The sequence below is a fragment of the Phragmites australis genome, chromosome 13 (genome assembly GCF_958298935.1).
Source record: "Phragmites australis chromosome 13, lpPhrAust1.1, whole genome shotgun sequence".
Taxonomy (NCBI): Eukaryota; Viridiplantae; Streptophyta; class Magnoliopsida; order Poales; family Poaceae; genus Phragmites; species Phragmites australis.
Window position 1 is genome coordinate 17,614,628 of NC_084933.1, and position 70,647 is coordinate 17,685,274.

A 70,647-nucleotide genomic window follows, 5' to 3' on the forward strand; every position below is an offset into this window, starting at 1 on the left:
GTTAGGATTCGAGTCCCTCCGACTACATACATAGTAAGCGTGCCTATCAGTTGAATTATTGGGATGTAATCGTGTGGTTTCCTTGTTGCGTCTTAAGAATGACTACAGTATTCAACTCTACCTATTCGCAAGGCAAGAATTCGATGGCTCAAAGTCTGGAAATGACACTGGATGGATCCGGGGGCCCACATGTCAGCATTTCCCGTTCTTTTCTTATCGGGTACAAATAGCTTGAAAAGAGAGAGAGAGAGAGAGAGAGAGAGAGAGAGAGAGAGAGAGAGACGCGATCTCACCAGTCAGAATAGCGTCTGGTTGAGTTTTAGGCATCCGATCCGCATCTGCGGCAGGTTTACAAAATCGATCGATCACCGGAAATCGCTACCCAGCGAATTTTCAAAATTTGTGAATATAAAAAAATTCGTTTAAAATTTACTTGATCAAATTTGTAAATTCGAAGAAAAATCCGATCAAATTGACATTTGGTAACCGCTCGATTTAAATCGAAAACGATCGAATTGTACCAAAAACCGACCGAATGTTCTGCATTGACCACATTTACCGCATTTCAAACGATTTTATCAAAAATCGCTCGAATTTACCGAGGGCATTTCTCGAATTTCATTGAAGTTCAAGGAATATAATAAAAAAATCAAAAAAAATCAGAAATAAATATGTCATGAGATTTGCTAGGTTTTGTTTAATCATACCTTCTACTACATGCATATATTCATACACCGGGGAAAAATTATCCTACTACCCTTATCCCATAGAGCTGGATTGAAACAGGCCGTTTGCACGCATCGTGCATTCGGCCTATTTCGGTATTTTCTATTTTTTTCTTTTTTAACTATTAATGTTTGAGCACATATTTTTTTGATGCAAATGATATTTTTTTAAATTTTTTTCCCAGATACTCTTAGAATTGTCTCTAGATTTTATGAAATTTCTTTTTTTATTTTTTCAAATCCGATTTAAATTTTTTGAATTCAAATACGAAAACCGATCGCATTTCAAATTCATACCCCACTGAATCGACCGATATTCACAATATTTGAGCGGTTTTTGATGCATTTTTGAACCCTAATCCTCGGGCGTGCCCACACTCTCGCCATTAGTCTCGACGCCAACATCGTACATGACATTTATAAAAAAAAACATCGTACACAGCACTCGCTACGACGGGCGGCCCTCCACGTAGGCTGGCAATGGGGCGGCTCAGGGTTGGGTATAGTAAGAACACATCTAATCTGAAATCTGAATAAAAAAATGCGATTGAAATCTGAACCACCAAACAGGTGCAAAATTGCTCTCAGCCTCGAACCCAGTGAGGATCCAAAACCCGACGGGACCTGCGGGTGTGACCTCAATAAAAAAACACTCAACTATGTATTAAAAAAACTACCAATTAAGACTTTATAAGAAAAATTTCAATCTAAGAAGCATGTAACGACATAAGAATTCATAGTCCGATATTCATACTTCAAAATAATTAAGTAATTAGATAAACTCATAAAGTAAATAAGAAAAAAAACCCAAATCACCTAACAGGTACAAAATTACTCCTAACCCGACCACTAACCAAAGCCCCGACTCGCAACCCTGCGGGGCCAAAATTGTACCCGTCCCCGACCACTAGGTGTAAAACCTACGGGGACTCGATCCAACCTATTACCAGACCTACCTCTACATGCCCCATGCGAATGTGATGTGCCATCACTCCGTGAATCCCTCCGCCTTCACTCGTAGTTCATGCCTCATCTCCCCGCCTGTTCGTGGCGTGGATGCCATCGGTCGGTTCGGAGCTTGTGGTCAATCGATAGAAGACGCCTCCCATGTGGCCGCATCGCAGACAAATTTTGACATGTTTGGTTGCTAGTCACACCTCACCACGCCCCACCATAGACGTGTCGCAAATTCTTAAGCATATATTTGGTTCAATGCTACAACCATGACTTGTTAATTTTTTTTAGCCATTTACCCCATATATCATAGATTCATTTTCTTACCGAACTTTGTCACAAGTATAACAACCATTTTATTCATCGTACTTTTTACGACAATCATACTTTATTGAAGTTTAGGTGCAGCAAAATTAAACCTCAACCAAACATGACTAAGTTCATCGGTGTCGGCAGTTGAGCTGCGGCCGTGTTTATTGAAGGTACTACGACGTCGTAGAAGTTTGGTCGAAACACGTTCCCCGTTGCACAGTTGGTAACGAGATGATTTTCGCCAATTACAACATGTTTTGGACATATTATTTCAAAATCCACTGAGATTTGTCTTTTTTTCTAGGTAGAAAATGACTGCATCTGCTTCTATTCCTCCCCAAAGAAGCAAGGAAGGTGTGACCAGTAAAAAAACTAGCAATGCACGCAAGGGCCTTATCACAAGCTGCAAGAAACCAAAGGTTCAAAATGCAATCAAATCCCTAAAAAAAATGATAAGCAGTTAAGCACGCCATACCATGGCTCACATTAAATTAATCGTCAAATAAAACAAACTCCTCCTCACTGGGCTACTGCCAATAAATCAAACTCATCCCAGCGAAGAGCCGGACGAGCTTCGAATCGAATCCTTCCCCTGAGCTTTCCCTCTTCCTCCTCCTCCTCCCCTCTTTCTCAGCCCAGCGAAGCTTCCAAAACCTCTAGGAAGATTCACCAAGCCTGATCAAGCAGCGGTCGCGATCCTCCCCGAGCTCGGAGCCCATGGAGAAGTACGAGCTGCTCAAGGACATCGGCGCCGGCAACTTCGGCGTGGCGCGGCTGATGCGGAACAAGGAGACCAAGGAGCTCGTCGCCATGAAGTACATCCCCCGAGGCCAAAAGGTGCCGCGCTTTGGATTCGGGTTCTTGCGCTGCGGTGACCCTTGCGAGATTCGTGGTGTTTCTGACGGGTGCGTTGCTCGTTTGTTGTGATTGCAGATTGACGAGAATGTGGCGAGGGAGATCATAAACCACCGCTCGCTGCGGCACCCCAACATCATCCGGTTCAAGGAGGTGCGGGAAATGGACGAAAAAATGCGATCTTTTTTGTATTATCGGTGAAGAATTTGTGCGTGAAATCCTTTGTTTTTGCAGGTGGTGGTCACGCCCACGCACCTGGCGATCGTGATGGAGTACGCCGCCGGCGGCGAACTGTTCGACCGGATCTGCAACGCCGGGAGGTTTAGCGAAGACGAGGTCAGGATCAGTTACTTGCTCGAATCAGGCGGCTTCCTGTAATCATGTCCGTTTCTTTTGTTTTTTTGGGGATTTCTTGTGTTAATTCGTGTAAATGGTGGTTTTACTGTTCTTGCAGGCCAGATACTTCTTCCAGCAGCTAATATGCGGCGTGAGCTACTGCCACTTCATGGTAAGAGCAAATGATTGATCTTTTCCAGCAAAAAAGTTACGCCATTTGTGCTGATGAAATGAATGTTCAATGCGAATTCGTCGTGGATTTGCAGCAAATTTGCCACCGAGACCTGAAGCTGGAGAACACGCTGCTGGATGGCAGCCCGGCGCCTCGCCTCAAGATCTGCGACTTCGGTTACTCCAAGGTGCTGAACTACTTACCTCTCTGAAATGATCTTCCTGATCTCCAAACCTTCCTGAAATGCTCTTTTCCTCCTCCTTGGGTTTTCTTCTAAAAATGGATGAGCTTTTTGTCAAAAGGCTCCCTTTTTACCTTACCTTCGCTTGCTCTGCTGCTCGCCTAAACATGCTAATATCCTTCTCTGCCTAATCCAAATTTCTTCGTTTTCTTGCGTGGAACTGCTTGAAGAAGCAACATCTATTGTTTACCCCAACAAGATGGCTGCCACACTCACTAACGCCTTTCTTCTCCAATACGTGCCTTGATTGCAGTCGTCGCTGCTGCACTCGAAGCCCAAGTCGACGGTCGGCACGCCGGCGTACATCGCCCCGGAGGTGCTCTCCCGCCGGGAATACGATGGCAAGGTCAGTCTCCGTCAGATTCTCTTTTCCCCTGTGACATAGCAACGTGGGTCCCAGTTGCAGCGACGATACTGTCTCACTTGTCGTGAGCCCGTGAGCACGTGCCGCCCCCTTGGAGTCCACGTAACGCGGGTCTCAAATCTCAATGCCACCCCAGAGTCCCTGTACACCAGGTCTATAGGCGAGCCCACCCGTGTCAGCATTTATAGGGGCTGTTCAGTGCCCTCCGATAAAATGATTCTATGGTTAAAATGAATTAGAGGAAATTAATTTTTTTAACTCTTAGCATGTTTTGCCAGTCTATAGGTTTGAGAGCTCTGCTAAATATGCTCAGGTCTATAGATTGGGCTCACCTGTTGTGTCACCGTTCATTTTTTATATTTTTTAATATTTATAAAATTGTATGGCTGTTTCAAAAATTTGCAACATTAGTTGATGCAATTAGTTAATTAAAAAGCGGTGACGACTTTTCTCTCGCCCGTTGAACATGCGACACGTGACAGTCACCGCTTTTTTAATTAATTGACCGTTGAAACTAGATCTGTCGAATGGATGATTGTAGCCTATTGCCTATTGTTGTAATTTTTTAAAATGACAGTGTAATTTTGTGTGTGTATATATATACACACACGACAAGGCTATTCTGCGTCTATACGTAGTTGCTGTTCGCACTGTGCACATCCTCAGTTACAATCCGTAACACTGTGAGTTACAACTTGTTAGGTAGATCAGTTGTAATTTTACATCCAGAAATGTATAATTGCAACACGAGAAGCTAACACTGTGAATTATAACTTGTTATTCGTAATGCGTATATCCCCAGTTACAACTCGAAACACTGTGAGTTACAACTTGTTAGGTAGATCAGTTACAACTTCACATCCATAAATACATAATTGCAACACGAAAAGCTAACACTGTGAGTTACAACTTGTTATTCGCACTGCGCACATCCCATAGTTACAACCCGAAACACTGTGAGTTACAACCCGAAACACTATAAGTTATAACTTATGGGGTGTGCGTATACATGATCTACAGTGAGCATATCTGCAGAATATACATACAATATATATATATATATATGAAAATTAATCTGTACTATCAGGAGTACATACTCTCTACTATGATATACCATATAAATGAACTGAATATACTCTTTTGTCACTATGAGTATACTTATATATTCATTTTAAGATACTCTAATGTGGACTACAGGAAAAAAAAATAGAAAAGAAGTCCATCAATTTTATTAGATTTTAATAATACTTTCGTATTTGTACATAAAATGTAATACACTAAAAAATATGTGCAAACTACTTTAAAAAAAATTATACATACCACTTAGATGATCTTACATACTTATATACTTCATGTACATATCATTTATCACATAAGATACTTCTTACGTAATAAAATATGTATATAGTAGTACATACTTTCAGAAATATCAAATATGCTTCCTATATATATTCCCACCGTTGTAGGTCCCTTGAGTAGAAATCTCTGGACTCTGCTGATGGATTTGGGATTTGTCCGAGGTAGAGATATGCTTGCCTGTTGCCGGGCAGACAGCGCCTCCTGCCACTGAGCAGTGGGCCCAGAAAGGCCTGCATCGTGTGCCCCTCCCCTGCATCGTGAATCGTGATCTCCTCAGTGCGCGCGCCGTGTGATTCGGCCTCAGGTACGCCCGCAGCATGCTGTGGTGCTCTGACTGCGCTGGGGACGAACAGGCTGTGCAATGGGCCCGGAGGCCATGCTGACTTTCACATAGTGTCACACTGTCACTTGGCTGCAGCAGCAGCTGCTGCTGCTCCTGCAGTTTGATGTAGATGCTTAGATTCCTAGCTAATGTGATCTGGTACTGGTAGTAGTGGTATAGTACCCCAGTGGCCTGAGTTGAAAAAATCTGACGGAAAAGCAGGAAGAGATTATGCAAGGATATGTTCCTTCCTCTGTGATGTCGATTTGGACATTCACATTCGCTTGTTTCTCCGGTGATCGCACATCGTGCTTTATGGCGATGCTCGCTCCAACGTGCGCGCCTGCTTTCCGTGCACGCCATGCACAATGGTAGAGGGGCAAAAGGTTTAGATTGATCGGATTCAGACCGGTTTAGTGGTCAAGAATCTGTAGTCTGTACGCGTCCGCTTGCTTTATTAAATTGTGGCCTGAAAGAAAGTTAGATCAGCTGGAAAAAGGCTGGTATTATGTAGAGGCAGATGTTCTTGTTCAGTACTACCTTGATTTGAGTGAGCTTAAAGATAGCGAATGACGAGACAGATGTTTGATTTTATACATAGGAGTATGCAACGTTCAAAAGGATTTTTTTTCATCATTAGGAATTTGAAAGGAACATTAGGTGAATCCATCCTTCTAACAAGCTTGTTGGGATAATACACGCCACTTAAAGCCCATCAAGTAGGGCAACTTGCGTTTTTCCTTGACAACTCTATTTAGGTTCACTTCATACTTTATGTCCTTTTCTGAGCCATTTTACCATCATGGTTCTAGTGCTACAGACTAGCTGATTGATGTTATCACAAGAGGGCCTCAAGCCCATTCCTTTTCAAGCAGTCATGTTAGACTGAACCTCTCTGTGTCTTTTTGTGGTCCTCTCAAGCTATTTCCCTCTTGTTTTCCCCCCTAATTGTCAGGTACTGCGTCCATATCTTATTAAGGATTTTCTGCGGGACAGTGATTGCATTTTGTTCCATTGCTATCCAAGAAATCATATCAGTCTGCTTGCATTTTCCCTTTCCAGCACTGCAAAATTGGTTGCATTTGCTTGTCAAAAGAGAAGCAGTATGATGCCTTTCGAATTATAGATAGTTTATGGATGGAACACCAAGTATTATTTTATTGTTAATTTCTAGTACACCCCTTTAAGACTTTGCAAAGACAACTGTGGCATTGATTTGCCCAACCATATGGTGCCCACTTCTATGTCATAAAGTTATGAGCTTTTCGGCTGCTTTCGCATTAAAATATTCCGACGATCCTCTTTAGTTTTTCTCCACATCTACCTGGTTTTTGTTTGAGTGGCTATGTTGAGGGGAATGTTAAAATAATATTTTAATTAATCATTAAGTCGATTATTTTTATAATCACGACTGCAATTATTAACCAGAATACCATTTCGGTAGTCCCGGTATGTATTTTATATCCAAGATCGAAGCACACGTCTTTCCAATATAGTTCATCACAACAAAGTTTAAGAAAGAGTGAGGAATAAAAATTATATTACAAGTCTTTAAGTATTAACAATTTCTGATAATTTACAATAAAAGAGAGCTAAGAGGATAAAAGAACAATTTCACCTTCTAACCGCCTAGACATACTACGCAACGGAAAACAAAAGCTATGAAACAAAAAAGATAGGTGGAGCTATATGCCCTTAGATTCCACCCCAAAATAACGTCGCACAAATAGTTTGCACTACTTATTCCCGTCACCTACATCGGCGGGCGTGAAATAGCCAAACATTACCTTCTTCGTGTTGGTAGCACCTGAAAGAGCGGCGTGAGTATGAAGATACTTGCAAAACTTAATCCATAACGGGTATATATAAACCTGACTCTAAGGATCATACATTTGGATGTTAGTAAAGAGCCGACCATATGGTTAAGTAAATTCATAAGCAAACGCAAATTTGGACACAATAATGTGAGCATCTATACTTGACCATACATATATACCCTTCCTATCCTGTAATCATCAACCTAAGCATATGAGTAACTGAAACCATCATAAACATATCTGTGAACCGAACCATCTCAACCACATACAAGTGTATCATATCATATCATCCCACATTCGTGACTACCACCGATACGGATAGACAGAAATATGCTAATGATCGAGAGTGTGGCAATTCGAATTGTTTTTACATCATGCAGAGGTACATTTTTACCCACACAACTTGAGGACCATTCGGCTTGCGTGACGACACAGTCCCACACAAGGGGTACTCGTGTCAACCTTTTTCATACCCGGAACTACCCACTTGCATATGTCACTATGACAAACTTGAGTGTGTCCCAGACACCTCTAGCTTCCCGTCACATTGTTTTTCTTTTTCTTTTTCTCTTACGCGTCATAAGGCCACAAATCAAACTTCAGCATGACGTATGATAATCGGTTTATCTTACTATTAGATCAACACATGGTTAGTACGGAAAGTACTAAAGCCAACAGTACCGACAGACGGTGCTTAATCGATACAAGTGGTCCATGGCTTTCCAGAAGAAAAAAAACACAGCATGGATCCTAAAACAGTTGTGGTTATCAATGATTTGGTGAAAAACTAGCCCCTAAACTCCTAAATTACTTTAGGGCTTTTGTTTTCTCTTGCAAAACCATTATGTACTCTACAGCATAAAAATATGTGGAAAAGCATGTGGTACCAAAGCTTACTGATTCTCCGATGCCATCATTCATCTGTCCTCAGGATATCACCATCAGCCTAATAACAAACCCTCAGTCTGAACATTTTACATAGATGCTGTACATCATTGCTTGTATTTATCTTAGAAGAGTTGGTAAATAGGTCAATCGCTCGCCTGCTTTAAATTGTTTGCTCTATGAAAGCTCATATCAACTTTAGAAGTTTGCAGCAAATGCAACATAACTGAAATTTTGCTTACTTCGAAGAGCTCTTCAATCTTCTATGCCATCTTTAAGGCATATTGAGCAAAATAAATTTAGCCAATACCATGAGGTGATGCATATGTTCTACACTACCAATAGCAATTCAGTCTCAGAACACAGGCACATAATGTCCATTCAAATAAATTAGATCCAAATGGTGCTAAAGAGGCCATCATTTTGAGTGTTTTTTTTCGTCAGGGGCCTGGACCATACAGAATAGGGAGTCATTATGAAACTTGTTTTGACGACAATAACCACACCTTAATGTCCTACTGGAAAGAAGTGTTCCGTCATACAAGCTTTTCTTGCTTTGTTATTGCCTTTATATTTATTCACGTATTTTGCCTTACCATATTTGCAACATCTGATTGATGGTTCAGACAGCAGATGTGTGGTCTTGTGGAGTGACCCTTTATGTGATGCTGGTCGGTGCTTACCCTTTTGAGGATCCTGATGACCCCAAGAATTTCAGAAAGACAATTGGGGTAACAACTTCAGAGCATTTCTTTTTCCTGATAAGCAATCTAAAACTCCAAGTTCTTGTCTCTTAATATTATGCTTTGTACATTCTTTTTTTTTTCTTTCACAGAGGATAATGTCAATCCAGTACAAAATACCGGAGTACGTTCACGTATCCCAAGATTGCAAGGAACTGCTTTCAAGAATTTTCGTCGCAAACTCTGCGAAGGTGCTCATCTGTTTAAAGTCAGATTGACTTAAGTAAGCGGTTCATGTCTGGTTTATAGACTTCATTCCTTTTCCAACTTCATGCAGAGAATAACAATCAGGGAGATCAGGAACCACCCCTGGTTCCTGAAGAACTTGCCTAGAGAGCTCACAGAAGCTGCACAGGCAATGTACTACAAGAGGGACAATAGCGCCCCAACCTACTCCGTTCAGTCTGTTGAGGAGATCATGAAGATTGTTGAGGAGGCGCGAACACCACCTCCTTCCTCCACCCCCGTGGCTGGCTTTGGTTGGGCAGAGGAGGATGAGCAGGAGGACAGCAAGAAACCAGAGGAGAAACACGAGGAGGAAGAAGAGGATGGCGAGGATGAGTATGACAAACAGGTGAAGGAAGTCCACGCCAGCGGTGAGTTTCATATCAGCTGAGGATTTCGCTGATCAAGAGAGACCGCAAACAGTAGGAGATACTGCGGTAGCTGAAGATGGACCTTACACTCCCATCCTTATAGTTTGTGGTCTTGTTTTCAAGTTTTCTTTCATTTTTTTACCCCTCTGATGCTGCAACAGTGTAAATTATTAAAGTGGTTCCAACACTGCCTTTGTATTCACTGATTAAGTTAGCATGAGGAACATAACTATGGAATAAAACACCTCGTTGGGCATACTCTTGCTGCAACTGCGTGCTGTCTATGTATCCGGTCACTTGGGCCTAGACAATGATCACACAGAATGACAATAGCCGAAATGACCAAATAACCTAACGCAATGCCCGTGTAGGAATGTATTTCTCTCTTGTGAGTCCTTATCCACAGCTTGCTTTATGACTTCGGAAAGAACCGGAATGTGCTTCAATGTACGTTCATGAATTTTCTTGTAGAAACCAGAAGGAATCGTCAGGAGCAAAATCTGCAGTCTCTTGAGAGCAATGACCATCAGATATAATAATGTGACCATGGATATAGCATGTATTGAAGAGACCATCCAGCAATAGAAGAGCATGATAGAATCCAGTGAGTGCATACATAAGATTTGCAAATCTAAACATCACGGGCAACCAAACAAATTCCTTAAGGACCAGGCAAACACAGTATTTAGTAGCTCCTTATGTTACCACAGAAGAGTTATATCATATAAAGATGCATCATACCGTGGCCTATGCATAGTGCAGTTCATTGAACACTGTTTCCCACTTCCAACACATGTTGATGATAATATCAGCCTATGTTAAGTACCCCTTTTCCTTGGGAAAAACTGGCAGGAGCTTTACAAATTCCATTTATCACTCCAAAAGAGTGCTAGTATTGTCAATTAGATATACTCATCAGGATTTGTCTGGCTTTTGATAAGCGGGACGCCATCTTCCCGCCACACAATGCGGTCCTCACACAGAGCAGCAACTGCTTCAACATAGACTTTATGCTCCTGAGATGCAAGATTTGAAATCAACAAAATGATAACACTTTCGGTTCCAGATTAACTTCTATGGTGTGCAGAAGGAACTTGAAGGAGTTTCAGGCTGAACTCTTACCTCATGAAGGATTCTTGCAGCCAGTAACTCTGGTGTGTCATTGGTTAACACAGGCACAACCCTCTGGGCTAAAGTTCTCCCTGTATCGTAGTGCTCATCCACAAAGTGTACAGTTGGGCCCGAGTATCTGTACATGGTAGCCGATCGTTGTCAAGTAAAAAAAGTCTCATTTGACAGGCAAAATAAACAAACAATAGCCGCCAACCCATCTCACATGGTGTAGCAATTCATATTAAACTTGCGTTCAAATTCGAGAGCAATGATACAACAAACTGTAGTGTAATGTCACCAAGCGCATAACGGATGGTGTTTTGTTGGTGGGGCCCCAAGCGCATGTATGGGATGATGCATAATGTTATAGCATTTGAAAATGGAGTCATGAAGTTACTTGTATATGCTACATAATTCTAAATTACCTTGCTCCAGAGGCAATGACTGCTTTATGCACCTTCAAACCGTAATAACCTTTGCCTCCAAATGCCGGAAGGAGAGAAGGATGGATGTTTAATATGGATCTTGGATATTTCTGAACCAGTTCAGTAGGTATAAGTTTCAAGTAACCAGCAAGAAGAACGAAGTCAACTTCATATTCCCTGTTTCATTGGTAAATATGTGCCAAGACATATTTCGCTTGTCAGAGAAAAGCTATCTGGATATACATGAGATGAATCTGAAAATTAGCACAATCCAAGGGCAGACACAAAGAATACAGTGCACCACAGAGTGTCTACAACCAAGAGTAAAGTCTAACAATGTGGCACTTGAAGGAGGATTTGTTCCATAGTATTCTTTCAAGTCTTAACTGAATATTGTATCGAAGGGTAAGAAGCAAACATTCGATAAAAGATAGCTAGAGGCTTCACAACACTAACAGGTCCTCTAATTTGCAGAAACCTTTCGAGAAAATCATTGCATCATATTCAAGAAAAAAAAAATCTATTTCATGAACCTAGACGGAAGTACATGGACATTTAAATGAGTGTGGCCTCGTGTGTATTAACAGGAATAAACAAGCAAAAGGAAAAAAGGAAACGCGAATTTCTCATAACTATGCAAATTCCATTTCACCCTGTTATTTTTCCAACTGTGATTACTTTCAGAATCAAACACAGAGATAAGCAGGAAACAACCTCAAGGTATTGATCAGTTCAGCTACCGAAATCCCCTCCGGCGCAGACTTCGACTTCGGGAACACGACCACAGGAACGCCATTGCTCCTGGCGTGCTCCGCGCCTCCGCAACCTGCAATGCAGTTTTACATTCTCAGATCAAAACCTCCTTTCTCACAGCCAACTCTCACAACCCGAAGAGCCCTCTCAAGATGCAATTTTTCTTCACCTGGCTTGTCGGTGACAAGCGCGACGACATCCCCGTGCACCGCCCCGCTCAGCGCGGCCTCGTGAATCGCCCGGAAGTTGGAGCCCCCGCCGGATACGAACACCGCCAGCCGCTTCCTCCTCCCGGCCTCCGCGTCACCACCATCCCGTTGCGCCGCTGCGCTCGCGCGGTGGCGCAGGCGCGCCTCCGGGCGGCGGGGCAGCTCGCACCTGACGGCGTTGGCCTGGTGCCTCGCCGCAAGGCTCGGCCTATGTTTTGCGGCCGGTCGCGTGGCACGCGCGGGGTTGATGTTGAGCGAGCGGCGCAGTCCCGAAGCGGGTGGAGCAACCGCTGCTTCCATCTCCATTCGCCAAGGGGAGAGTACTGATCCCGGAGCGGCGGGCCTATGTCGAATGGAGCTTGCGGATGGAGTTTGGTTTCGACGGCAGGGGGTGAGGGGAAGGGGGGAGGCTGTGGCGATGTGCCCCGGCGAGCGGCGGTGGCGGCGGAGCGGAGTCGTGGGAGGGAAGTGTTCGAGGCCGTCGATCCAAGTGAGTGGAAAAAAGGAGGCGAACGCGGCGGTAAGGACCAGTTGCGCCGCGGGCCGTCCGATTAGGATAGACGTCCCTGATGGACCATGGTGAGCCCAGGAAATAGAGGGCCATGCCACAAGAGAATATATGGGTGTGTTTGGTTACCCGCATACCCTCAGCTTGATTCGTATGAGTCATGCAGTCTGAGTTGAGACAGGCTGAAGAGATGCAGTAGAGTCTGTTTGGTTGGTTGCATGTGCTCAGTCTGACTGAGAAGAGATTGTGTTTGGTTACCCGTATGAGTATACGTTGCAATATAAAAGAACTCACTTTTTTATCAATAAACTAGGGTTGAAAATATTTTTATAAATTATTACATCATATGATAAGAATATTAGTGATTTTTTTTATGATTTTTGGAGAATTTTAATTAAATATTAACTGAGGCTTTTTGGATCAAACTAATTAAAATGGGTTGCTAGTGAGCTCTAGTTCGCTCATGAAAATGTTTAGAATTTTTGGATCACTCTTGCACCCTTAAATAAAATTGAGAGTTAAATAAAAAAATTCATATGTACAGTGAATTTGCACCGTTCTGAGCAGGCCCGGTGGATGCGGCCGAATCCCGCGTACGCGCTGAGCCCGGCTGGAGCGATGCGCTGCACGGGCGGATGCAAGCGTGAGCCAGCAGTTCAGGCAACCAAACATACATCTCACACGCAGTGACTGCATGCCTCGGTGCTTGCACCAACGGAGCAGAGAAACCAAACACGCTCTATAGGACCGTCCCGTCCGCCGTGAGAAGCGGGGCCCAGCACACACGGGAGGCCCAACGCAAGTGACACGGCAACTATGCAAGGTGGTTTTGGTTGCAGCGGCGGATTAGGGTCACTAACTCTTTCTACTCTTCTTCCTCTGTCGGCAACCCCACCGGAGATAAGCTGGAGGAAGGATTTAGAAGAGAGATGAGGAGATCTAGAGGAGGAGGAAGAACAGTGGAGAGGATGAGAATGGGAAGAAGATAGGAAGAAGAAGAAGGAGCCAGTATTGTGTTTGCTTGTTCGATACCCCTCCGTGATGGACTTGTCTCTTTTGTACTCGGTGGCCCAGTAGTTAGAGGGGTGCCAGCCGGTATCTAACATTCCTCTTTCCTTGAAATGTAGCTTGCCCCCAAGCCGCTGTTGTCGCGCTGCCTGGATCCCATGAGACGTTCTGCAACTCAGCGAACAGGCAGCTCCCGTTGTGGCAGGAGACGAGAGACGTCCGCTTGGTGGCGAACATCAGCAACCGGTCCTCAACGCGCACGTCGGCAGCATGTCGTCGATGTTGAGCCACTTACCGATGAGCAGGTCCTCGGGCCCGTGCATATCGTTGTGCCGCAGGATCTGCTGGTTGGTGGACACCCACTAGGCGATGTCCCACGACACGTCGTACCCCATCGTCTTGAGCCCCTCGTCGAAGCCGCCGTCCTTGAACACGAGGCTCTCCATCGTGTCCACATAGGTGCCCACCAGGCACATCACGAGTACGCTAGGCTTTACCAGTGCCTCAACCAGCTATCGTAGTCGCGTGCGGTACAACTCCACCCCTTCCTCGAACCCGATGCCCCACAGGAACTACGTCATGTTCTTGGCGAAGTAGGATTGGATGTGGTGCTGCGACACCACCAGCATGGTGTTGCCGAACACCTTGGGTATTGACAACAGTCACATGTTGCTCTTGGTGCTCTGCTGCTCGTTGCGGATGATGGACGTGTCCATGAACGGCACCCCCAGCATGTTGCCTGACGTGAAGGTGAACATTTCCTGCACTAGCCCGCCCCACGACCGATAGCGTCACCAGCCGCTTCATGTGTGTCGTGCGCCAGGGAAGCGGGTTGTGTGCCAACAACTAAAGTGTGAATAGCCCGCCTAGGCTATGTGCCAGGAGGATCACCAGCTTTCCACTATTGGTCACGCACGCAGATGCCACAAGGAGCTTCAGGCGCTGCAGGTACGTGTTGCCCACCTGCAACAAGTGCCCCAGTCCGACCAGCCCATACCGGAAGTCGTACGACGTGCCAAACAGGTCACGTCCCTCGTCATACCCGGCCTTCTATAGCAATGCTCGCCAGAGTGTTCATGTACCCCGTCACGAGCTTGAGGTTGGGGTCGAGGTAGCAAAGAGTGGAGTTGGAGCTGAAGTCAGAGACCCTAGTCTCAACACCGGGTGTGTTGCGGTAGTCATCGGTGGCAGAGCCATAGAAGAGCATCATCTGCTCGGTGAAATACCAAAGGTGGAAGAGTGACACTGGGGCCCTCCGGTTGTGCGCAGCGCCCAGCCTCTCTACCTACCACGCGTTTGCTGCTTACATGGTGGTGTCGAGGATGTGAAGTAGCGTGGATCGGGGTTGGGGTATTGCATCAAACAGTTGGTGGGCGATGACGCTTGGAGTGGGGTTGGTGACGGAATCATGGTGATGTCCCTGACAATTGTGTCTATGGCGTCGAAGCCCTCGTGAACCACGTTGAGGCCTAGGATGCAGCGCTCCTAGAGGAACACATGAAGTGCATCGGTGGTGGAGTTGGCGATGGCAGGAGGGATGGTGTCTCACATGGGAAAGAGTGGGAGGGTCTCGGGTGCCCACGCAATTGTCACCGCCACACTATGATTTGATGATGATGCCCACAACGTCGGCGATGCAGTGTTGGTACTACATTAGTAACCACCCGTGCTCCTCACGCCCATGTAGTCGTGTAGGAAGCACGTCTTGGTGGCCATGGCAGTGTTTTTCCAATCGGCACTTTGTGTTCAGCATGTCTCGGTGGCCATGATACGTGTTGGCCTCGAACTCGCTCGCGATGCCTGAGGCTTCTAGCATGGAGGTCGCCATGTTGATGTTGACCGTGGTCGGGGAACAGGACTTAGAGGTCGAACCCGGATGACACAATGAGGCCATCCACGATGATGTAGCGAACATGACCCTCTTAGAGCATATATGTGATTTTGGTGATTAATGATAATATAGTCAATGAGACTAACATGTTTGTAAAGTATATGCTTTAGTAGGTCTCATGGATGCTACACATGAAAAAGCCACTGAAGCCGAACTCAAGAAAGATTGAATTGGATGAGTTCAGATAACATTGCACTCACCTGATGGTCCAGTGCTCATATTGTTGTATACTAGAGTGTTCTTGGCTCGGAAGAAGCTTCTCAGAAACAACACACCGAATGGTCTGGGGTTAGAGTGGTATGAACATTGGAGTGTTTTACAGGAGAAGCATAGTTTTCAGAAGTAGAAGGATGAACTCATTGGATGGTCCGGTGCTCAGCAAGATGTGCACACTGAAGCATTTTTTAGGAGGAATATTTTGGTGCAGAAGGTTTGCATACACTGGATGATCTAGTGCTCAAAGGGGATACACACACTGGAGCATTTATCCAGAAGAATACAAAGATCTACACGTCGGATGGTCCGGTGTTCTGAAGATCTACACACCGGACAATGAACAATGTAGAAGAAGTGACTCGGTCGGCTCGAGTATACATACCAAATAATCCAGTGATGGAGTTCACAATGTGTTTGAGTGGGGTTTCAACTGCTAGTTTCTACTGTTGTACACACCGGATGGTCCAGTGTTTATACTATTATTAACGCCAAATCATTCGGTGTTTACAATCATTTGTGACCATTGGAGCAACGACTGGTGCGCGATTCTGAGACTATAAATATCCCTCACTCGGCCATTTGAGTGTGATGGAGTACAGGGAAACTCATAGACACTTGAGAAAACATCCAAGTCACCAAAATGCTAAAAATGCTCATCTAAGGCAATTAAGTATAAGATTAGGGAGTGATTAGTACTAATAGGCCTAGAGAGAGTTGTTGCTAGGTGTTGCTACCTAGAGAAGGGATCAAGGAGTGATCCAATATTGTACCAAGTGGTACGCCGTCACCTTGGAGTCTTGGTGACTCGTCGGCACCGTGAGCCTTGGTTGTTCATGCTTGTTGACCCTCCGACTTGGTGTGGAGCGACGACAAGATGCTTGTACGGGGACGCGGAGACCCTTGCTTTCGTAGCTCAAGCTCCGAAGCAAACATGACAGCAAGTGACCAGAAGAGAGGTTTGTGGTGAGATCTTGTCTTGGTGATTTGGTGGCTCAACCTACTTGTAGGACCAAACACGACGACTAGAGGGGGGGGGGGGGTGGAGCATAGGCGCTTCACAGAATTTCTTGCGGAACTTGATGACCTTCTCCTACTTGATCACCCAACGCTCCTCAATGAAAAAGAAAACGGAAGCAAAATAAGAGAAACACAAAAGAAATCCGCAACCTTGTGACTCTGTGGACAAAGTATGAACACGATGTTCGATATAAAGTCAATCCATGATCCTTGTCACAAAAAGCTTAAAACTTTACAAAGACGACTAAAAGATGAGCACCAGGCAAGGAAGATCTCCAAGTTGATGATTTAGAGGTAAGGGAATGCAATACCTAAATTTTTACTATTGTACGCGCATCTTATGCCCCTAGAAACAAGAAGATTAACCTCGCATGGTGCAGAAAATTTCAGCTCAAAAGGAGAAACGAAAATCACAAGCTAAAATACAAACTAGCAAGAAAACATGAAGCCAAAAGAAAGAGACTAGAATGAGGTGTGGACGAGCGAATGGAGAAACTTGCACTTCATTAATCTCAGAGGTCAGCCCTATTTTAAGCAGATTACAAGAAGTTTTTCCCCTCCAAAAGCTCTAACCTATTACAAGGCTAAACCTATCCTCTCATATCCCCTAAAGCCTATCTCTTGGATGTCGAATGGCTAGATCAAGGGTTATCACTAGCTAACCCCTTCTATTTATAGGCCTAGAGGGGTTGCTTAACCCTTAAGCATTATTGTCCCCAAATTACCCCTTGTTAACAAATAGTCTCCCACCTACCACAGGGGTATTTTGGTTCGAATTTTGCTTTGTCCATCGAACGGCCGTGACACCTTCACGACTTAGCTTCACCTTGACGCTAGCTTCGCGATGATGCCACGTGCACTCCATCCTTCCACGGTTTTGAGGCCAAACCATGAAACCGCCTCGCATGCTTCTCAGAGCATGACTTGTCACTGCTTGACTTGCCCTCAAGCATGCATCCCAATGTTGAAGCGTGTCCTCCGTCTTGCGATCTTGACCGCCAGCAAGTTGAAATGTCGCCTAGAGGGGGGGGGGGTGAATAGGTGAAATCTAAATTTTTTGCAAACTTCAAAACATCGGATTAAAAAGTTCGGACCTTCCGACTTTTGTCCAGAACCTCCGCACTTGTCCGGAGGTTCTGAAGAAAAGTGCGGATACTCCGAACTTTTGTGAGATTATGAACTGAAGCTAAATATGGGGTGATGTGTGACAAGATTAAGGTTTACCAAGCATCAGTAGGTGTATAACAACTTATAAGACCAAATACGTGCAACTCAAACTTTACAATAAGAGAGATCGGGTATAAAACCTAGAGTTCTATTCAAACGAAAGATGATACACAAATGCTAGTAATAGAACAAAGCTGACACAGAAATTTGTTTACCGGAGTTCGGCCACTCCACAAAGGGGTGCCTATGTCTCCGTTGAGGTGCTCACAAAGAGCCAGGTCTTTTCAACCCTATCCTCACCAAATCGACCACAAAGATCGAGCTTCGGGTTTCTTACTCAACTTGTCGAGGTAATACAAACTTCCCGAGGCTCACCACACACTTGGGAGCTCAACGGACAACTCCTTGTCGTCTAGGTGGACAAACCACCAAGAGTAATGAACTTGAAATCACCGGCTTTGACAAAGAAATAAGTGCTCAATGATGGCTATGAACTTTACTAGCACTCTTGCTTAAACCCACTCAACCCTAGCAAGGATCTCAACTAGAATCACAAAGGGGGAGTGGAAAGGAGCTTTTAATGTGCTAGAAGCCTTTTGTCTCAAAGTTGGTCGGAATCAAAAGTCAGAGAGAGCTGTTACATTGAAGAGGGTGAGGTATTTATACTCCACAATAAAAAAACTAGCCGTTATGTTCTGAAAAAGTGCGGACCCTCCGCACAAGTTCGGAACCTCCGCACTTGTGCGGACCCTCCGCATAAAAGTGCGGATACTCCCCAGTTAGCTGAGAAAATACTAAAGTGCGGATCCTCCGCACAAAAGTGCGGACCTTCCAGACTTTTCTGAAATAAAAGATTCAAGGCTAATTTGCTATGACTCTCGTGGGTTCGTTTGGAGTATTGAGCACTGTTTCTGTACAACCAAGTAGATTTCATGTCCCCCTTTATAGTACGGCATCCTAAACTCAAATATAAAGTATAAAAGAAATTAAAAAGTATAGGAGCCAAGTCGCTTTCCTTTATCCATTTGGGGGGAGGGGGGGGGTCACAATGCGTCACATATCTTACTTGATGGAATTAACACCTGTCCATGACTCATAAAACTCATTAGTTCTTTAATTGCTTTGTCATTATCACCAAAACCCACTTGGGGGCCTAGATGCACTTTCACAAGTCTCTCTCGCTCCCGATCCCTCGGCCCATCTTGTCACTTGCACGGCATACTTTTCGCTTGACTTTGTCAACACGCCATCTTCATCAACCCATGTCTTGCTTGATCTTCATGTGTGCAGCTAGGATCATCCTTAACTCCGTTCGGCCTCCTTGATCACCCGGCACTAAACACCCCACTTGGCCCTGATCACCCACCGTCGATTGTCAAGTTGCATCCAACACCTGCACATCAATAGACAAGCAAACATGTATCTCCAAAGCCAAGTAATATCATCACATGTTAGTCCAAATCAAATCCCAATTGAGAAGAACAGACGTGACCCAAAATGTGAACATTGGATGTCCCGGTGTGTTCATCCTCTAAACACCAGAGCATCCGGTGAGTACATCTCTATTTTGCACTGAGAAAAATCCCTTTCTAAAAAACTCTGTCCGGTGTGCCTCCTTGCTCATCACCGGACAATCCGATGCGTTCAACTCTTCCATGCTTTGCACATACACCCCTCCCTGGAAAATATAGTCCGGTGATCACTTGAGAACACACAGGACCATCCAGTGGGTGCATCCCCACTGGAACTGAGTTTTGCAACCTCTTTAGAAATATTGATCCGGTGATCACCTTTTGCCTACACTGGACAATCTGGTGCTCACTTCAAATTTGGCGTCAAAAAAACTTCTCTACAAGAATTAGTCCGGTGTTGTTCTCCGGTAATCACATTCCACTCATCGGAGCATCCGGTGAGTTCTTCTGCTCTAGACACGCATTTCAGCCTCTCTGGAAATATTAGTCCGATGCTTGCCCATGCACACACTGGACCATCCAGCGCTTGATTCAAATTTTAGCGCCAGAAGACCTTCTCTGTAGAATTTAGTTCGGTGCTCATATCTGTTATACACCGGACTATCCGATGAGATTAAAAACCCACACACCGGATTGTCCGGTGAGTGAAAACCGTCTGCACCAAACTAATTCCAATTCCTTGCAACTTTGGTTAGATAAGATTATCATTGCAGTACATACCTATGCATTGGCAATCAAACAAACGCTCAACCGAAGCCACACATTGCCAATCACTCATCAAAAAGCATAAAACAAGGCACATCTCAACTTGGTTTCTCACTACTTGAGTCCTAGGTGGCTCAAGGGCCGTGACCTGGTGCCGTCCGGGAGCTATAGCCTAGGTGGTTGCTTGTCATATCCCAAATTCCATAATCACATAATTAAGTATAATTATGCTTCTTAAGCATAATTATGCTTAATTTATGTAATTTGTTTTGTGACTCTAGAGCGATTCGTTTAAAGTCATTCGGATGAAAGAAAGAAATTCGGGAGAGAAAAGAATTGGATTCGCAGTCAAAACGGACTTCTTTCTCTTGTACGTGGGCCCCACATGTGGCCCCACCCTCCAACTACTCAAGTGGGCAGCCCCCACCTGCTCTCTCTCTCCTCCTCTCACTCCCCACTGTGCTCCAACCGGCCACAAGGAGGAGCTCCCCCTCCCACTCAAGTTGTCACTCCCTCTCTATATTTCTTCCAAAATCCGAGCTCAAGAGAGGGATTGAAGTTATGCATGTGGTACCATTGCGATCACGAGCTCGTAAGCTATCCATCCATCCAATTCATTTTCGAATTCCCGGAGGATTTGAGTCGTTCTTGGCTCATTTTGGTGTTTAGGGTTAAAACGAGAAGAACACCCGAATTCTTCATTTTACGAGCATTTCCTCCACTTTCCGATGGTCACCAGCCTCCACAAGCATCTTGGGTAAGTCTCTTAGGCTCTCCATGGTAAGAATTCGTGATTTGTTTGATCGATTTCAAGTTTTAGCAAAGTTCATGAGTTTTTTCGGTTTTGAACCAAAATGAGGATTTGGTTGAGATTTGATTTAAGAATTGAGTTGCTAGGTGGTTAATCGAGTTCTAAACTCTCCCAAACATATCTCTTTTTAGTTTGGAAAAGATCGCAATTCGATTTGGCAATTTTTTTTTCCCAAAATCAAATAATTTCTGGGTAGTGCAGAGTATCCACGAAAAAGTGTGGATAGTCCGCAAAAATGCGGAGGTTTCGCATAAAAGTACGGAGGGTCCATAGTTACTATTCATCAGGCGCATAGAGGCTTGTAAAATTCGTAATTAATTCATCCGACCTCCAAACGACGTGAGACTAGTTGCATTAGCTTCGTATGAGTATGATCTACGTATTAAAAATGTTGGAACTCCAGAAAATACTCTTGAGAATTAATGAGTTAATTAAATGTGTTTCAACTTGGTTAAGTCACTAATAATCGATACTATGCCCTAAAATTTTGAAACCACTTTTGTTAGCCTTGTATTAACATACTCTACATATTAGAAATGCTATGAGTCATGAAAGGAACATTTGAATTCCTTTGGTTAGTGAAAAACGTGCTGAGTTTTAATGAGTCATTGAAATGGCTTCAATCTTTAACATTTCATAATTAATTGAGTCTAAACCCCTTTGGTATAGTGTATGACCACGTTTAGGTAGAGTATGTTTAGTGTTCAAGTTAAATCGATCAACAAATCGGTGAAAACATATTTTCTATCAATGTCCAGATGTTTCGCATAATTTTGCGGATAGTCCGCATATGTCCGGAGGTTCCGTATTTTCGGCAACTTTTCAAATTGGTTTGAGTCTCAATTTTGTTCTAGCTCGCATGTTTGCAGTTATAACATGTTTTACGCATCTTATGGCATGCGTTGTTGTATTTCATCCATACTCATGGTATTGCACGCGTTATTCTTTTTAGAGAACGCCGAACCGACGATCCCGGTGAGCGAGAGCGATCCGGAGGTACCCCACCTTTGTGAGCCAGTGCATCAAGGCAAGCATCTAACATATTGCACCCTGTCAGTTGAATTGAATAAAATCTAACATATTGCACCCTGTCAGTTGAATTGAATAAAATCTAAATATTTATAAATTATGCTTATGTATAGGTTTGCATGTATAGGAAGTTGATATCGGGCTTTTATGGATAGAACCTATGTTGATTGCATTGTCTCTACCTTGAATTATTGTTGATATATATCCTTGTAGCTTGAGTTTATTCATGATAAGGTCTAACTTAAAAGTGATACGAGATACTTAGCAATGCATAGATCCTCGGTAGAAGTCAAGCGGTGGAACGTCTCATCGTTCGCGAGCTATAGGTTAAATTACTTTCACAATGGTTACCGTGTTGGGTTGTTGGTGTTGGTTGGTCGAGTGGTGAGTATGAGGCGAGGTGTGGGCGGTGCTAGGAGGTGTTTGTCTTGCACGGATGTGGAGTTCCCCTAGGTAGGTCGGTAGAGGAAATCGGACACCATAGATCGCTCTGCACTGATTAAGCACCGATCGTCGGTGTAGTCAGCTTTAGCACTTTCCTTACTCATGACATGCTGATCTAATGATAAGGCGAGACAAATACCTTCGCAGCTGTGGCTTTGTGGGGCCTGAACATCGACGGTGTGAGCGGACGGGCTTGTAAGTGGTACTAGTTTGCTCCGGGAGTAGTTCTAGTACCACCGCGCCGAGTGATGCATGCCGCACACGGTTGGGGCTGGTTGGGAAAGGTTGACACGGGTACCCCCTTGTGTGTACTTTAGCGGGTGGCACAAGCCGTATGGTCCCCGAGTCGTGTGGGTCCAGGAGTATCCCCCTGCAGGGTGTATAAATAGTTCGAATTGCCGCGCTCTCAGTCATGAGCATGCTATTGTTTATCTGCATCGGTTGTAGAGTTTTGGATACGTGGTTTGTGGTTTGGATATGTGGGAGGTGGTCAAGATGGCACTTGTTATACATCGATACTATTGTGGTTACAGTTTCATGCGATTAGTTGGTAGTTGCAGGGTAATTTCATATATGTTGGTTAAGATAGTTGCTCACACATATGTCTAGGTTGCTTACCGTTTTAATTAACTTAATCGAATATTTATATTCTTGCTAATAGCTCAATGCATAATCCTTGGAGTCGGGATATTATATACCCATATTGTGTAAGTCTTGCGAGTACCTTCGTACTCATGGTGCTGCCCTTAAGTTGATACAGGTACTCCGGCTGCTGAGGAGGGGGCGGTGTTCGGCTACTTTGTGCCTGCTGATTAGGGTGGCGAGCAGAAGTAGTGCATCCTACTCCGAAGCTCGAGCTTTTGGAGTGGAGTCTAAGGGCATGTAACTCCACTCTCTTTTCTTGTCTAGTTTATTCTTTCCGCTGCGTAGATCTTTGGATAGTTAGGAGTTGAGGGATTTTTGTCTCCTCCTAACTCGTTTTTGTTATAAATTGTTGGAATCAGTTGCATGTTTAATTTTTGTAATATAAATGTTTATTACTTGCTCTTTATTAAGCTATGTTGTGATGTACTATGTTGAGGCATGTGTTCCGATCATTGGGCACAAAAGATGTGCAGGGACTACCAGAACAGGATTCTGGTTAATCGTCGAGGTTGGATTATGAATAATGATCTTCCTAATGATTAATTAGAATACTGTTTGGATGTTTCCTCACATTGCTTCAACGTGGACTAGGGGTGGTGTTTATGCAATCAATACCATGGGATAAAAATCTCTTGTGCCGAGTTTGCTCTCTCTATCTTCTTTACGTTTCCGTATTTACATACTTACAATCCACCCTTGCTTGTTTACCTTCCTAGAGTAGTTTGCTAGGGTAGGCTATAGGTTGCAAATCTTTTGAACGATAGAGTAGACACACTAGATGAACCTAGATCACATTTAGATAGAAATAAATATATGTTTATCTTATAAAGTTTTTGGAGTCGAATAGTTTTAAGTGTCCTAATTCACCCTCAGGCTCTTAGGACGTCACCGATCCTTTTAGATGAGCATGCTCAGAATGTACGATGTCAAAGGCGGCTGGCACAGAGTCGCGGGCGTCGGCGATGTGACGTGCCCATTCCCGAATCCAACGCGCAGTCTCCTTGACGCCCACGTCGTCGTCAAGCGACACGACAGCGAACTGCTCCTCGGAGATGAATGAGGGGTCTCGAATCAGGCACGCTCGACGATGTACAACACGAGGTCGAGGAACCATTGGTCTGTGGAAGCTTCAACGCCGGCACTGGAGAGGACAGAGGTCTCATCGTCGATGTTGGAGGCTTCGGAGTCGGAGGAGGTGAAGGAGATGTCATCGAGTTCTGTGCCGATGTCAGAGTTGGGCACGGTGGATTGGATGTCGCTCCTTGAAACAGTCCACCTTTCCAATCACTCCTTAAATCCCTTGAACATCTTCCTCATCTCAGTGAGGATGAGGGCGCGATCTTCATCCATCATGGTGGCCAGAAAGGGTGGCTCGGATACCAATTGTTAGCAACCCCACTAGAGAGAAGCTGGAGGAAGGATCTAGAAGAGGGATGAGGAGGTCTAGAGGAGGAAGAAGAACAGTGGAGAGGATGAGAACAAGAAGAATAAGCTAGGAAGAAGAAGAAGGAGCCAATAATGTGTTTGCTTGTTCGATGCCCCTCCCTGATGGACTTGTCTCTTTTGTACTCAATGGCCCAGCAGCCAGAGGGGGTGCCAGCCTGGAGCAAGTTGACACAAGTTGGTACCTAATATCCTCCTCCTCCTTTTCTTACTCTTTCATGTCCAAAAATTGGAGGGGTTTTTAGGATGCTCCCAGTTTCATTCGGGGGTAAGAGGGCTCTGGGGGCTTGAGCCCCCTCTGTCCCTATGGTAGATCCGCCCCTAGTTGGTTGTAGCTCACCACCGCTGCCCGATTCCATTAGGACGAGAGCGGTACAGATAATTCCCAAATCCGATCCGATTCGAATTCAATTCCATCAGCTAGCTTGGTGATCGCGAAAACGCATCAACCTATTGAAAAATGTGCACTTTTAGATTTAATTTAATTTATTCCTAAATATAACATGATCAGGGACAAATGTAGCCAACAAGCTTCGACAAGTTACGATTGGCTCCCTAATATATTCTAGGACAAAAGTAGTAGGAGAATATGCATGATGAACATGACGGATTGTAGTGAACGTACCTGACGACAGCGTGAGATGTAAAAGCCCCAGTGATGACGATGCAACAGACTATAATGAAGAACATAGATGAAGCATACCGTGATGATGTAGATGAAGCATATCGTGAGCTGTCACGCCGAGCGCTTCCTAAAAACCTTTTTTGCGCTCTCTCGGTGCGGGATCCCAAGAAGGACGAGTTCCAGAGACCTTCTCTCTCGTTTGTCGGTACACACCGGTGCAGTGGGATGGAGCAGACTACGTGCGGTGGTGTAGCAAAGAGAAAATAGGCATTGCGTTGTTTCTCATGACGATGACCTTCAGATTTATATAGAGAGAATTGTGTGGTTGAGACATACTATGATTGGGCTCGGTTACGTGTTACATTTGAATTCTTAACCTATATCTGTTTGCCCATGTAGTAAAAAAATAAAACTACAAAAAGAGGCTACACCTGAATAAGCTACTAGACCTGATTTCAATGGACCATTCACACATGTATCGTACGCCCGATTCCTTTGCTCCTGGCAAGAGGGGCGAGCCCGCTCGCACGTGTTTTCCTAATTCTCTCATCGACATATGCTAAGTTGGGACTAGAAACAACACTGTGACCTCTATTTAGTTAGACCTTTAAAATTTATTCAAAATTCTTCTTGAATGTTATGGATTAGACCCGCATATCTAACACAACCTGCCCTGCTGTAGCAATCTCCTAGCTAGGGATCCGGATCCCCTGACTTCAGGGGTGTGAAGTCACGGGAGAACAGTAAAATGTGGAAGGATGAACAGTATCCTAATGGCAAAACACATCAGCGCGATCACTGCAGTAACTCTGTCATGTTTTACTGTTTATAGTGTACTGTAGCATCAAGATCTTATCCGTCGTTTTACGATCCAACGGTGCACAATAATCGATCCAACGGTGCACAATAATTTGAAGTCACCTGATTTCACAAAAAAGTGAAGTCGGGAGATCCCATTCCCCTAGCTAGCGCCTGATTGATCTAGCGTTTTGGTTTGATCCTCTATTCCTCCGTGCTACCACCACTTGAAAGCACTACGCTTTGTTCGGAGAACTTGTACTATTATAGGAGTGTGGACTTGTCACTGGCCTTGGAAACTAGGACCAGCTCGCAGCGACAGCCGGCGCACGGCAGTATAACCATGCAGCATTGTTCTTCGACCAGTGCGATGGACATCTATCTCCACAGAGTTAACCGTGCAGCATAGTTGACTGTCGGGGCCCTTTCGGGGGGAGAGTCGCTGTCGCTGTCGCGTGCATCTGCACCTGCACTGGGATATTCCGAGAAAATCTCCCCCAAACCCGCCCCTGAATGTGCGCATTTTTCTGTTGCTGCTCCGCGGCAAACGACACGCCGAGAGGCTCCGCGCAGACGCGGACGCCGTCGACGAGGACAAGCCGGATTTGCAGAGATCTCGCGTGAGCAAAGCCAAAAGCGATCGCGGCCGGCCGAGACCGGGGATAATTCTATTGCGGCAGACGCCTGGCATGGCTGCTCGGTTCCGTTCCACTTGCCAAAATGGAATCTCCCCCAACGAGGCTAGACGCCAGGCTGCGCAGCGCTGGGAACGCGACCTGCGTTTTGTCCACATTTGGAGAAGCTCCATTGACCCCTGAAGGGGGAGAAGAGAGAGAGATTGGCGCGATGGGAATGGAACGGCGGAATAATTTTGGGGTAAAATTGGCATCAAAGACGGAGTTCGACATTATGTTCTTCCATGTGGAAAAGTCTGCTCCGAATCAAAGTATTCCGGCCGAGATCTGGAGCATCTTTGGACGCGTCAAAAGATGTATATCAGCGGTGCACATTGGTCTCTTGATGCGAGCTACTTTCACACCTTCTTTCTCAAGTGTTCCTGATCCAAGTCGCGTGCCATGGCGTGCCTTGTCAGCTGAGCTGGAGCCTCGTCGTCCATGGCTCGTCTTCTACATTGCTTCCATGAACTTGTACGTGTTTGTACTTTCAAAAGTTTCAATACGATCAATATCTCTGCGTTTTAAAATATTCAAAGGTTCGTATTTCACGCAAGCGAACGCGGTTACGAGGCTGAATTATGGTGTCGATTCGGGGACCGGATTGCTTTTGTTTTTCGGTTGATGATTCCAAGCAATCAGTATTGTCTCCCCTCACCCATATGAAGATGATTACAAGTCAGAACGCCTGCATGCAGTGGGCCCTTGAGGGAGGTCCCGCAATCTATGATGATCTCTATCTTCACACTGCAATGAAGGAAGGACTGTTAGCCAGGGGGACCTACGTAGGCACCTAATTATTTTTGTAAAAGTTGATTATATAGTATATGTAATAGCTATAGATGTTAATAGTATTAAAATTTTAGATTGTTTCGACTAAATAGACCATTCATATTTTTTTAATCTTTTCTCACTATTGCATTCCACTATCTTTATGGTTATTAAGTAATTTTTTAAACTATATACATTTATCTTATATTTACTAATTGGAGGCTCCTTTTGATGCCTCCACATTAATCCTAGAAAAATCTAGAAATTCTCATAAAAAAGCAAAACATCCAACCGTCGAATTGATTGATTGACTAACTGTAACCATAGATCAACAACTAGAAGAAACAAAAGATTAAAAAACAAATCAGAGTCCAACTCTAAGACTATTTCTTTCCTAATCTTTCCTTCTTCTTTTTTATAGATAACCTTTGTCCAACGAGGTTACGTTAGCAAATTCCAACTTACTTACGTTAGCAATAAATACAATTTTCCAAATCAATTAAAATATGCCAATTAAATATGCATGTAATCAAATATTACAAAATTAAAACAACAGAACGCAAACATATTTATTTAAAAAAAATCAAGAATTTATAATGTATTTAAAAAAATAATATGAGATACGGTGATGATATTAAAAATAATAATAATTTCAAAAAATCAAGAAACAAATAAAAATCAATTTGCATAACACATAAAATGAAAATTATAAATTAGATCTATTCACAAATAATAAATATGATTTCAATATTATGAATAAAAATTACATTTATATTTTATATTCTAATATTTAAATATAAATAGCTGATGTATCTTAGCATACAATCATTATTAACACAACTATCTAAAATTCAACTGTAAGCTAAATTTTTAGCCTGTGCAGTCGCACATGTTGATACGCTAGTTGTTAAAATAATGGGTCCTCAACTGCTGTTAACCGATGAATAAACTTGTGGGTGAGATCTGAAGACACAAATGGCAACGTTTCAACGATGCTATCGTCGCTGCTAATCTTTAGTAGGTGCAGAGACCAGCGGTTTGGTGAACCACTCCTGTAAGGTCGATCTGATTGTCCTGCACATCCTTTCCAATGCTGACTTGTTGACTCCTTTTAACTTGTAACTCGTTGATGGTGGTTTACCGTGAAATTTTCCTAGGGCTAAAGTTTATCTTGCAAGAAACTTCGTTGCGCATGCTAGTGAAGCATAAAGTCGTCTGTCGAAGTATACGGTGTCCTTTATTTTCCTTTACGTTTGATATATAAATTTGTAACTTGTATAATTACCGTATGAGACTGAAATCACATGCATGGAACCGAAAAAGTCAGTTTCACAATTGTACTCTCTCTCTCTCTCTCTCTCTCTCTCTCTCTCTCTCTCTCTCTCTCTCTCTCTCTCTCTCTCTCTCTCTCTAAATATAAATAAAAGGTCAATTTGACAATGAGCCCGACTTGACTCATGCATTGGAGTAAAAAAAATAATATTAACAATGTTTGGATGGTTCAGTTGTGATAGCGCATTAGTCAGCTGATCATCACATAATTAAATTCAGTTTGTCATACAAATTTTAGCAGATAAAAAATTTAACCAGTTAAGCTTGAACTCAACTGGATTTTGATGCGGTTCATCCATTAGGAGAAATCACCTTACTTTGAATGATGCTTTGTCTATATCTGTACGTATCAACTCTATAATCACTATTGTGCTTTTCTTGGTTGATACATGCATATATACTAGATGCCAAAATAGTGGTTATAGAGTTGATACGTACAGATATAGATAAAGCATCATTCGAAGTAAGGTGATTTCTCCTAATGGATGAACCGCATCAAAATCCAGTTGAGTTCAAGCTTAACTGGTTAAATTTTTTATCTGCTAAAATTTGTATGACAAACTGAATTTAATTATGTGATGATCAGCTGACTAATGCGCTAGATCACAACTGAACCATCCAAACATTGTTAATATTATTTTTTTACTCCAATGCATGAGTCAAGTCGGGCTCATTGTCAAATTGACCTTTTATTTATATTTAGAGAGAGAGAGAGAGAGAGAGAGAGAGAGAGAGAGAGAGAGAGAGAGAGAGAGAGAGAGAGAGAGAGAGAGAGAGAGAGAGTACAATTGTGAAACTGACTTTTTCGGTTCCATGCATGTGATTTCAGTCTCATACGGTAATTATACAAGTTACAAATTTATATATCAAACGTAAAGGAAACCAAGAACAACTAACAACAGAAGTCTCTCCCTATCTCTCTCAACAAAGAACCAATGAACAAACCAAGAAGATGAAGTTGAATTTATCGGATGAATTGAGATCGATCGTAGCCTTCCCACTGTATGTACAACTAATCGAATGTCTTGTTGATCGATGGATCACCCGCGTGGCCGGCGCTGCCACCCCGTCGCGGTGAGCAGAGCACTGTCTCGCCACCCCAGCGACATCGCCCTGCCGCCGTCGCCCTCGATGACCCGGAACCCTCCGTCGCCGCCGCCGCACCCGCTCTTCATCTTGAGCAGCAGCTTCGCCTGGCTCACCGTTCTTGAGCTCAGCTTCACCACCTCAAACCCCGCGCTCTCCATCGTCTCCTTCCAACTAGCACTGCCACTAGACTCAGCTGCCATGTGGTCATCGCCGCGGTGACGATCTAAAGGAGCCATCGCGTTGCTGATCTCCCTTCCGAGGTGATCCCTCTCGATTGCGAGCCTCTCGGTGCTGTCGGCGGGGAGACACTCGTGCAGCGAGTCGAACACCGCGGCGAAGTACCGAAGGGTGGCCGTGAACCGCGGTAGCAAGCTTGAGCGTCGTCTCGACGTGGCATTGCCTCCGGTTAGGCCGCTGCAACCGCCTTCGTCTTTCTCTACCAAGAAAACCAAGGACGGGTTCAGGGAGTCGATGCGAGCCAATGCGCTGCACGCTTCTCTTGAGCTCGTCCTAGAGTTCTGTGCGGCCGGGAACACCAGGTTGACGACCACCGTCGCGTCGTCGGTCTTGATGCGGTCATGGCGGACGCTGTTTGGTCCGTTCAAGACGCCCTCGAACTCGAACAGTAGGTTGGGGCAGCCGCTCGCAAAGCGCGTCAGCCGCGCCTCGGTTTGCCGCAGCTCGTCGGCGCTCGTGCCGAAGCCGGTGATCCGCAGGGATACCCGCTCGTCACAGTCGCCGATCTCGTGGGAGCTGCTCGTGCTCGTGCCGGCGGCGTCCGACAGGGACTGGATCAGGGAAGGCCACTGGAAGCCGTACGACACGTCGAAATCGACGACATGGAGGCGCCGCCGGCCGCCATCCTCGAACGCCTCCACGATCACCTGGTTCGCCGTGAAGTGCGCGAACTGGTAGAACGGGGACGCCTGGTAGAACATGGTGTACGCCAGGAGCAGCTCGGTGCGCGACGTCGGCGGCGAGGCTGCCACCGGCGACCGGAATAGCCTCGAAGCCAACGCGTCCGCGAAGTAGGCCGCGACCCGCTGCGCGGGGTCCCCGCCGCCGAACGACGCGTGCCGGTAGACCTCCTGCAGGGCCGCGGCTGCCGCCTGCGCGTCGCCGGCCTCCCCCGCGGCCACCGACGAGAGGAGCAAATGCATGAGCCGCAGGCCGCCGCCGCCGCTGGCACCATCATCGTCGGGCGCCGCCCTGGGATCGTCGAACTCCAGCCTGGCCATCATCCGTTCCCTCGCCTGGAGAAGCCTCATGACCCTGCCGCGATCTCCGCCATCGCCGACATCATCAACAACGCCGTCCCGCACCTTGCGTTTCTTGGCCGTGCCGCCACTGATGCCCAGGCTCAACGTCAGGTTCATGTGCACCCCCAAAGAACCTCTCCAAGAGATCTAAACAACACACAGCATTTGTCCCCGAGCCGTCACACGGCAATGGCGACGGCGGAGTGGGGATCGGAGGGGAGGAAGGAATGGGTCTAGGCCACAGCAAGGGCTATATATATGCCATCAAAGGGATCTAGCTATAGGAGATCTTGGCAAGAGGGAGAAGAGGGCATATAGCGTGTAGCTTTGGATGCAAGAAATGCTTCCATTTGCTGCCCGGTCGTTTTGGCTTGTTCCCTGCCGTGCCCTTGGATTCTAAGGATAGGATATGCCGGTGGAGGGTTGGCTGCCTCTCTGTTGTATGCTCAAGGATTTTTCTGTCCACCGGCGCCACCACTGCCTGGTCTTGCTCGGAAACATTGCTCACAGATAGTGTTAACAATGTGTGATAGAAATGTTTAGACACTAGTTATGTACTCTGTGGATATATTATGCGTATGCTTCCAATGGTATTTTGTTCCTACCGGAATTGAAGGTGTGCTTTTACACTGCATGATTTACCAAGTGGGCGTATATATTAGATATGTAAAATCAGTGGCCCATCAGAGCTAAATTTTAGAGAGAGCTCAACTTCTTCCTCCTTCTCCTTCCTCTTCTATTTTTTTTCTCTCCTTCTTTCTCCTTTTTCTTCTCTTCTTCTTCCTCTTTCATACTTAAAAATTATAAGAGTAGCTTGAGGGACTCTAGTATTTCCGGAGGTAGGGGCTCAAGGCCACAGCCCCCGTTGAATCCGCCCCTGTGCGAGTCCTCCATGGGAACATTTTTTATACGGTTTAAGTTTCCAAACTCTTGATTCTGTCCTAAGTTTCGTAGTGCAAGATGCAGGATTAACATTGACTCGGGCACCGTCGTGTACGTAAGGCCATTTGGGCATACGTTCTGTGGACTCGACTTTGTGTCATGGAACCGGTAAACTTCGTGGAAAAGGGGTGGTTGGAAGGAAGGCGAAAAAGGAACTGGCGAGAAGATGCGACGAAGGGAAGGCGAGTGGACCCTTGGGCGAAAGGACGAACGGATATGAGACCAGGAAAAGGGGCTAAAGGGCATCTGAGACTCTGAGTTTCTATCAACCGTCGCCGAGGGCCATCCGTCAGAAATGCGACAGTTGGATCACACCGTCCTACTCTATCTCCTCCACCGCTTTGCGTTCTCTCTACGAAATGCGTTTTCTATACTAGAAAACCTCTCTAAGACTTCCCGGATATGTGACCTTGCTTTGGATTGGCAAAGCTCCTGTTTTTGGTAATTTGGATGCTGTTTCTTCTTAGTACAAAGCCGTCTAATTTCTCATAGATTACTCTAGCTTTTTCACTGCTTACCTCACTGGTAGCCGGGTTTCTCTGACGTGAAACTCATTATGAGTTAGACATTGTATGCAGTAGAATTACTACCATTGGCATGCGGAGACAACTAACGAAGGCTAGGTAAGTGGAAGGACAACAAAAGGAATGGTTCGTGCCTCCAGCACAAATTTGAAAGTGTCAACAGCCGTGGTAGAAGAAATCAAGAAAAAAAATAGAACTTGGAACTTGGCAGGCATAAAAAATTGAACTTCTCCACAACAATAGTCCACAATGTTCTTGTGGTAGCATAAACACCATGCTCGTCATGGAAACTCCACAAGGTACAAAGTCCAAACGACGTATGGTCGTGCATCTTAATATTACAAATCTTCAACAAGTGCGGTTTTCAAATCGTCTCACTCTTACACAATTCTATCCTATTACTCGATGGTTCTGCAATACATAATAACATTCATCCTAGACCTATTGAGCAGTACTATATCGTACGCTATATCATAATAGTCAATTTTATACAGTGCTTAAAACTTGAAGAGAGTGTCATCAGCACTGTAAATTCTTATGAAATAACGTTGCTTCAGAATGGAACAGCACTTTTCACAAAATGGAAGGTTGCATTCCCAAATTCAAATGCAACTGTCATCTAGAATGGATCGGGACTTCACAAATTGCGGAAGCTACATTTCTGAATCCTAATGCAACTGTCGTCACCAATTCACTACGGTATCTGTTTGTAGCTTCATACATGTATGGTTTTCATTTTCTTTTCCAGTCTACATTTCAAAAGTAAAATTGACTACAGTTCAGGCTTTCGAGTTTTGTCTGCTCCGATATTTCTGATATATATACATGTTCCACATTTGGGATAAGAGAACACAAGATCAAGGCAAACTTTTTCTTTCGTATATGAATCAAGCAAACGCAGCAATATATTGCGAACCTCTTTTCCACTTTGCAGCTTTCACATTGCCAGCCACCAATATTGTACAGTAAGAATGCTTTGCGAACATATCAGGATGGAGCACTCACGGCGGCAGGAACAAATATTGATGGCTACACAGAAGACAAAATATTAATATGACCAAACTCTGAAATCATCTATTGATGGAACTGGATAGCATTCATTATGTCCTAGAAAAGGCCAATATCTGGATATTAAAAGTCTAATTTGAAGGAAAGACAGTACCTGTAAAACATATCTTTATATGCATTGACATACTAAACACCATGCTTACCTACCATCAGAAGACTGTTGAACTATGATAATGAGTGCTGTCTTTAGCTACAAAACATGATTTTGCAATTTATTTCAAATTTCATGTGCTTCAACAGAAGCACTGTTAAAGTGTTTCCACGTTCTTGAAAACAAAAGGGTGATAGTATGTCTTTTCTATGGTGGACCCATTAAGACGTACAAGGCACTTATGCTGGCCAGTAAAACAAATAGAATGGACAGGGTGGGGCATTCATAATTTCTCACACGTTTAAGAGAAGAAATCATAGGCCCCGCTAAAATTTTTTTTCAACACTTTTTTGTGGGCCCCATGGAGGCCCACAAAAAAGGGGTTGAAATTTTTTTGACCCTCAACCCTCATTGATCACTTAGAGACATCATGTACACAATGAAGTTACCAAGCGGATAATACCAATAGATCTGCTAGAAATCACTAAACTCAATAATTTTTAGTAGTGAGATATACAGTAGAATGATTCAAGCATACAAGTTTCGCAAGGAAAAAACTATGGAGCTGCCAACACAAGCACAACAGAATTGTACTTGGTCATGTGTAAATCTGGACACCTTAATGAGCACCCAAAGACTATTGTTCTTCGGTTGATTCTGCCACAATTCCAACGTCATCTACATTATAATTCATTGACCTAATGTAAAATTACAGAAACAAGCTGCCGCATAGCTGGAAGCCATTGAAACTATAAATACTGAAATATTAGAATAACAACAACATATGATCAATTGAAATGCTAATCATGCTACATATGATCAATCAAAATATTAATCATGAGAATCGTTGGATTACTTCCTATTGTTAGATAGATGTTATCAGATTCAGATCCCGACTTTCTTTTATATATCAAGTGTCCCATTTAATCCTTCAAAACTTGAAGGAACTATTTTCCACGAAAATTCTAATGCTCCATAAACAAATAGGTTATAACTATTCCATCTGCATGATCCTACTTGCCACTCTTGGTTCATTTCTCCAAGCAAGATAAATTTGAAAGAAAATTTAATAACAATTGAATTACCATGAAATCATGCTTGTTGGGCCTTGTCTTCTTCTAACAGTAAATGAATGATGGATCTGACCACTTCATTGTCCACAAAAGTTGCCATCTGAAATCAGACAATCAGATCAGTTAATTAGAAAAGGAAAGTTGCAGCAAAAGGGTTAAAAAACATCTTGTGTACACTCTGCCAAGCAGCCTTTTGTTCAAACTTCAAAGCAAGTTATACATCTACAAACAGTGAAGCAGTCTATTGTTCAAAGCAAGTTATATATCTCTACATACAGCCAGGGTCGGCCCTGGAGGGGGGCGAGCGGGGCAGCCGCCCCGAGCCCCAAAACCCAGGGCCCATATGTATATGTATACTATATATGTGTTCTCTCTTCTGTGCTGACTAGGTTGTACTCTGTGCTAACGCCACAAACCCACAACTCGTTTGGTCCAAAAGCAAACTGAAAAAATTAGATCTGGGTGAGTGGACGTCTTGCGGCAGGCAGCGTCCAAACTCCGGAGCGTACTGGGCATGCTATTTTTTTCATATGATGCATGCAACTGCTATTTTTTTATATAAAAATATAACACTTTGAGCTACTGTGCTATATAAATATTTCAAAATTTATATTTAATGGGACTCTATTTTTAATCTCACCTTAGAGCCACCAAAATATCAGGATCGACCCTGCATACAGCGAAGCAGTGTATTGTTCAAAGCAGCGAAGCAGTGTATTGTTCAAAGCAAGTTATACATATTTACATATACAGTGAATAGATATGAAGCAACTGTATGCAGAGACGGGCAAGAGACGCTACAGCTGCATGTCATTTCCATTTAATCAGCTGGTCTTTCTTTCCCCGTTTGCATGTTCAACAACAAGGAGAGACACCAAACCTCCAGCTTTCTTGTCAGTTCTTTCAGAACAGCATCAAGTGTTATTCGAAGTTGCTTGAATAAAAGAGCAGTGTGTGCAGCCGCAGCAAACCTCAACCATCCACCTATAACAAGTACTCCTGTCTGGAAACAAAGACTATCAGTTTCCCATAAGAAAAGTTGCTCGATTGGATCCACATAAACCAGGAGTGAAACCAAAAGACCTAAAGTATACCCTCTCCATAATGCGATCTCCACTTTTCAAATATACTATTCAGTTTTCGTATAGAAGATAACACAGTTTCTAGTTTGATACTGACTACTGACAAGTGCCAACATCCAACATGCTATCACCAGAGAAGTCACATGAACAAAATCTTTTTTTTTAAGAACTACATTAGGGGAATCCCATACTGCAAGGCGACCATTTTATTAAGAGAAAAAAAATGTACAACGCCTACAAACAGGCAAGTCTCAAAGAGAGACACAAAGGAAGAAAACACTCAAATAAGTTGTTAATCCATTGGGAAAACTCAGCATGAAAGGATCCCGTCATTTTGTGCAGCTGCAAGTGCACAGTGTCAATAAAAGCGTTCTTCCAAATGCGGAAAGCTGGGTTGATTTGCTGGAAGATCTTTGCGTTCCTTTGCTTCCAAATTTCCCATGCTGCAATAACGAAGACTTCCCAAAAGATGTGGTGAAAAGTCCTCACTGCTCCATCTAACATTGCAAAGAATTATGCATCCTGGTTCCAGGTAATGCCAAGGGAGGACCAACATCTAACGCTGAAAGGGCAGGCAGAGAAGAGATGGAACTACGTGTTTAAATTACAAAGAACACAATTGTCATTGTTGTTTTGAATTCTCTGCCTTTTTCTTTTAAGAATGTTGCGGGTGTTAATTCTATCTCTGAGAAGGAGCCAAGTGAACACTCTTATCTTTTTGGAGCACTTTGACTTCCAGATCTTGGTAATGGGAGTTGGGGGCGAAATGGCCTTAAAAGGTAAAGTATAGAATTTACTTGAGGAGTACCTGTCACTGCCTCAGCAATAACTCCAACAATCCTTTTGCATATTGTGGCTCTGAATATTCTCTAGCCTTAGTTGCATAATCAAAAGCTCTTGGAAAGCAACATTCGAAAGGGGGGTGTGGAAATTCCTATGGGGCAAGAAACACTCTCTGTAGGTCACAATAGACACATTCTTTTCTATGGAAAACGAGTAAAAATGTGGGAGTTGATCTTTAAGGTAGTTTCCATCCCACACGTTCTGCCAGAGAAGAATGGTGGAACCAATCCCAGGTGAACCTAAAGCAACACCTCTAAAATGATCCAAAAAGCTCATTATATCCTACCACTAGAAGGATCCTTTTGGCCTGGATGCATGTGGGACACGACCGTTTGAGTAGACGGTATTCCAGATTAGATTGACCCAAGGGATGTCTAGCTTATTGTAGAATTTATGCAGATGTTCCACCAAGAGAGCTTCATTTTGCATTGACAGGTTGATAACCCTATTCCTCCTTTGTTTTTGGGAATACAGACATGTTTCCAAGCAATAAGTGCCTTCCCTTTGGCCGATCTATTGGGTCCCCTCCATAAGTAGTTCCTCCTATCTCTGTCAATTACATCAATTGTCTTTTTAGGCAACTTAAGAGTGCACATGGCATAAGTCGGTAGGGAAGAGAGCTGAATTGACCAAAGTGAGCATGTCGGCTAGACCAAGAAGTGAAGAGGTGGTTGTAATTCTCCTCTAAACTGCTCATGATGGGGGTTGATTCCTCAAACTTCGGCCTAGTAGTACCCATAGGCAAACCTAGGTAGGTAAAAGGCAGAGAACCAACAGAACCAAACACACCAACTAGAACTTTGGCCTTCTCAGCTGACAAATTGATAGGGATCAGACAAGACTTGTTAAAGTTCACCTTGAGTCTAGAAGATTGCATGTAGCTGTGCAAGAGCCCTTTCAGACTAAAGAGTTCTCTCTGATGAGCCTTTAGAATGATGATCGTGTCATCAGCATACTGTATGGGAAACTCATTTGTATGAGGAAAGATTAGCGGCAAAGACAGAGTGCCCCTGACCCTGGCCTCGTTGATTAAGCAATGGAGGAGGTCAGTTGCAATGACAAAGAGAAGAGGAGAAAAGGGGTCACCCTTCCTAACCCCTCTCTTGCAGCTGAAGCTTTTACTTGGGACCCCATTTAGGAGAATAGAAGACGAGTTTGAAGACAGAATTTCCTCAATCCAGCCAATCAATTTCTTGTGGAAGCCTAGACATTTCAACATACTTAAGATTAGCTTATGATCCACTGTGTCAAAAGCCTTCTCAAAGTCTAGTTTGAGGATTATGATTTCTTCTCTTGATTGATGACATTGATGAATATACTCAAACGCTCATCCCAAACAGTCTTATATGGCTCTCCCTTTGATGAGCCCATACTAGTTTTCATGAACCAAGTCAAGAATCCTGGTCTGCAACCTATTAGCCAGAAGCTTGGTAATGAGCTTTATAGCTGTATTTAGCAAGGAGATAGGTCTGTAGTCGTTGGCTATCACCGGGTTATTAACCTTGGCGATCAGAGTAATGTGTGAGATGTTAAGGGAGTGGAAGGAAAGAACACCCTTCTCAAAGTTTTTAACCTGAAAGTGCATCTAGGCCCCTGAGTGGGTTTTGGTGATAATGATAAAGCAATTAAAAAACTAATGAGTTTTATGAATTATGGACAGGTGTTAGTTCCATCAAGTGAAAAATGTGACGTATTGTGAACCCCGCAAAAACGGATAAAGGAAAGCGGCTTGGCTCCTATGCTTTTTAAATTCTTTTATACTTTATATTTGAGTTTAGGATGTTGTACTATAAAGGGGGACATGAAATATACTTGGTTGTATAGAGACAATGCTCAAAAGTCCAAACAAACCCATGAGAGTCATAGAAAGTTAGCCCTAAATCTTTTGTTTCAGAAAAATGCGGATGGTCCGCACTTTTCTGCGGAGTATCTGCACTTGTGCGGAAGGTCCGCACTCTTTTGCGAAAAGTCCAGACTTGTGTGGAGGGTCCATGCTTTCCAGAGCATAACGGCTAGTTTTTGAGTGTGGAGTATTTAAACCCTACACCCTTCATTGCAACAGCACCTGAGCTTTTCAATTCCAACCAACTTTGAGACAAAAGGCTTCTAACTCATTAAAAGCTCCTTTCCACTCGCCTTTTGTGATTCTTGTTGAGATCTTTACTAGGGTTGAGTGAATTTGAGCAATAGTGCTAGTGAGATACAAAGCCATCCTTTTGAGCACTCGTTTCTTCGCCAAGCTGGTGGTTTCAAGTTCATTACTCTTGGTGGTTCGTCCACCTAGATGGCTAGGTGTCGCCCGTTGAGCTCCCAAGTTTGTGGTGAGCCCCGGGGCGTTTGTATCACCCCGACATGTTAAGTAAGAAACTCGAAGCTTAATCTTTGTGGTCGCTTTGGTGTGGATAGGGTTGAAAAAGACCCGACCCTTTTGTGAGCTCCTCAACAGAGATGTAGGCACTTCTTTGTGGAGTGGCCAAACTCCGGTAAACAAATTCTTGTGTCAGTCTTGTTCAATTTCTTGTATTTGGTTATACTCTATTGTTTGAATTGAATTCTAGGGTTTAAACCCGATCTATCTTGTTGTAAGGTTTGGGCTGCAGGTATTTGGTCATATAGGTCGGCATACATCTATGATGCTTGGTAGCTTGTAAAATTGTCACACCTTATCTCAGATTTCGCTCCAGTTCAAGTTTCCCCAAAAAGTCTGGAGTATCCGCACTTTTCTGGACAAAAGTGCGGAAGGTCCAAACTTTTTCTGATCCGCTATTTTAAGTTCGTAGAATTTTTAGGTTTTACCTATTCACCCCCCCCCTCTAGGCGACATTTCATAACCAGACCATAAAAATCCTCCTTAATGATGTGCCAGCACTTCTTTAAAAACAATCCATTAAACTCATCAGGTCTAAGAGCCTTGTCAGAAGGAATTCTCTTAACCATTTCATCAATCTCGCCAGTGAAGGAGTCTGATAAAGAAGACATTCCTTCTCTGGGATGCACAAGAGAATCCAACTCAAAGACAATCTCAGTGTAACCAGCAATGCCCATTCTGTCTCTATAAACCTACCAGAGGATGGCAGCCTTCTGGTTATGATCAGTAACTAATCTTCCCTCCTCAGTTTCCAGGCTTGTGATAGTGTTGATCCTATATCTTTCAGTTGTTGCGGCATGGAAGAATTTTGTGTCTTCGTTCCCAAATTTAACCCATCTGATAGTGTATTTCTTACTCCGGTATTCATTCTTTGCTTTGAGCAAATTTGAAATGTGAGTCTTGAGGATGTTTCTGAAGTTTTTCTCTTGCATATAGAATGGCCTTCTCTCCCCTAGTTTGTCCAGAACTAGAAGAGTATCATTGATTTCCTCAAGAATTTTGTTTATGAATGAGATGGATTTGCTCCATTTCTTTAAGTTCCTTCTAAGCAACTTCATCTTGGCCACCAGCTTGGAGGTGAGGTTGGTTGCCTTGATGCCAACATTCCAAGAATTTTGCACCACCTCAAGGAACCCAGGCTGATCCACCCAAAAGTTCTCAAATATGAAGATTTTAGCTTTGGGTATGCTGGTTCCAATTTGCACATAACAAGGGATAGTGATAAAAAATGGGCTTGGACATAGGCAATAGAAGGGTGTTCGGGAAACTTGTAGTCCAATAAACCAAGGTAAAACACCAATCAAACTGTTCCAAAAGGGGGTCCTCTTGCATGTTACTCCAGGTGTAACTTCTGCCTTTAAGAGGAATTTCCAAGAGACCAAGCTGGCTAATGACATCATTGAATAAAATCATGTTATTCAAGTTACCTCCAAATTTGTTTCTGTCACAAGAGCTTCTATATAGATTGAAATCTCCTATCAGTATCCAGTTTTCCTCATCCTGAGAGTCAAGGTTGTATAACCAATTGATGAAAAGGTCCTTGGGCTCACCATGACATGGCCCGTAAATGGTAGTCAGCTTCCAAACAGTGGCATCAAGCTTAGAGATGAAGGAAATTGTGATTTCGAAGATAGAGATGCTCACTACCTGCCCAGAAATTGGGCCCCAACCCACGCAACAAGGATGCCACCGGAGGTTCCATCAAAGGGGGCAAAGACAAATTTGTTGAATCTTTTAGGCGCCAATTTTCTGATGTAGGAGCTGTCAAATAAACTTCTTTTTGTTTCTTGAAGGCAGAGAACCAAACAGGCACATTCCTCCACCTTGGTCATAACTGCTCTCCATTTATCCGCTCCATTGACGCCTCTGATATTCCAGTTGAGCACATTCCAACTTCTGCTGTGATTACTCGGCCATAGGATGGTTGAAAGAAACCTTCTTCCAGTCACAAACTGAAAGGTGGGGATGTACGAGCTCATCTCTAGAAGGGTCATGATCATTCTTCAACCATTGATTAGAAATCCAAACATGGCCTAAGCAAGAAGCATGGCGACAAACAAGGTTGTCATCGGCGCAGCAATTGAAAAACAACAGTGTCGGTGTATCGGGAACCAGGGGTCCCTGAGTCCCGAGACCGGGCCGGCCGTCCGCCACGTGTCGTCATCCCGCGAGGTCCCCCCTACAGGATGAGAAGAATCTAAGTTCCGGGAGAAGGTGCTCGGGGCCGCAGCCTCTGGTTCCCGAGCACCCCAGTTCCCCGATGGCCCGCAGAGTCCAAGTACCGGGAAGAAAGTGCTCGGAAGGGTTCCCACTTACCCCCAAGTACCATAGTCCCCCGATGATCCAAACACCCAAGTGCTCGGGAGAGAGTGCTCGGGGCTGCACGTGGCAGCCCCCGAGGACTCGGTTCCCCGAAGGTCCTACCGAAGTGCTCGGGAGAGAGTGCTCGGGGCTGCACGTGGCAGCCCCCGAGGACTCGGTTCCCCGAAGGTCCTACCGAAGTGCTCGGGAGAGAGTGCTCGGGGCTGCACGTGGCAGCCCCTGAGGACTCGGTTCCCCGAAGGTCCCACCAAAGTGCTCGGGAGAGAGTGCTCGGGGCTGCACGTGGCAGCCCCCGAGGACTCGGTTCCCCGAAGGTTCGCGCAAGATCGCCCGACGACCCGAAGGGTCCCGTCGGCGGGGTGTCAGCCAGTCAAAGGTCCAATGCCGCATTTAATAGGCACGCGCGGCCTGACATCCTGACATCCTGACATTCTCAGCTGCCCACGCCCTAGTGTCAGACCCTGCCATGCTTTGGCAGGGGGGCGTGGGTCCATTAAATGCACGGGTCCCGTCCCGTATCATCCTGGTGCCTCAGGATAACGTTGCCAGGATCGAAGCGCTCCGCCTGCCACCCTGCCCTGACAGAAGAACAAGACAGGGTGGGCGCACCGGGTGCCTCTATGGCTTCCCGGTGGGCCCTCTTAATGGCACCGGAGGACGTCCACAGTGGCGGGTGGTCGGATGCGCGCCGCATTTTTCCACCGCCCCTGTCACTTCGCCAAGACGGAATGATGACACCTTTCTCTGTGGCGCCTTGGCACTCGCGCCCCCTCTTTCCCGTTCAAGATAAGTCGAGGTCGGCGCGTGACTATATAAGGAAAGGATGGAGAACACATGAAAAAAAGAGAGACGATACGAGATACAGCACAAGACATAGACGAGGCGATACAACACGATAGAAAAAGAACATCACGAACAAGCTCGAGCAGAGCTAGAACACGGGAGCCTCAAGGCGCTGGGCCCAGCAGGGCCGCCGCCGCCGCTGCTGACGCACTTTCCGACCCCCAGCAGGAGGTCGGGACCCCGGCCGCTAGGTCCGCCTCTGGACCGCGTCGGGTGCCACTTCGGCGCAGGCTCGCGTTCAGCGAGACCGGCCCGGGGAGCGCGCTGCTTGCAGCGCATGCTCTCCTCAAGCACCCGCCCGTTCAGGCCACGCCGAATACTCCGGAAGGCCGGTGGATCCAAGATGTCGTCGCTTTGGTTGGAACTGCTCGCCGCCAGGTGCAGGCTGGGAGTCCTCGCACCACCTCTCAGCGTGGCGCCGCCAGAGCCGGCTCCTCAACGGGCAACGTCCGCACGGGCCGAGGGGTCTCCAGGCGGAGTGCCGTCCCCCTGGCCGTGTCCGAAGCCCGGGACCTCCGTTTGCGTCTTGACGAGCGGAGGGGCCACGAGGACGCCCGAGTTACTCTCGAGCGCCAGCGGGAGACCCGGCAGGAGGTCGGGGCAGAGGACCAGGCTTCCTCTCTCCCGGCCCAAGGCCACCGGGAATCCCCAGCTCGCCGCCACTCGCCACCGAGGACCCCCGCTCGCGCTGCGGGGTACGGCACCTGCTGCCGTGCCTTCCCCGCCGAGCTCCGCCGGGTCAGGTGGCCTTTCAAGTTCCGCCCCGAGCTGCCGGAGAAGTACGACGGGTCCATCGACCCCGTCGAGTTCCTCCAGATCTACACAACGGCCGTCCAAGCGGCCGGAGGCAGTGAAAAGGTGATGGCAAACTATTTTCATGTTGCCTTGAGGGGCTCTGCCCGCTCTTGGCTTATGAACTTACCCCCAGGGTCTATTCGCTCCTGAGATGACCTTTGCCACTAGTTTGTGGCCAACTTTCAGGGCACATTTACGTGCCCCGGCTTGAAGTGCGACCTCCACGCCGTCCAACAGCAGGAAGGGGAGACGCTGCGGCGCTTTATACAGCGTTTCAGCCAGGTTCGCAATACTATTCCGCGAGTGGCCCCCCATGCTGTTATTGTTGCTTTCCGGCAGGGCGTTCGCGACGAGCGGATGCTTGAAAAGCTAGGTACGCACGAGATTGAGACCACTGCGGAGCTCTTCGCACTGGCCGATAAGTGCGCCAAGGCTGCGGAGGCCAGGGCGTGGCATGCTCCTCGCCCCGCCACCGACCAGCCAAGTTCTTCCCGCTCCGACAAGCGGGAAAAGAAGAAGAGAAGGAAGCGCGAGGCCGCTCCCGTCGAGCCGACCCAGGGCCCCGCCCATAGGGCGCCGCAAGAACCCGACCGCCGGCAAGAGCGTCGGCCGGGCGCCGATCGACGTCCCGCAAGGGCCCCTGCTAGGGCCCCTCCTCGGGCCCCCGTGCCCACGAGGGTCCCGGCACCAGCTAGGGCACCGGCTCCCGCAAGAGCCCCGGCCCTTGGCCGGGCTCCAGCTCCAGCGAGGGCCCCCGCTCCCGCGGGGCCCGAGCCAGGCAAATAGTGTCCCATACACCAGACCAGATGGCACGACCTCACGGTCAAAGGACTCGTAGAGCAGCGCCAGAGGGAGCGTGACGAGTCCCGCGGAGGAGGCGATGCTTAGGTCGCCCCCGACAACACCGAGCTCGGTTTCCAGGAGCCCAAGCACGCCGTCGCCTTCATCGACGGAGGCGCATACACGCCTTCCTCGCGCCGTGGCATCAAGGTCATGCGACGCAAGGTGTGCTCGGCAACCCCGAGCGAGGAGGCCGCTAGGCCCCTGAGGTGGTCGGACGCTCCGATCACGTTCAGCATGGCTGATCACCCTGCAAGTACTGCAGCCGTGGGGCGACTACCCCTGGTGGTGTCCCCCACTGTTTGCAATGTCAAGGTCGGCAGAGTGCTGATCGACGGTGGTGCCGGCCTCAACCTCCTCTCCAAGGAGGCTTTTGAGAAGCTGCAGGTGTCCTCCAGGCGCCTAAAGCCATCGCTCCCCTTCTGCGGAGTGACCCTCGGGCACTCCCTGCCCCTCGGGCAGGTCGAGTTGCCCGTGACGTTCGGGAGCCGGGACAACTTCCGCACGGAGTGCGTCCTCTTTGACGTCGCGGAGCTCCCTCTCCCCTACAACGCCATCCTCGGGCGTCCGGCGCTCGCCAAGTTCATGATGGCCGTGCACTACGCATACCTCACGGTTAAGATGCCGGGCCCCACGGGCCCCATCTCCGTGATCGCCGACTCCGGCGGCGCCGTCTCCTGCGCTGAGCAGGCATACATGGCTCTGGTCTCAGCGCGGGCCGAGGTCGATGGCTCTACAGGGGGCCCGGGACCCTCTTTATCCAAACCCCGACTCACTGCCGACGCCTCTGTTCCGACGAAGGAGGTCGTGGTGAGCGAAGACGCTACCCAGGTCGTCCGGATCGGCGGTGACCTGGGCAGCAAATAGGAAAGCGCGCTCGTCGCCTTCCTCCTGGCTAACGCAGACGTGTTTGCCTGGCAACCGTCCGACATGCCTGGGATCCCTAGGGAGGTGATCGAGCATCACTTGACGGTGCGTCCGGACGCCCGCCCGGTGAAGCAGAAGGTCCGGCGGCAGGCGCCTGAGCGCCAGGAGTTTATCCGCGAGCAGGTCAGCAAGCTCCTTGACGCCGGATTTATCCGAGAAGTCCTCCACCCCGACTGGCTGGCAAACCCAGTCATCGTCCCGAAGGCCAACGGCAAGCTCCGCATGTGCGTGGACTACACCGACCTAAATAAGGCTTGCCCTAATGATCCCTTCCCCTTACCTCGCATTGATCAAATTGTAGATGCAACTGCGGGATGCGATCTTTTATGTTTTCTAGATGCAAACTCTGGGTATCACCAGATTCGCATGGCTGTAGGGGATGAGGAAAAAACTGCTTTTACCACTCCGGTGGGGACTTATTGCTACATGTCAATGCCTTTTGGCCTGCGCAACGCTGGATCCTCCTTCTAGCGCGCTATTCGTATTACCCTTGACTCGCAGGTTGGTCGCAACATCGAAGCTTACATCGACGATCTCGTGGTCAAAACCCGAGACCGCGCCACCCTGCTCGAGGACCTTGCCGAGACTTTCAACAGTCTCCGCTCTACCCGCCTCAAGCTCAACCCAGAGAAATGTGTCTTCGGGGTGCCGGCGGGCAAGCTCCTTGGTTTCTTGGTTTCTGGCCGAGGAATCGAGGTCAATCCAGAGAAGATCCGGGCCATCGAGCAGATGCGACCCCCGGCTCGACTCAAGGAGGTCCAGCGTCTCGCCGGCTGCATGGCAGCCCTCGGGCGCTTTATCTCCAAGCTCGGGGAGCGAGGGCTCCCCCTCTTCAAGCTTCTGAAGAAGTCTGGTCGTTTCGACTGGACGCCGGAGGCCGAGCAGGCCTTCCGTGACCTAAAGAAGTACCTCACTTCGCCACCCGTGCTGGTGGCTCCCTCTCAAGGTGAGCCCCTACTGCTCTACGTTTCGGCCACTCCTCAGGTCGTGAGCATGGTGCTGGTGGTGGAGCGCGATGAGTGTTCAGGGTCAGGTGCTGGGTCCCAGCTCCCAGAGGCCCCCGAGCACTCACCTGTCCTCGCGGCTCCCCCTGGGCAAGGGGTCGAGCCCGAGCACACTGCTCCTCCCGGCCAGGGAGTCGAGCCCGAATGCCCGGCCAGCCCCGACCATGCCACCGAGCCTGGGGGCTGCAGTAGCCCCCCGGGTAGAGCCACCGTCCGGGCCCGCCGGGTACAGCGACCGGTGTACTTCGTCAGTGAAGTCCTTCGGGAAGCCAAGACAAGATATCCCCAGGCTCAGAAGCTGCTCTATGCCATGCTCGTCGCTTCCCGGAAGCTGCGCCACTACTTCCAGGCGCACAAGGTCTCGGTGGTTACCACGTATCCGCTGGGACCCATTCTCCGAAACCGGGAAGGCACCGGGCGTGTTGTCAAATGGGCAGTGGAGCTGGCGGAGTTCGACCTACACTTCGTCAGTCGCCAGGCGATCAAAAGCCAGGAGCTCTCCGACTTCGTGGCAGAGTGGACGCCCGTCCCCTACATCGTCCCAGAAGAGATCTCTACCTATCCCGGGCATGACGCACCCGGGTACTGGGTCATGCACTTTGACGGCTCCCTCTCGCTGAAAGGCGCAGGGGCCGGAGTGGTTCTCACCTCCCCAACGGGTGAAGAGCTCCGGTACGTCGTACAGTTGCAGTTCCGCGCATCCAATAACATGGCGGAATATGAAGGTCTCATCGCCGGCCTCCGGGCTGCGGTGGGGCTCAGGATTCGTCGCCTCCTGGTCAAAGGGGACTCCCAACTGGTCGTCAACCAGGTATCCAAGGAGTACTAGTGCACGGATCCTCAAATAGCGGCGTACGTGGCTGCGGTCAGGAAGCTGGAGAGGCGCTTCGATGGCCTGGAGTTGCGGCACATCCCTCACCGCGGCAACACTCTGGCCGACGAGCTCTCCCGCCTGGCCTCCTCCCGTGCGCGCGTCCCAGCTGGAGTCTTTGAAGAAAGACTCGCACGGCCTTCCGTCCTGCCTGCCAAACAGGATGAAGGGGAAGCCTCGAACTCAATTCAGGGGACCCCGGCGGTGCCCTCAGTGGGAAGCCCCGTCAGGGCGCCGCCGTCCGGCGAGTGCGCTGCGCTCGCCGAATGTTCTCAAGATGCCTCGTGGATGTCTGACATCCGAGGGTACTTGAAAGAAAAGTTCCTACCCGGGGATGATGCGTCTGCCGAAAGAGTTACTCGGCAGTCCAGACGCTATGCCATGGTAGATGGGGATCTCTACCGGCGTAGCGCAGGAGGTGTCCTCCTGAAATGCATCTCCCGGGCAGAAGGCGGCGATCTTCTCGCTGAGGTCCACGAGGGCGAGTGCGGTGGCCATTCATCGTTCCGCACGCTGGTCTGGAAGGCCTTCCGGGAAGGTTTCTACTGGCCTACAGCTCTCCAGGATGCTTCCGAGCTGGTTCGGCGCTGCAGGGCGTGCCAGTTCCATGCAAAGCAGATTCACCAGCCAGCTCAGGCTCTTCATACCATTCCCCTGTCATGGCCTTTCGCGGTCTGGGGTTTGGATATTCTGGGTCCATTCCCCCGAGCAATTGGGGGCTATGCATACCTATATGTCGCCATCGATAAATTCACCAAGTGGCCGGAGGCGGTCCCAGTCATCAAGGTGACCAAAAACACGACGCTCCAGTTTATCCACGGCATCACCAGCCGCTTTGGCGTCCCGAACCGGATCATCACCGACAACGGCACCCAGTTCACGAGTGCCCTGTTCGGGGACTATTGCGAAGACCTCGGCATCAAGCTCTGCTTCGCCTCCGTCGCTCATCCTCGGAGTAACGGGCAGGTCGAGCGCGCCAACGCGGAGATACTGAAGGGCCTCAAAACCCGGACCTATAACGTGCTCGCCAAGCACGGGAAGGGATGGGTGGACGAGCTGCCAGCCGTGCTATGGGCTAATCGGATTACGCCAAGCCGCGCCACCGGGGAGACTCCGTTCTTCCTCGTCTACGGCGCCGAGGCGGTCCTCCCCTCCGAGCTCACTCTGGGCTCCCCTCGGGTGCATGCGTATTTTGAGGGTGAGCAGGAGCAGCAAAGGCGCGACGACGTGGACTACCTGTAAGAGCGCCGGCGGCGCGCCGCCGTCCGGGCTGCTCGGTACCTGCAGAGTCTGCGGCGATATCATCTGCGCCATGTCCGGGCCCGATCTCTCGAGGTGGGGGACCTAGTTCTCCGACGCGTCCAGTCGCGCGAAGGAATGAATAAGCTGTCCCCTATGTGGGAAGGTCCCTTCACCGTGATCGCGGTCCCGCGGGAAGGTTCTTTCAGGTTGGCAATAGAGGAAGGACAGCTACTCCCGAACCCGTGGAACATCGAGCATCTCCGAAGGTTCTACCCGTAGATGGTCGTGCTCGCGGCTCAGGTCAACCAGGTCGGGGGCTTCCCCCCGCCCAAGCAGACCGAGGGCTCCACCCATTGGGTTAGTCGCCGTCGCCCAGCCTTGTAAATATTGTACATTCAACATTTCAATAGGCAGTCGCTATGTCGAATTATTTTTCTGGATTCCGTATGTTTAATCTGTCTGGTGAGGTGTTCGGTTATGCGAGAAAAAGTTCGCTCTCATTTTCCCCGCTGATAAAAGATTCCCAATCGGTATGCATGCGGGCAGTTACCGCTGACTTACGTCCGGCATGGTAGGCTGTGGTGTTCGGTGTCGTGGCAGGCTCCCGGGCACTACCGAGTTCCAGGGCGCTCTGGGTAATCCTATCGCTCGAGCTGCTCGAGTAGTCCGGAGCTCAGGCCCCCGGAGCGGGCTGTCGGTGCTCGGTCTGGTCTGTCATACCCGGGCGCCACCAAACCATAAGACCTCTGGGTTATGCCTCTGTCCGCTCTTGTCCGCCGGTTTGGGTATTCAAGAGGTCTCGGGTCGAAAACGAGAGCAGTCTATAACAAGTACCGCACTAACAGAGCGCACCAGGCAAAGAAATTCTATATTCTCTCTTAAGTCACAGGCCGACAATCAAGAGCAGCTTGACCGCGAGGGCTTCATTGCCCCGATCTTTGGTCGGCCCCAAGGGTCCTCGGGTGGTCCAACCACTTAGGCGTGAGTGGTCGAGATCACCCGACCCCGGGAACCTCATGTGCCTCTGGGCGCTCGGGCGCTCCGCTGAAAGAGCCAAGTCCCCGGGCACCCCGAGCTCGGAAGCACACCCCTCCTGGATCGGTTGGCCGGAAGGCCGACAGCTGTCCGGTGAGTGGTTATATTCAGACAAGTCTACTTTCAATAAATTTATGTTCCCGAGTCATCCTCAGGGGCTCTCGCGCTGTAATCTGTTCGGCGAGGTAATCTCCTCGCGCGCAAAACCCTACCGTGTGTCTACTTTTTCCTGGAACGACAGAGCGGTTTGTAGAAAGGAGTACCGCGCGTACAGTAATGTCTGACCGAAGCCCTTCATGGTGGTCGTGGTGTTCGGTCCGCTTTTAAGGACCCCGAGCACTACCGAGTCCTTGGGTGCCCTGGGTAATCCTATCGCTCGAGCTGCTCGAGTAGTCCGGAGCTCAGGCATCGGGGGCGGGCTGTTAGTGCTCGGTCCGGTCCGTCTTAAGCCCGGGCACCACCGGACCACGAGGACTCTTGGTCACATTTTCGCCCGCACGCGTCTCCCGTCTACTAACTGAGTGGTCGCGAAGTGAAAAAGTGTTCACAGGGCACGGCGTGTTCCGTGCTGGATTGATCTATCTCCCAGGCAAGGAAGTTCGTGTCTTTGTTTTTTAACTTAGACGATGCGGACTCGCGAGAGCTCGAGGGCTGACTGCGCCAACAAACAGCAATCGGGACAACTTCGTTCTCGGGGATGGGAAGGTCGGGAACGGTCCGACTGAGTACTCCCCGGGGCTTCAAGGCAAATATCAGAAGGAACATCAAGCACTCAAGAAACTGGAGTTGCGAGCCCAAAGAAAAGCTGCCACTATATTCACAAGGCATATACAAAGCGTTTCTGAGGGATCACTCCTATATTTACATTCATCAAGACAACAAAAGAAAGAAACAACTACAAAAGATCTAGTCGGCGGCGGAGGCGGCAGCTGAGTCTTCCGAGTCATCCCCAGGGGCTGGCGGCGGCGGCACCTCCCGCCTGAAGCCGGCTGCCACTACGGTAGCGGTACTCCGGACCGCCTCCCGGGCAGCCTCTCCCTCAGCTTCGACCACTCCCTCCCGCGCTGGCTCCAGCGGGAAGTTCGGGTCTCTGCTTCGGTAGCAGGCCAAGACGTGCTCGGCCACTGCATGTGCCAAGCCACGTCCCTCCCGGGCGGCAAGTTCTTGGATAGCCCAAGGCAGGGCCTCAAGGCGCTCGCAAACCTGCTGAAGCCCTAACACTTGTCGTGCAGGGCTGTCGCTCTTCTGGTCTTCAACGAGCCGCCCGAGGCCGCTCTTCTCCACGGCCCGCCGCATCCGCCAGAGTATATCCTCCAGCATGTGCTGCAAATTGACCCGCGAGACGAATGCGGTCTCAAGCTTCTCCTTGGCAGCCCGCAGCTGCGCCTCGAGTCCCTGGTCCCCGGCCGGACCAGAAGAACCGCCAACGGCTGCGGAGCTGGCAGCCTGCTTCGTCTTGGCCACCATCTCGGACAAGGCGCGTTCACGGGCGGTTAATTCCGTCTCGTGCTTCGCGTTCTCCTCCGCCCTGGTAGCAGCGGCCGCTGCCGCCGCGGCAGCCTCGCCCTCTCGATGACTCAGTTCACCTTCTCGGCGACTCAGCTCGCCCTCCCGCCGGGCCAGCGCGTCCTCCTGTTGGGCCACCGAATCCTCCCGGGCACCAAGATCTGCCGCTGACAACTCATTGTCCTCCTCCCGAAGGGAGATGTCCCCCTCCCAGCGGCAGATGTCCTCTCTGATTTTCCGGAGGTCATCTTCCCAATGCTAGAGGTCGGTGCGCGTCTTCTCGGCCGCGCCCTCCCAGCGGGTCAGCTCGGCTCGCAGCTCCTCCGCCGCCTTCTCGCGAGCTGCGACCGCCGCCTCCCTCTCCTGCGCCTGCCCCATCCTGGCAAGGGCCTCGGCAGCCTGCTGCCTCGATGCCTCAGCCAGGCGGGCGGCGTCTTCTCGTTCCCGCGCGACTTCTGTCCGCGCGGCCTTCAAAATTTCTTGCTCCCGCGCGACTTTCGCGCGGGTGTCTTCTAGGAGCTTCTGCTCCCGCGCGGCCGCCGCGCGGGTCTCCTCCTGGGCGCCCGCCAGCTGCGCCTTCTCTGACGCCAGGCGGGCGCGCTCGGCCTCAAGCTCCTCCTCCTTGGCGTTCACCGTCGCGCCCAGCCGCCTGACCGTCGCCTGGATGCCAGCGATTGCGGCCAGGAAGGGGTCGGCGGGCTGGCCGGGCGTCGGTGGGGCCCAGGCCTCCCCGCAGATTGCCTCCGTGGGGTCCGAGCTCTCCGCAGGGCCCCGTACCACCATCCGCCCAGGGCTCTGCCTGCCCGGGGTAGGCTCCGTCAGCGCTGAGGACTCGGACGGCGGCCGCGTTCCCGCATCGGCCGCAACATCCGCCGGCCCCGGCAAGACTTCCACCTCCACCGTCGTCCGCCCCGGGCTCTGCACGCCCGGGGTAGGTTCCGCCGGCGCCGAGGATTCGGACGGCTGCTCCGTCCTCCTCTCGGCCGCCGCCTCTGCCTCTCTCCCAGTGGCCGCCACGACTATTGGCGCCTCTGCCGTCCCTGCGCCCGCCTGCGTCGATGTGGCCGGCGGGCTCGGCTCCGGCCTCGGCGCCCGCGCCCCTTCAGTCGCGGTGGCGCCCGCCAGGCGAATCTCCCGCTGATCGTGCGGCGTCAGCGGCTGCCAGGCGTATTTTCCTCAATCTGCGCGGTGGCCACGCGTGCTGCCCGTACGGTTGTCATATCCTTCGGAAGTTGTGTGGACACGCGTCCACTCGTTTTCCCGCTGGGTCGTACCTGAGGTCGGGGTCCGCAAGGGCCACCTCTCGAAAGCCTGCCATGTGGCGTCTCCACCGGCCTCGGCCTCGGCCGCGATGAAGGGCCCATCCGCAGTCTCCGTGCCATCGCCTACCAATGGGCCCGGGGGCTACTGTCGGTGTATCGGGAACCAGGGGTCCCTGAGTCCCGAGACCGGGCCGGCCGTCCGCCACGTGTCACCATCCCGCGAGGTCCCCCCTGCAGGATGAGAAGAATCTAAGTTCCGGGAGAAGGTGCTCGGGGCCGCAGCCTCTGGTTCCCGAGCACCCCAGTTCCCCGATGGCCCGCAGAGTCCAAGTACCGGGAAGAAAGTGCTCGGAAGGGTTCCCACTTACCCCCAAGTACCATAGTCCCCCGATGATCCAAACACCCAAGTGCTCGGGAGAGAGTGCTCGGGGCTGCACGTGGCAGCCCCCGAGGACTCGGTTCCCCGAAGGTCCTACCGAAGTGCTCGGGAGAGAGTGCTTGGGGCTGCACGTGGCAGCCCCCGAGGACTCGGTTCCCCGAAGGTCCCACCAAAGTGCTCGGGAGAGAGTGCTCGGGGCTGCACGTGGCAGCCCCCGAGGACTCGGTTCCCCGAAGGTTCGCGCAAGATCGCCCGACGACCCGAAGGGTCCCGTCGGCGGGGTGTCAGCCAGTCAAAGGTCCAATGCCGCATTTAATAGGCACGCGCGGCCTAACATCCTGACATCCTGACATTCTCAGCTGCCCACGCCCTAGTGTCAGACCCTGCCATGCTTTGGCAGGGGGGCGTGGGTCCATTAAATGCACGGGTCCCGTCCCGTATCATCCTGGTGCCTCAGGATAACGTTGTCAGGATCGAAGCGCTCCGCCTGCCATCCTGCCCTGACAGAAGAACAAGACAGGGTGGGCGCACCGGGCGCCTCTATGGCTTCCCGGTGGGCCCTCTTAATGGCACCGGAGGACGTCCACAGTGGCGGGTGGTCGGATGCGCGCCGCATTTTTCCACCGCCCCTGTCACTTCGCCAAGACGGAATGATGACGCCTTTCTCCATGGCGCCTTGGCACTCGCGCCCCCTCTTTCCCGTTTAGGATAAGTCGAGGTCGGCGCGTGCCTATATAAGGAAAGGAGTGAGAACACATGAAAAAAAGAGAGACGATACGAGAGACAGCACAAGACATAGACGAGGCGATACAACACGATAGAAAAAGAACATCACGAACAAGCTCGAGCAGAGCTAGAACACGGGAGCCTCAAGCTCTCTGTAGGCAACACACCCTTGTAACTAGATACATCCTTGAAGAATTCCCTTCAAGGAAAGATATTGCACTCACACAGGAGTAGGGTGTTACGCCCCCGTGCGGCCCGAACCTGTCTAAACTCCGGTGCATCCATCTCTTTTTTGCACTAGGTCGGCCATCCCCCCACCACCAGCCGTTGCATCTATTTCCGTTTCCATTTATTTCCCCGACGAGCTCGTTCAGGATCATCCCCCCGGCCGAATCTTTAAAAAGGGGTCTCTCGGGATCCCTGCGACAGGAGTTCATCCTCCGACAAACAGCATATTCCACAACCGCATATCTAACAGGAGCCAGCAGGAGGCCGCCTCTTCTATTGTCGGTTTTGAATAGTGATGCATACAACACTAAAAGGGTCGACAAAACCGGGAGCAAGAAAACGGCTACACATCAGAGACACGAGACTAGTGGACCAGGACCCCAGTTTCTCTAGGAGACTGCAAACCTTGCGAGGAAAAGGGAGGCCAGAACAAACAGATGCAATGTGGAACAGAACGACGAAGAAGAAGCTAAACCCATCTCCAGAGAACAGTAAAACGGAATAGAGTAGTCTAGGAGACCGATTACATCATCACAGCCCAACAGAGAGGTTGTCTAAAAGTTAGCACAAAGCATCAAGTTTGAAAACAGACCACTACAAAAGTCCATCCACCCCAAAATATTATCACCAAAAAGTCCATCTGAAACTAAGCCTGGAGAGAGCTGCTGCTGACTTGGAGTTCTAGCTCCGCCCGGCCACGCGACAATAGCACATCAGTCGACATCTCCTCATGAGTAATGTTGTAGTCCTTCATCGCTCTCAACTAGATAGCGTCCATAGAAACTTAAGGGAAGGGGTCAAGAAAGCTATCAAGATCAGCGAGAGAAGGGAATTTTGAAGGGCAAAGGAATGAGGGGGAGAAATAGGAATACCATCAGGTTGGGTTGGTGTTGCCGAGGGGTTAGGAACCTTCTGACTACACTTCTTCCTGTGTGTAGAAGCCGAAGTTACATTTCCCATAGAGCCTTGGAGCTTGGCTTCCAGCCTCTTGCTTCTGCACATGTTGTCCTGGAGCAAAGAGGGAGAATCCTGAGCACTCGTCGGCTTAACGTGCAGCATGTGCGACCTGAAGGAGACATTTTTGGTGGGGTCAATGTAATTGATCACCTTCTTCCTTTTATAGGTTTGTTTGATAGGCATGCTGGCCTTGGACTCATACTTGTCTTTCAGTTGGGCCTCATGGACAAGAACCTGAGGATCATCGGCAATAGCGGGAGACTGCACCATTGGGATATTCACAGGAGAGAGCACCACTTGACTAGGACCATGCATTATGACAGCAACTTCCCTTCTGCCATCCCGAAGGGATAGGTCCACAGTGAAATGCAAAAAGTAGTTTCTGGGGATGAAGCTTGGCTGCTGTTGGCGCCACCAGGCAGAAGGCGTAGCTTGAGGAAAGGTGGAGGCGAGCACATTCGCTAACTCTTCCGACAAGAACGACTCGATCCAGCTGGGTTGCACATCCAACTGATCAACATTAACCGGCTAAAGATCTTCCAGGTGCTAGGTAAGCATCGACATGTTCTGCGTGAAGCAAAGGTTCCAATCTTGGCCACTGTAAGAAGAGGAACTTGTAGCGACGGAGCTGCTATCCGAAGAGGGTTCGTTCTGCGGATGAAGTGGGTGCTAAGGGACCTGTGGAGGAGCTATCATACATGTGGCCTCAGGTGGCCAAGCAGGCCAGGCGTTATGTTGCTGCTGGAGTTCTACCACTATGTTGTCCTAAACAGGGTTCGGTTGGGGTTGCTGAAGCTACTGTTGAGGCTGGTCTTCCCCAAATTCCGATTCATCCAGAATAACTGGAGGCTGGAAAGGATGCGGGTTACCATTGTTGGGGGGGGGGGGGGGGCATCATCTTTCATCCACCGGGAGGGGGTCCGCAAACTCATTGTTCAAAATATAGATCGGGTAAGTCCAAGACCTTCCCACACCACCCATTCTCACCCTCTGTCTGATGACCAAGCTACGAGGAACAAATTTGGCACGGTCAAAAAGACACTTCACGAGAACATAAGCCTTGCTTCTGGCACGGGAATGCCAATGAACTAACTTTCCAAAAGACACACAAGCTTGATCCAAAATTCCAGATAAGCAAGGTTCATGTAATCCAATGGGAAACCCAAAAGCACCAGAAGACTTCCTTGAGTAGGTGGAATTCCTGAAATTGATGGACTGGTCATATTCTATAAACCTGATGGCGGTACCATTGATGATGTGGAGGTTGCCATTGAACAATCAATCCCTCTTGAAGACATCTCTAAGCTGGAGCAGGGTAATCTCGTGTGGGTGAGAGCAAGAATAGAGCACATGGAAGTGCAGATGATCTTCAATGTGCTGACTAATCTGTTGTGAGAAGTTGTAGTCATTCGGCTGCAAGACCTCAGCTTCATCGATGGCCAGAACATATTCTTCATGGGCGTTGAGGGTTCCCAGCCAAGGACACAAAAGTCTTGGCAAGACGATCAGGGCCACCATCCTCCACCACCATTTCTGGTGGAATGAGGCACAGAGAGTCGATCGTGAAGTTGGCCATGATGGGAAAAAGTGCAAGGAGGACTGGTCAAGGTGAGGGAGGGTTTCTAATGGAGCGATGGCGATGGAAGTGCAAGGGATTGTGGAAGGTGGAGGATTACCGAAGAGCTCAAGGCAAAGAGAAGCACTTGGGGTTTTTTGGAGGACTAGTGGGCGAGAAGGGAGTTCGCCTAGACAGGGTAGTGGGGGTACTTGCTCTAGTACTTGGGCTGAAACCGTCCAAACAACTGGATGACGTGGGCTGGCACGTCTCCGTTTATTTTGGCCTCCATTTCCATTTGCTCCTAAATCTCAAATTAATGCAATTTGACTCCTAATGCACATAACCAAAGCATCTTTTGCATCTCATATCATTAATGCATTCTTTGAAGCTATGTCGCAGAGCTAAATATTTGGGGCATGAGTAAGAGTAAAACTTATCCAGCTCGGAAGAGGCAGCATTGTCTTGTACAGAAGAAGGGCCTTTTCCCCAACAATCTTCCTAGTGGACCTCCAAACTTTTCCTAAAGTCTTGTCTCGGGTGTTCAACCTTCTTGCCTTGGGAAGGTAAGGAAATAATCGCCTCTCCTATAGTTTGTGATCTTTTGCCACCTCTACTCCCTCATGGGATGGGTGTCTAGCCTTCTGACTATAGGCTCTCTAAGGATGTGTGGGACAACACACTGGTTGAAAGGACCGCTCTTATTGAGATTCATGCTCTGTTCAAATGGGAAAAAATTCTTTGGGTTGGGACCACATTTGAACTAGGAGAGGGAAAAGAGGTTCCCGAAAACAACACGGAAGAATAGGATTGGAGAACACCAGGCATACAAATTGGCCGATCTTCAAGAACGAAAAGGAGGGATCGACTTCTTGGAAGGAGAGGGAAGCACCAGAGAAGAAGCAAAAGAGACCCGTTTGTGATAAGAATTAGATTTCGATTTCTTCCTACAAGAAACCAGGGACCATTGACTATCCTCTTCTCGAGATCAAAGCCTACACTCCTGGATCCAATCCCCCTGCCCATCTCTCCAGAGATGGAAGGAAACGTCAAAGTGATCAGTAGTAATACGTTTAAGCTCATAGATGAGCATCCCAACATGCTTAGATGCGACAGAGAATCAAAAATGCATATCTGACTCAAAGAGAACATGGAAACCCACCAGAGTACCACCAAGAACAGCGTAAAGAGCCCAGCTCATCATAGAACACGTGAGCTGGAAGGTGTACCTTCTAAAGACCGCAAACATGAAGAAACAACCATCAGCGGATGAGGAGGGGTGGTGTAATGCGGTTCAAAGCTTACAAGGACCTCCACTTGAAATCTTCGGTCCCAATGCTTCGTCATTGCAAGCGGACGATCCCCCATAGCTACGAGCGGGAGACACAGAGCTAGCAACTGTAGCCATGGCGAGCAAAAGCGAAGAGGGTGGTTGAAGAGGTATCTTCGAGGGCGAGCAAGAGGTAGCGGAGGCAGGGGCAAAGCGGGGGCGAGAGCGTGAGCGAGAGCGCAAGGGAGCCATTCTTCACCTTGCTCTTAAAGTTAAGAGGAAAAAAAAAAGATGTTGACCTCACATCATGAACAAAATCTTGTCTAAAAGAACTAGGAAATTAGAATCCTATCAACTCAAGTAAATCTCATAGAGAAAAAAAGGAGGATGGGGTCTAGTAGTCTAGCGTTTAATGAGGCAAAATACATGATGTTGAATTACCATGGAACCACCAAACAAAAGGATCGAGTAAGGGGAAATGATGCTAGTATCACATAAAAACACCTTGGTTGTCTCAACCTGAAAATAGGGAGCATAGATAGAATTATAGAAAGAATTTTTCAACATCAGAGATTTCGAATTTGAATTTGTCTTAAGCTGGTGTGTTGACCACAATCCCGGATGCTACAATAGACAACATATGGCCATATGGGTTACTCAAATTATACTGTACTTGAATCAGAAATTGGAATATAAACAAATAAATTCCTACATGCAATTCTCTGGATCAGGTATACAAGACTCACTCTTATGCATAATTTAGAAGGTAACATCTAGGCCGGTTGCCATTGATAACAGCTCAAAAGCCAAGAAAATAGAAGACATGACCCATTGCATAACAAAATTCTCTAACAAACAAGTCATTGATGATTGGAGCCCTATATTACTTAAGATCCCTATTTATTAGCAGCATGTGCATCTCACGTGATGGTAGGGGAGAAGGGACAAAAGATAGGGGGAACACAATGATACACCTCATGGATGATATTATCATCTTGTGAAGAAAATAAAGTAGCTTATGCAACAAGGTGATAACGATACACTCCCGTTCATGTCAAAAACAAACATATACCTTTTCAAGAAACACCAAAAATGGATATTGAACAGCTTTCAAGCTGTGATTCACAGATGATGGGTGTATATGGACTTCTCGCCTTCCGTCATACCATCTAGGATGGTCCTTACTGAACAGAATATCATTTGGCTTTCTTCCACCTAGAGCTCCAGGATCAACACCCTCCAAAGTTGCTACAACATTAGGGTAAAGACCTGCACATATGACCGACTGCACAATGCAAATGCCATGTAAGGATTATTGGTATGATATATTGACATCATATCGATCTAAGAAGTGAAACAATTAGTGATGTGATAGGATAAGCAAAGGTAAACATACATAATGATAGCATGTTATACTTTTCAACAAGCAATAGTACAATATTATTCCATCAGCATGGGCATATTTTTGGTACCATGTCCAAAATTTGCTAACATGTGACTCATTTAAACCAAAAACAAGAACAGAAGCCATGCCAGAAATTAATTGCTATCTAAAGTATGTGAGCTTTCAATTTGTCCTGCATTTATTTGCAAGATTTGGTGCACTAGACTTGATAAAAAATTTGAATAATATATATAAAAATGCAGTCATTTGGTCAACAAGATAATCAACAATTAGCAGAGAGACTGAAATACCATTACAGAAACAACATTCTCGAAATTAATCATGTGTTTTTTCCCTTTAAAAAGTAAACAAGGGGACATGACTAGTTTACAAGGGCTAGCAATCATGCTATTACCTTAATAATCGAGGTGCAGCAAGAATACATGTTTAATGAAAGAGACATATTAGAAAACCAACTCTCAAGATTGTTTTCCCTCCTCCCATCCGTAGGCCTCTGGAAATAGAAAACCAATTCACATTTGAAGATTGATTTTGACGTGTTTCGGTCCAAATTAGAGAAAAGGTATTTGCAATAACAATGACATAAGGAGGTAGATGATATATCTACAGTTTCAAAAGGAAAAGGAAGTTATATGTCAGGCCATAAGGGCAAGAGGAAAACCTTGATGCCCAAAATCGAACTAAATTTCAATGGATAAAAAGTTGCAGTGAAATCCCTAAACTTGCAAGTGTCAAAGTGAACTGCAGCACGGAGGCAAAAAAAAGATAAAACTGGCATGGACCACCAAGTGACTCTGAAAGTGGCAAGATGCATCTAAGTGATTCATGTCAACTTTGCAAGTACACAGATTACGGTCTACTAAAAGTTTGTTTCTTTGCCGAGTGTGCCATTGGTCATCCGTGAGATCACAAAGGAGGCCAATCTGTGGTGTTTAGCAGCCTATGTGTTCTGATGTCGTGATAAGTCGTGTTGTGTGTTTTGCGTTTTCTTTTCCTTCCCAACTCTATTGAGAGCAGAAGAGCGTGTATTTTGTATTTGCCAAACTATTTTCTATCTTCTTAATATAAAGGCACGCAATTCTCATGCGTGTTCGAGAAAAAAAAAGTTTGTTTATTTTAAGTAACAGGTTTCATTCTACAATGGATTCGCCCAAAATGAGGTCATCAATGCTTTCTGGAGAGGGAGAGAGAGAGAACTCATCCTCAACCCAAACACCCCATTAAAAAGCACAAATGACCTAACTGACACACTTTTCATTTCAAGAGTAAAGACTCACTAGCGGCCTAAGAGGTACCTTACAAGTTTAGGGGCTTTTAGAGCTACTATCTTTAATAGACATACCAGACTATCTTTAGGAAGATCTATAAGCAGGGGCGAAGCTAAATTGTGCTATGGTGGTGCACATGCACCCCGGTGGAGCAAAAAATTGCTACTAACATACTCATAATTACCATATATTACTTTGAAATTATATTTGTTGCTTGATGTACAATGGAGTACCACCATCATTTTGGCCCTACCTTCGCCACTGTCTATAAGTCCAATGTCTGCTAACAATTTATCAAACTGAAGACGCATGTCCCTGTGAAGAAAAATATACCACATTAAATGGTTTGTAGTTGATAAATAGATCACATGAGATTTTAGTTACTTCTACATTTTTATGGTAAAAAACACATTTTTTTTCTCGAACACGCCGGAGAGTTACGTATCATTGCATTAAGAAAGAGAGTTTGAGAACAACACACCACCACACACACATCCTAAATGTTTACATTATGTGCCACAATCTGAAAGAAAAACAAACACATGTTCTAATCATGACATTATGCTCGACCCATTGCTAGCAATGATAGCCCTTTAGCCCTTGCATCACACTAGAGCCGTGCTTCTTCACTGGCCAAGCTCAGAACCTTCTGAACATTTGGTGTCACGTTGTTGAACACGCATCGTTGCGATGTTTCTAGATCAGCCAAGCGCCTAGGATCACCAGAGAGTTGAAACCACACTTCATTGGTTTGGCGATCTTGCTACTTGTCTGGATCCACCAGTCGGTGAACACCATGTCGTCGAGCTGTGGTGAGACATCTAGTAAACCGAAACGCCTGAGCAAGAAGAACCATACCTGCCTAGCAAAGACACATGTGGTCAGAATGTGTTGTACAATATTGTCAGCCTGATCACAAAGCGGACAGCACTCCAGGTGTGGCAATCCTCTTTGGGTCAGCCGGTCCGCCGTCCAACATCGGTTGTACGCTGCCAGCCAGAGGAAGATTTGGCATCTTTGGAGCCCACGACTTCCATATGTGTCTCCACAGCTCAATGGGTGACACCAATGAAAAGAGCCATGTATGCCGACTTGGCCAAAAATTGTCATGTAGGCGAAAGCTTCCACTGGTGGACCCATGATTCTAGCACGAAAAGAGTAACACCCGACGGTTCAATTTCAATCCATGCCTCCATGAGAAAACACCGGTATAAAGTCACCATTCTTGACATGCAGGGGTATGTGCACACACGTAGAACACACAATGTAGAATAGTGCAAACCCACATGCTATAGCATGTAAATCGCAAAACCCAGACAAATGACCAATGATGTAAAATATATTCTATGCACACATGTAGGAGAACACTCACACATTGCAAATGCATGACGATGAGCACATGCAAAGAGAAATGTGAATACACATGAACCATTCAGCGCCCGGAAGCACTAAACCCTAAACCCTTGAATTCCACACCTGCGCGAGAAGAGGTGGCACTGGTGCTGCTGGAGAACTTGTGGTCATCGCTTGGCAGATTAAAGCACAACCAGTCCAACGCTGACTCAAACGTCGCCAAATCCTGCCCCAAAAAAAAGCACCAAAAATCATTAGCCAACAGACAATCAATCGCGTAGTGACGTTCTAGGTGGGTTCGGGGATACGCACGGATAGAGCAGAGAGGGCCTGCTTGATTTGCACGGAGGAGAAGCCCTCGAGTGCGAGCTTGTCGTACACGTCGCGTAGCCGCCGCGCCTTCTGCTCCCTTGACTCTCTGCGGGCCGCGGGACCATATTCGGGCGCCGGGGAGGAGGCGATAGTGGTAGAGGAGTTGAGGAGGAGGTAGCGGAGGCGCCGCTCGTTCTCAGACGAGATCTGGAGGCGCGGCGCCACTGTGGCGGCCGATGAGGAGGAGGGTCTGGGCTTTTGCTTCTGCTTCGAGGCCAGCTACTTCTTCTTCGACGCCATTTGGCCTCGGTCGCGCGAAGTGTGGGTGGTGCCGTCTGGTCGTCTCCATCAACGGCGAGTGTTTGGCCATGGAATTCAGGAATAGCGGGGAACTGCTGGGGCTAGGGGTGGGAAGACGGAAGCAAATTTTATTGTACTTCTATTTGACCCTATTTATAACATTTACTTTTATCCAACGGTTAAACTGAAAATGAAAGAATAGGGATGAATATATCTTATCATAAGAGGAAGGATTTTTAGGATTGGATTATATAAAATTGGTATCCGTGCAAAGACGACGATAGTCTGTTGTTACAAATATAAATGTGAGAGCCACGTGTAAGTGCCCTTTCCCTACGTCCTTGGGCAGCGGGGCTAGGCTTTCGCGACGTGCCCAATGTTTTGAGAGACTTTCATCGAAGATTTTTATTTTTATTTTTATATTTCGAAAATAAAAAATTGTAAAAATAGGTGTCTATTTGAAAAAATTATAGAACTATTGTTGTACTTTCAACGGGTAACAAGTTTAAAAATAAAAAAATATTGTGTTATACTGCTCTTAAAATTGAAAATACTACAGAAACAGTCATGAAAATTTATGAAAAATTTGGTGGTTTAGAGGATACTATGATCTAGTTCTTAAAAAAATTGTAGATATATATTGAGAAACGGAAAAAATAAATTTTATTGTACAACCATGTACAATAAATTTAGTCTTTTTGAGTTCAAATTTTTTTTAAGCTAGATTATAGTATCATCTACGCTACTAAATTTGTTTAGAATTTTTCATAACTATTTCGATAGTATTTTGAATTTTAAGAATGGAAGGGCAATAGATTTATTTTTTAAACCCATCATCCATTGAAAGAGCGATAGTTGTCTATCGTTCTTCTAACGGGTGACAATAATTTAATTCTGCAATTTTCTCAAACGAACATCTATGTTTGCATTTTTTATTTTTAAAATAAAAAAATAAAAAAGCTCGCCATCGAACTCCTGCTCATCAAGGAAAATACCTAAAATCTATTGGTCAACCCAACTAACAAGATGCGCGGTTACAGAAGAAGAATATCAGAGCCAAACAGCTAACACACGCATTGCACTAGTATATGAGCAATCCATTCTGGTCTCTACGAATATGTTTAAACTCAACCTCACGGAGGTCATTAGCGGGCAATTGAACTTCAGCAGGAAAAATAAATATCCCAGTGCTTGAACTTTGAAAGACACAATAATGACAGAGAATTTACCAATCAACTGTATAGTCAAGGATGATTTCACATGAAAGAAGTGATTCGCTTTTGGAAATTGGTTACGGCTCGTAGAATCGTTGCACAAAACATTGCAACTGGTATCAACAGAAAGTACAGCACAGAAGTAGTCACGCAGAAAAGGTATCTTTGTTCTTGTAGGAGAACGTTCTGTTTCCGTTCCTCACAAAGGGAACATTGACTCAGCCTACTCTTCTGTATATTCAGCTCATACAACAAAAGTTAGGTGAAACTGTAAGCGTAGATAAGCTCTGGATTTACCTGAAATCTGGCATCTTGCAAAGAAACTGAAAGATGAAATGGCTTTTCGATGTTTCATTATTTTCAGACGATTACGTACATAATTTACAACTGAGACTCATACGTGGGAGCCAACTAAAACATGCATGAATCCCCAATTGGGAACGTAGGGAGTTGAAAAGAACAAATGCTAACCCAAAAGACATTCTTTTTCTTGTCTTTTCTGACTAACACTGTGTCAAGTTTTCACCACCATCTTACACCGTCCAAGAGGCTGACCTCCTCAACACCGGCTTCATCGCCTTGTCCTCCTCGAGGGAGATCATGCCGAGATGGGAGGGGTCCTCCAGCATCATCTTGGCCACCAGGTACCCCGCGGTGGACCATGTCTGGAACTTCCTCGCCTGCTTGCCAATGTACCGCCCGAGCTTGCCGTCGTAGTACTCCGGCCAGCCGTCCCTCGCCAGCTTCGCCTCGGCCAGCTCGATCGCGCGCCTCGCGATCTTCAGCCGTCCGGTCTTGATGCAGGCAGCAGTGAGCAGCCAGAGCAGCACTGCAGGGAGATGCAGAGGTGAGCAAAGTGCATCGCTCAAGATTCAAGAATGGATGAAACAAGGCAAGTTGCTCATGCATATTCTTCTGAAAACTGTTTTTTTTTTCTGAACTTGTTCTATGAATGCCACAAAAAAAATTCAGGTGTATTTGCAATCTGACTATCTGAGCACTGAGCAGTGTGCAAATTTTGTCATGCATTGTTCATGAACTTGCATTGTGCTCTCGCATAGAGTTGCATTCATGACTTATGATGCAATAATACCATGATTTTTGTTCGGTTCAGTAAAGCAACCGTCCGAATACCAAAGATCACTGACCTGGCCAAGATCCCCCGTTGTGGTAGCTCCATCTGGTGTTCTTGGGGTCGCAGCCCGTCACGGTCTGCCACTCGTGGCCCTCGATCGCTGGGTAGCATATCTTCAGCGGCATCTCGCCGATCAGGTCCTCCCACCGCTCCTCGATGAGGTCCATGATGGCGGTCGCCTGCTCGGGCGTGGCCAGCGAGGCCAAGATGGCGACGCAGTTGCCGAGCGCGAACCACCGGAAGTCCATCCGGGCGGGGCTGACGTTGCCGACGAAGTAGCCGCCGTGGCTGGGCATGAAGTCGAAGAGCCAGTCCGGGATGGACTCCGGGTTGACGTTGAACTTGTTCACGGCCGTGTGGGAGTACTCCTCCGTCTTGAACCGGTAGATGTCGTTGAGCTTCTGGAGGTCCAGCCAGAAGTAGCTCCGCATGTGGTAGCTCAGCGCCGTCAGCCGCGTCACGATCCGCTCCATGATCTCCTTCCCCTCCGCGTCCGGCTTGAGCATCAGCAGCGCGCACCGCAGCGCCATGAAGAACAGGGCCTGGATCTCGATCGGGCACCCGTACACACCCTTCGACAAGAAGATTAACCGGTTTATACGTATCAAGCAGTGATTCTAGAGGAACGACGACACATGATGGCATCGATCAACGCTTAACTACTTGCTACTTACCATCCTGCGATCGATCATGCAGCAGCCGTCGGCGCAGAGCAGGGTGGGGAAGGTGTCGAAGCCCTCGGCGAGGCACTGGTTCATGATGAGCCGGATCCCCTTCTGGCACATGGGCGTCTCGGCCAGCGTCATGTCGCCGGTCGACTTGGTGTAGGCCCTCAGTAGGATGATCCACCAGAACCCGGAGTCCACCGGAGCGACGCGGCCAATGGCGCTCTCCCCAAAGTCCGCCACGAGGGTGTCGACGCCACGCTTGGGGTCCTTGAGCACCTTGAAGCTCGCCGGCATGGCGCCCTCGCCGAGCTTGAACCGGTCGATCCTCTTCTCCCACCCCTGCAGCAGCAGCGTCTTCACCAGGAAGTTCCTCACGATGTCCGGCTCCCCGTTCATCAGGAAGGCCAGCGCGCTCGGCACGAAGTCCCTCACAAACACCTGCGCGCACAATTGAAGTTAGTTGCTCCCGGATCAAATGAGCTCATGCCCAAACTAAGCTGCATGATACAATCCATATTCTTCCATTACAGCTAGTTATCATAGACGTCCTTAAGGCTCAACAATCGAGACATCGCAACTAAAATTTCTAAGAAAAGATCAACGATAAATTCACCTAATCTGTAGTTAGTGGGGCACGAAGTGTGACAGCTAACGACAAACCACGGATGTCATACCGTTGTACTAGCCACTGGTCTGTCATCTTACGCTACGATTCAACGTGTCTATCTTGATCGGCGTAACAGAATCAAAAGAAGCAACTTTTACACGATACAGAGCGAGAAAGTGTGTTCTTGTACGCCAACATGCCGTTGTCGTGTTACCTGGTCGTAGTTGAGGACTTCGCTGGAGGAGTGGTCGACGGCGGCGATGGTGCCAATGGGTTGGCCGCGGAAGGACACGAGGGATCGGCGCAGCGCGTCCCAGGCCTCGCCGACGAGCGGGTGGGGCTCGAACGAGAGTCGCGTGGACGAGGCTGGCGTACCGCAGAAGGACCGGAGCCCGCCGCCGGGGGAGTACATGCTCTCGTAGCTGTCCATCCCTCCTCCTCCCCACCCCCCGCGGCCCGTCCCGGAGAGCGAGAACTCGCTGAGCGAGCGGTCGTCGAATGACCGCTGCCTGTCCACGTTGATCCGCGGCCGGTGGTTGAGCAGCCGCGTCAGGTCGAAGTCGTCCGGGTCCGCCAAAGACGCGTGCGACGACGCCTTCCGCATCGCGGCCGCGACGGCCCCGCCCCCCGCCGCCTCCATCTCGTACGCTGCCGCCGCCGTCTTGGCGCCTGGGTACAGTCCCCCTGCCCGCGCGACGAGGAGAGAAGCGATTCGGTTGCTGCGCAACGAGACGACGGCGAGGAGGAGGAGGGCGAAAAGGACGGTGAAGAGAGGCCGAGCTTGTATATACGCGCTCGCCGGAGCGGGGTTTCTTTCCCGGCGAGTCGGAATCGGAGTCGCGTGGCGCGGCTGCAGAGTCTGTCTCGGCTTCCGCTCCGGAGCGGGAACGGTGGGTACATAAAGGAGCCTGGCGGACAGGTGGATGATGTGTGGGGACGAGCAAGGTGTGGGCCCATGGGGCGGAGGAGCTGGTTGTGGTCGGTTTCGGATTTTGTGGAACCCGCGCTGATGTGGCGCGCCTGCGGCTCGCTCGCCGTTTGCGTGTGCTTGGGGTGGTGGCGAAGAGGCGGTTGCCTGGCTGGTTGGTTACATAGGTGGTGAAATGGGCGGTCCGGCCTCGAACGGTAAGGGACTATCTAGGTATAGTTTAGTATGGCTCGGCTAGACTTGTTAATATCATATCTATTTAGACACAGTTTGTTTAACCACGGCTAGGTTAGGTTTACTATTTAAATAGGTCGTGTCGTGTTGGTTGACGTGTCATGACATCAATTTAAGTATGATTTATTTAGAACTGGATCGTGCTATGCCAACTTATGGCATGATAGTCTTAATATTGTTTTTTTCCCCGACACCCTATTAACACATGAAAACATCAAAAATTGATAGATGTGGAAATCAAACCCACAGACAAAAATTGTGCCATTATGATAGGTATATCTTTGTGTATTAGAGATAAATAAATTATATAAAATCTTATAAAAATAGAAAAATTTAAATGGACCGTGCCATGCTGGCTCGGCGTGCCGCGGCTTTGGCTTAGGCCAACCCGTCTAGCCGTGTTGTGCGTGGGCTGAACCGTTTTTCCCATACCTCGGGTTGGCACATTAGGTCTGACCCACTTGTTAGCTTTAGTTGGTTAGTTTGTCCAAGAGCAGCCAGTGGTGAGTAATGACCAGGGTCATTTCCTTATCTAAATTATCCTCTAACCAAATGTACTCTCATTTTTTCAACAGATTCTCGATGAACATATCAAGTCATGGATGCAATTTTGGAGCATTTTCTATTGAGGTGAGCTATAAATTCACCGTACAACATACAATCAGCTAGAAAAGCCTAAATGGCATCTGCACTATTGAAGCGAAGGAATAAACCAAAGTTGTTGCTGAAATTAGACATCGTCAAGGCCTTTGACATAATTGTGTGACCATTGCTCTTGCAGATCTTGTAGGGCGGAGGATTTGGACAGCGGTAGTGCAACTGGATTTCCAGCTTGCTCTCAACAACCTCTACCAAAATCTTTCTAAATCGAAATTAGGTGAACCTATTTTGCACACCCAAGGTCTCGGCCAAGACGATCCTCTGTCGCCGATGTTGTTCATCATAATAATGGATATGTTGCATCGCCTCATCCTGCATGCGCACAACCAAGGGGCTCTTGCTCCAATCAGTCACTCAAGACTACAGTATCAATGTTCGTTGTACGCCACCGATACGATGCTCTTCATCTCCCCAACGGAGCAGGACTTGTCGAACACCCGTGATATCTTGGAATTGTTTAGGGACATGTTAGGCTACGAACCAATTTTAAAAAATTGCACTACCATGCCAATTTGTTGCTCTGATCAAGAACTTGTGGTTGTGCGTGACCTCTTGCCATGCGAGATCTCAAATTTTCCCATCACATACCCTAGGAAGGCTTCGCTGATGAACAAGTGTAGTAGACATGTCACAGTTAAGATCACTAAAGCAATATGAAAACAACTAAGAGCTATGTCAGGGTTTGCAATCCTAGGGTGACATGCAACAATTTATATTCTAGGAAGATAAATTGCATAAAGTAAATTGCTTAATGGATGATACACGAACGAAATTTATCATGTGGTATCGGTGATTTGCCGATCACCCCTAATCCACGTTGAGGTGAGTTCAAGTTTCAAACTGCTTCTCTATCAAGTATACAATTCTCACATAAGAAAGGGCTCACATCGAGCAACTTGATCTTAAACCAGAATAGAATAATAACTATTCAATACCTCGATTCCACTATTGTAGCACTTTACCGCTCCGTAAGACGTGCTCAAGCCTCTCACAATCACCGTCGTAGCTCCTTCATAATATTATTTGAAGGGCTCAACAATACAACAACCTCCAAGCCGTCTAGGAGGCGGCAACCTCCAAAAGTAACAAGTCAATGACGTTTGCTTGAAGGATCACTAGTACCTCAATGCTCAAACTCTTCAAAGTCATGCACTAGAAGCTCTCACACTCTCAAAATACAATCACTAAGCTAAGAGAGGGAAAGGAGGAAGGCAAGAGCTCAAAATGGTTGTAATGAAATGCTAGCTGTCTTCCTTGAACCAGCCAAGCTCTTATTTATAGCCTACACTCCAAAATGTGACCGTTGCTGTTGAAAAGACAGCTTTGCGACTCTGACGGTACGACCGCATGTCACCTGGCGACCGGACTGCCGCCTTTACAATGGCTACATAAAGTGTCGTGATGACCCTGACACACGGCCGGCAGTCAGACCGCGACCCCTCACGATCAGACCGTGAGTAGGGAACAGAGTGCCAAAACCCTCTGTTCCCAGAGCGGTCAGACTGGCCAAGCCGGAGGTCAGACCGTCAGCCAGACCAGAGGGTCCAAATCCCTATGTTCATTTGACAGTCAGACCGGCCTCTCCAGTGGTCAGACCGTCAGGACTTAGAAACATCCCAAAGATGAATTTTTTACTTGTTTTTTCTCAAACTAAATTTTTCACTCTATATGAAATACAAATTTGAGCAATTGTGGCACTATAGATACCTTAAGTAGACACATATTATCCCCTATTTATAGTATGACACTTATCCTAACAATCCGGTCAATTTCTCTTCTCTAATCTCCTTTGATCGGTAAAAGAAAATACCCTACAATTATACCTTTGCCTTAAGCTAGCCATTCTTCATGTTTTCCACTCATGCATTTTCCATCTCCGCAACATCTTTGTGACTAATATTTTCATAACTTATTTAAACATATTAGTCCACAAAAACATATTTTCATTAATTAGCAAAACACGAATGGGGAGCTTAGATGCTTCAACATCATCCGTCAAGATGAAGAACATCACTGGCGGCCTAATAGTCCAAGCCATTGCACAAGACATAGAGATATGGCATCAAGTGCAGCTGTGCACGGGGACTGAAGACAAAATCATGTGGTGATGGACGTACAACTGAGACTATAGTGTCAAATATGCATACAAGATGTTCTTCCAAGGAGCAATCCAATTTGCAGGCACCAAGCATATAGTATGGTGTATGCCCACTCAAGGTAAAGTTCTTTACCTTGTTAGCCCTCTACAAGGGACCTATGGACATCTGAGCATCGCCACCGCCGTGGACTCCAATTGCACATGTGCACGCTCTATGACCAAGAGGTGGATGAAGTTTGGTGGGAGATCCTCCAATGGGCAGACATGCCATTTAACTTCCCAGCCGACTCTCCTCCCTAGTTCCAATGGTGGTTTCATATAAGGCAAGGACTCGACACTCTGATCAGCCTGGCAAATTTGGAAGGAGAGGAATGCTCGTGTCTTCACCGATACTGCCTCAATGGTTGTGCAGCTAGTCACAAAGATCAAGGCCGATGCTGACCTATGGATCGGTGCAGGCGCCGAAGGGAAATTCCACTAGAAATCGCGCACATATGGGTTATCAAGACCATTTATTTATGTTGAGATTCGTACTAGAGAGATAGGTGAAAAAAAATTATGAGATAAAAAAATCAACGAATAGATGAATATCAGATAAGAGGAATGAATAGGCGAGATTAGGCATAGGTGCACAGGACATGCGGGATTGCATTTCCCGTGTGAACACCAGTGATGCGGATTGGCTAGCGTAGATGGCTATTCTCTTTATTGTATAATCCGCACGATGACTCGTTGGCGATGTCGCGTTGGTAGGGCCTTTGTGCCGGACTTTTTTTTAATAGAAAATGTATAGTTATCCTGTGTATTCGAGAGAGGAAAGACAACTGAGCTACCCTTGTTCTCTTTCTACCTCTTTGACAATGTGATGGTATCTGAGATAGGACTTTGATTGATGCTCAAGATTCGACTATGTCGTCTGATAATTTTATTTTATACGATCTCAGATTGTTTTGAGGTTGAATGCATTAAATGTTATGCTGAAGATTGCCTACCTATCTGCTATGTGTATCGTCCGACTAGTTTGAACTGCACGGCCTGCTTTAAGCTTGTAGTGATTTCGATCAATATGGTCATTTAGATGTCTCTTATTAGTCTGCCGGGTACACCAGTTCTCCCGGATGATCAGTATAATAGTATATATATCTTGCATTCACCATTCAAGAAACAGTCAATTCTTAATCCCCAAAAAAGAAAAAGTCAATTCTTATTTCTAGTTCTACTGTCATCGTGATGATAATCTCAAACATATATGATTCATGTGAGATTGTGAGTCACCATCAAATAATTTGCTCGTTTACTCGTCATATTACAAGCAAATAAATGTGCGTCACATCGTGCGGGTTCCGAGTTCACAACCTCCACAGGAAGAGATCGAAGATGAAACATGCAACAACTGTATCATTGCTGAAAAGGACATAGGGTGAATCATTGCACTTCAAATAATTAAGAAGCATGCAGAACATTGCTTGTTTTAATTTGGTCAGCAGCCATGTTATCATGCACGTACGTAATCGAACGCAAGACCAGCTAGATGAAATCATGGGAGAAAAGATTATGGACCACGAAACGGGTTGTTAATCAAAGCATGGCACTTAAATGAGTGAGGTGAAATCACGGGAGAGAAATG

The 70,647-nt window shown here is 47.5% G+C and overlaps 4 protein-coding genes and 1 pseudogene across 5 annotated transcripts; 1 reads left to right on the plus strand and 4 right to left on the minus strand.

The window, feature by feature from the left end:
- Positions 1–2,486: 2,486 nt before the first annotated feature.
- LOC133887874 (serine/threonine-protein kinase SAPK7) lies at positions 2,487–9,937 on the plus strand. Its single transcript, XM_062327868.1, has 10 exons — positions 2,487–2,660; positions 2,692–2,828; positions 2,925–2,999; positions 3,081–3,182; positions 3,301–3,354; positions 3,449–3,541; positions 3,849–3,941; positions 8,969–9,073; positions 9,178–9,276; positions 9,363–9,937. Exons 2-10 carry the CDS (start codon positions 2,709–2,711, stop codon positions 9,699–9,701), a joined length of 1,080 nt encoding a protein of 359 aa, XP_062183852.1. The 5' UTR covers positions 2,487–2,660; positions 2,692–2,708; the 3' UTR covers positions 9,702–9,937.
- A 7-nt stretch (positions 9,938–9,944) lies between these two features.
- LOC133887875 (phosphoribosylglycinamide formyltransferase, chloroplastic-like) lies at positions 9,945–12,779 on the minus strand. Of its 2 annotated transcripts, XR_009903661.1 has the most exons (6): positions 12,142–12,779; positions 11,934–12,045; positions 11,220–11,396; positions 10,804–10,930; positions 10,423–10,697; positions 9,945–10,181 (listed from the first exon to the last, which is right to left on the minus strand). XR_009903661.1 is itself a non-coding variant. In XM_062327869.1 (5 exons), the coding sequence occupies exons 1-5, from the start codon at positions 12,485–12,487 to the stop codon at positions 10,584–10,586; spliced, it is 876 nt and encodes a 291-aa protein (XP_062183853.1). In that variant the 5' UTR covers positions 12,488–12,779; the 3' UTR covers positions 10,242–10,583. The 2 variants fall into 2 exon arrangements, 1 of the variants encoding a protein (XP_062183853.1); XM_062327869.1 differs by lacking the exon at positions 9,945–10,181 and having other exon boundaries at positions 10,242–10,697.
- A 1,280-nt stretch (positions 12,780–14,059) lies between these two features.
- Positions 14,060–27,077, minus strand: LOC133889476 (lecithin-cholesterol acyltransferase-like 1; annotated as a pseudogene).
- A 2,460-nt stretch (positions 27,078–29,537) lies between these two features.
- Positions 29,538–31,652, minus strand: LOC133887767 (scarecrow-like protein 23). The gene has a single exon (XM_062327740.1). It carries the CDS (start codon positions 31,200–31,202, stop codon positions 29,778–29,780), a length of 1,425 nt encoding a protein of 474 aa, XP_062183724.1. The 5' UTR covers positions 31,203–31,652; the 3' UTR covers positions 29,538–29,777.
- A 31,362-nt stretch (positions 31,653–63,014) lies between these two features.
- Positions 63,015–66,284, minus strand: LOC133889159 (cytosolic invertase 1-like). Its single transcript, XM_062329629.1, has 4 exons — positions 65,315–66,284; positions 64,500–64,931; positions 63,839–64,397; positions 63,015–63,519 (listed from the first exon to the last, which is right to left on the minus strand). The coding sequence occupies exons 1-4, from the start codon at positions 65,738–65,740 to the stop codon at positions 63,224–63,226; spliced, it is 1,713 nt and encodes a 570-aa protein (XP_062185613.1). The 5' UTR covers positions 65,741–66,284; the 3' UTR covers positions 63,015–63,223.
- Positions 66,285–70,647: the final 4,363 nt, after the last annotated feature.

Coding starts and splice junctions, on each gene's coding strand:
- LOC133887874 (XM_062327868.1), top strand. CDS start 2,709: ATGGAGAAGTACGAGCTGCTCAAGGACATCGGCGCCGGCAACTTCGGC. Junction 3,355..3,448: donor TGAGCTACTGCCACTTCATG/GTAAGAGCAAAT, acceptor GTGGATTTGCAG/CAAATTTGCCACCGAGACCT. Junction 9,074..9,177: donor ATTTCAGAAAGACAATTGGG/GTAACAACTTCA, acceptor TTTCTTTCACAG/AGGATAATGTCAATCCAGTA.
- LOC133887875 (XM_062327869.1), bottom strand. CDS start 12,487: ATGGAGATGGAAGCAGCGGTTGCTCCACCCGCTTCGGGACTGCGCCGC. Junction 12,046..12,141: donor GCTTGTCACCGACAAGCCAG/GTGAAGAAAAAT, acceptor ACTGCATTGCAG/GTTGCGGAGGCGCGGAGCAC. Junction 11,397..11,933: donor GAACTGATCAATACCTTGAG/GTTGTTTCCTGC, acceptor CCAATGAAACAG/GGAATATGAAGTTGACTTCG.
- LOC133887767 (XM_062327740.1), bottom strand. CDS start 31,202: ATGAACCTGACGTTGAGCCTGGGCATCAGTGGCGGCACGGCCAAGAAA.
- LOC133889159 (XM_062329629.1), bottom strand. CDS start 65,740: ATGGAGGCGGCGGGGGGCGGGGCCGTCGCGGCCGCGATGCGGAAGGCG. Junction 64,932..65,314: donor AAGTCCTCAACTACGACCAG/GTAACACGACAA, acceptor TTGTGCGCGCAG/GTGTTTGTGAGGGACTTCGT. Junction 63,520..63,838: donor CAACGGGGGATCTTGGCCAG/GTCAGTGATCTT, acceptor ATCTCCCTGCAG/TGCTGCTCTGGCTGCTCACT.